This window comes from Quercus suber, unplaced genomic scaffold, assembly GCF_002906115.3.
Source record: "Quercus suber isolate HL8 unplaced genomic scaffold, Cork oak 2.0 scaffold_100, whole genome shotgun sequence".
NCBI lineage: Eukaryota > Viridiplantae > Streptophyta > Magnoliopsida > Fagales > Fagaceae > Quercus > Quercus suber.
Window position 1 is genome coordinate 885,612 of NW_027069565.1, and position 63,659 is coordinate 949,270.

At 34.2% G+C, this 63,659-nt stretch overlaps 1 protein-coding gene and 1 long non-coding RNA gene across 2 annotated transcripts; both read right to left on the reverse strand.

Annotated features, from left to right (window-relative positions):
- Positions 1–27,455: 27,455 nt before the first annotated feature.
- On the reverse strand, positions 27,456–31,307 carry LOC136068130 (uncharacterized). Its single transcript, XR_010629538.1, has 2 exons — positions 30,992–31,307; positions 27,456–28,050 (listed from the first exon to the last, which is right to left on the reverse strand). It is a non-coding gene; the product is annotated as an uncharacterized LOC136068130 (long non-coding RNA).
- Positions 31,308–44,746: 13,439 nt separating this feature from the next.
- LOC112035098 (protein S-acyltransferase 11) lies at positions 44,747–59,972 on the reverse strand. The gene is made up of 4 exons (XM_024067942.2): positions 59,688–59,972; positions 58,267–58,489; positions 55,841–56,139; positions 44,747–45,625 (listed from the first exon to the last, which is right to left on the reverse strand). Exons 1-4 carry the CDS (start codon positions 59,703–59,705, stop codon positions 45,143–45,145), a joined length of 1,023 nt encoding a protein of 340 aa, XP_023923710.1. The 5' UTR covers positions 59,706–59,972; the 3' UTR covers positions 44,747–45,142.
- Between the last annotated feature and the right edge of the window lie 3,687 nt (positions 59,973–63,659).

The following is a 63,659-nucleotide window of genomic DNA, read 5'->3' on the forward strand; positions in this document are numbered from 1 at the left end:
ACGAAGAGTCTTGTGAGGGAACTTCAGGAAGTCCTGGAGGTTTTCGTCCTTTCATCCTTCCTAAGGAATGGGCCGTCAATAAATTTTTACCAAAAATGAGTGATAAGGTTTTCAAAGAGTTGCGTGTCCGTTTCCAAATCCTAGACATATCCCTATCTGTCTCTCCAAGGAAAATGAAAAGTGCTATACGAGGAGAATCGTAGATGTTGGTATGTATAATGCCATGTTTGCTGCGGGGCTCAGACTGCCCGACGGCCTTACACTGTCAGCTGGCTGACTTTCTCTGGTTGTCCATTAGCCAGATCGTTCCCAATTCATGGAGGATTTTTATAGGTTTGAGATCTTGTGGGGTCGTTTGAGTGGAGGACACCATCAACTTTCTTTAGATGAATTCTTCTACTACTATAGACCCACATCTTTCTTCTTCAAAGGGGATGTAACATTTTGCCGTTAGGGAGAGAGATTTGAGATTAGTGTTTGAGATGCCAAATTTAAATAGAGATTGAAAGAGTAGGTACTTTTTTGTTAAGGGACGGACTGGGTGTGCCATCAGGAAGAATGGGAGACGATGCCCTATGATTATTTTGATAATACTTAGGCTTTTGTCAGGGATTCAAGTTTTAGTCGACAGTTTTAGCCCCATCAGCTTTTACATATATTTATTTATTTATTTTTGGTATTTTAACGACGTCAGCCTGTTTTTCTTTTCAGCCAACACTCGCCTTCTTATAATTGAAGAACAGAGGGATTCTATCTATCAGGTTCTAGAGATTCCCTTGGAGAAGCGAAATTGTCAAGATTTAATTACTCTTGACCCTCTTTACGCATACTGTAGGGGTCTGAAATCGACGCCTGAAGCTCGCAAGCTAGAGGAATTCTCTCGCCGTCGTGAGTAGTTTTCTACCACTCCGTTACTTTGGCTCTTATTGTCAATCTTTCTCATGCACATCTATTGTCTTCGCAGAAATAGAGGCAGCCAAGCAATGGATAAGGGCTGCTGCTGCCCGTCAGAAGGGAGGAGAAGAGGGCCAAGGGGGAGTTGACATCTTCATTAGCCACTAAGGCCATCACTAAGGTTTGTCGAAGAGGAAAATTGACGGAAAGGACGTCCGTCTACTTAAGAAGGTGGCCGTCATTCTTGGGGACGAGCCCCTAGAGAAGTCACCCCCAAGTCAGGCCATAGGGCCAGAAAGGGGGTAATGACTCCTTGTAGTCCGGTACTTGAGGGGCCCCGTTGCCTATTGACGCACAAGGATTATGCTGTCGAAAATGTGGAATCATTTATAAAATCGACGAATACAGATCTTGTGCTCAGTTAGGGACAGAGGACTTGGGAGCGTTAACCATTTTTGACATAACACGAGTAAGCTGTCTCTCCTAGTTACCTTTCTTTTTTATCTTTTTCGTGTTTATTAACTGACGACTTTGCTTTTCTTAGGCCTTCGCATGTGTGAAAGCGCTCCAGGACCGGTGTGTGGCTAAGGAGGGCGTCGTTACTCACGTTGGGAAGTACAATGTCAACTTGATAATGAACAGGGTCAGTACAAGGAGGTCGTCCATCTTCTGAACATCGAGCTGAAAGAGACGAAGTAGAAGCTAGAGGAGGCGGGTTGTTAGAATGAGGGTTTAGAGCAAGAACTGACAACCCTTCGTGAGCAGGTGGAGCAAGTTGGTGTTGATGCGGTCCAGAAATTTAAGGCGTCAGATTCCTTCATTGATGCTTGTGGTGGATACTACAACACAAGGTTTGATGACTGCCTTAAGCAGGTCGTGTCAACCTTTCCTGAATTGGATCTGTCTGGTATTACTATGGATGATCTCCCACTAGCGATGCCTGCTAACGACACCGTCGTTGCTAACGGTGATGACTTTGAGGATGCCTTTCCTCCTAATGATAGCGGCGTTGTTTTGGCCCAACCTACTGTGAACCCTCCCATCACTATTTCCAATCTTTCTGTGGAGGAGCCAGGTGTAGAAGACCCTTCTGCTAAAAAAAGTAAAAAGACCTCGAGTGACGCTCCTTCTACCCAACCATAAATTTTTTTTTGTTTTTCTTTTTTTTTTTTGTTTTTGTTTTTTTTTGTAGTTGTTACATTTCGTACCATTTGCAAAAAATATATTTTTTAAGTGCCCCTTAGTTTTCGGGCTTTTATTTTTAAGTAAGCTACCTTTGTGATACTTTAGTAGTCGTCGCTTTTGAACATGTGCGTATGCCTATTTTGTCTGTGTGTTTCGTTTACTTACTTTGTAGATTCTGAGCCTATTTTCTAGTCGTAGGCTGAGGTTGTCAGCCTAGTTGTGGATTATGATTACAAACCCGTCTATTTTAATGACGTCGGCTTAGCAAAGTTGTTTTCCCTTTAAGGGATTTTTAATCATTCCTTCATTTTTGAAGTTGTCCATGTTAATGTTGGGTTTGTTCTATTTTAAGGATATGTTATATCCGTCGGCTTCTTGCACAGGACTTATCCCTTATTAAAATCCCATTTTTTTTTATGAGACTGCTATTTTAATGAGTCCGTCACATGGACCTTTAATTTTATAGCCTTGTCCATATTATGGACTTGGTGAGCTCTTCTTTTACAATCACGCCACTTTGTTAAGACCGTCACTTTCATGAGCCCGTCACTTTTGAGGAGTCCGTCGCATGGACCGTTAATTTTATGGCCTTGTCCATATTATGGACTTAGTGAGCTACTCTTTTTACAATCTCACCACTTTGTTGAGACCGTTACTTTCATGAGCCTGTCACTTTTGAGGAGTTCGTCACATGGACCATTAATTTTATGGCCTTGTCCATATTATGGACTTAGTGAGCTCCTCTTTTTACAATCTCGTCACTTTGATGAGACTGTCAGCCTAGGTGGTCGATATTTTGCAAACTTGTAAATAGAAAACGCCAACCTTTCTGAATAAACTCCTCTTATTGCCATGCATTCATAGAAAACATAGAAAACAGTAGCTCTAAAAAAACTTGCCCTTTGGGCTTATTGTAGCAAAAACTAAAGTAAAAGAAACTTGCCCTTTGGCTTATTGTACCAAAAACTAAAGTAAACGATAAGTTTGAGGAGTATAACTAAAATGTGTTGCGGTAAACTATAAATGAAAGAGGTTTTTCGTCATCTCTACTGATAGTACTTTCGTAAGTGTTCCGCATTCCAAGGATGTGGAGCTTCCGTCTGTCTAGCATCTCCAGGTGGTAGGTGCCTTTCCTTTGTCACGCCATGACTCAATAAGGCCTTTCCCAATTTGGGCCAAGCTTCCCTTGGGTTGGGTCTCTTTCTGCGTCCATGACTTTCCTTATAATGAGGTCTCCAACCTGGAAGTCTCTACGTTTGACCTAGGAAATGTAGTGCTTGGCCATAAGGTCCTGGTACCGTGCGAGCCTTTGTTTCGCTGTTGCCCTGATTTCGTCTACTAGATCGAGTTGTAAACGTATAACTTCTTCGTTTCTGCTTTCATCATGGTTGTGCACCCTGTAGCTTATGAGTCCGACTTCGGCTAGGATGACCGCTTCGTTCCCAAATGTTAGTCAGAATGGTGTCTCTCTTATGGGCGTCCTTACCGTCGTCCTGTACGCCCAAAGTATGCTTGGCAGCTCTTCAAGCCATATACCTTTTGCCCCCTCGAGCCGAGTCTTAAGAATCTTGAGTAAGGATCGGTTCGTGACTTCGACCTGTCTGTTAGCTTGAGGGTGGGCGGGGGAGGAGTAGTGGTTCCGTATCCCTAATTGTGAACAAAAGTCTCGAAAGGAGTTGTTATTGAATTGCTTCCCGTTGTCCGAGACCAAAACCTTGGGGATGCCAAACCTGCATATGATGCATCTCTAAACGAAACTTCGTACGTTTTTCTCTTTAATAATGGCCAAGGCTTCAGCTTCCACCCATTTTGTCAAGTAGTCGATGCCAACTACCAGGAACTTCAGCTGTCGTATCATGGTAGGGACGGTCCCATAATGTTAAGTCCCCATTGAGCAAAGGCCATGGGGCCGTTATTGGGGTTAACTCATCGGTTGGTTGCCTAATGATATTGCTGAACCTCTAGTACTTATCGCAGGTCTTAACATAAGCCTCGGCATCCTTCTGCATGGTGGGCTGAAAGTATCCTGCTCGCACTAGCTTGTGCACTAATGATCTCGACCTTGAGTGGTTTCCTAAAAATTGACCAAAATAACCACAAAACCTTTAAAATGGCCAAAATAACCACGAAGTTTAAAATTTGACCAAAATAACCTTGAAACCTAAAAATGACCAAAATAGCCCCTAAACCTAAAAATGACCCAAATACCCCCTAAACCTAAAAAATGATCGATATACCTTTGAAACCTAAAAATTAATTGAAATACCCCTTGAAACCTAAAAAATGACCAAAATACCTCTGAAACCTAAATACGACCAAAATAACCCCTAAACCTTAAAATGACCAAAATATCCTCGAAACCTAAAAAATGACCAAAATACCCTGAAACCTATAAAATGACAAAAAACCCCCTTAAACCTGTAAGTCGATAAAAATACACCCTAAACCTAAAAAATTACCAAAATCTCCCGTAGAACTAAAAAATGACCAAAATACTCCCTAAACATAAAAAATGACCAAAATACTCCCTAAACCTAAAAAATGACTAAGATACCCCAAACCCCTATTTTGGTAATTTTAGAAGCTTTGGGTGTATTTTGTTCATCTTACAGGATTAGTTGTATATTGGTCATTTTAGATATTTTGAGGGGTATTTTGGTCGTTTTAAAGGTTTAGAGGTATTTTGGTCGTTTTAGAGGTTTCAGGGTATTTTTGGTAATTTTAGAGGTTTTGGGTTTATTTGGGTCATTTCAAAGGTTTAGGGGTATTTTCATCACTTTAGAGATTTGAGGGTATTTTGGTCATTTTTTAGGTTTCAGGGGTATTTTGGTCACTTTTTAGTTTTAGGAGGTATTTTGGTAATTTTTTAGTTTTAGGGGGTATTTTGGTCATTTTTAGGTTTCGGGGTTATTTTTGTCAATTTTTAGACTTCGGGGTTATTTTGGTCATTTTTAGGTTCTAGGGTTATTTTGGTCATTTTTAGGTTTCGGGGTTATTTTGGCCATTTTTTAGGTTTCGAGTGTATTTTAGTCATTTTTTAGGTTTCGGGGTTATTTTGGTCATTTTTTTAGGTTTTGGGGTTATTTTGGTTATTTTTTAGGCTTCGGGGTTATTTTGGCCATTTTTTAGGTTTCGGATGTATTTTGGTAATTTTTAGGTTTCGGGGGGTATTTTGGTCATTTTTGGGGTTTTAGGGGTATTTCGGTCATTTTTTGGATTTCGAGGGGTAATTTGTCATTTTTTGGATTTCAGGGGTATTTTGGTCATTTTTTTAGGTTTCGGGGTTATTTTGGTTATTTTTTGGGTTTTAGGGGTATTTTGGCCATTTTTAGGTTTCAGAGGTATTTTGGTCATTTTTTGGGTTTTAGGGACATTTTGGTCATTTTTTGGGTTTCGGGTGTATTTTGGTCATTTTTTAGGTTTCAAGGGTATTTTGGTCATTTTTGGGGTTTGGGGGTATTTTGGTCATTTTTTGGGTTTTAGGGGTATTTTGGTCATTTTTTAGGTTATGAGGGTATTTTGGTCATTTTTAGGTTTTGAGGGTATTTTGGTCATTTTTTGGATTTTAGGGGTATTTTGGTCATTTTTTGGGTTTTAAGGGTATTTTGGTCATTTTCTGGGTTTCAAAGGTATTTTGGTCATTTTTAGGTTTTTGGGGTATTTTGGTCATTTTTTTGGGTTTCGGGGATATTTTGGTCATTTTTTGGGTTTCAGGGTTATTTTGGTAATTTTTTGATTTTAGGGGTATTTTGGTCATTTTTTAGGTTTCGAGAGGTATTTTGGTCATTTTTTGGGTTTTAGGGGTATTTTGGTCATTTTGTAGGTTTATGTGTTATTTTGATCATTTATTAGGTTTCGGGGGTATTTTGGTCATTTTTTAGGTTTCAGAAGGTATTTTGGTCATTTTTTGAGTTTTTGGGGTATTTTGGTCATTTTGCAGGTTTAGGTGTTATTTTGGTCATTTTTTATGTTGAGGGGGTATTTTTGTAATTTTAGTAGTTTTGGGGTTGGGTAATTGGGTACCCAATTAAAACCCAATAAACATTAGTGTTAATTGGGTTTACTTGGGTTAATACCCATTTAACCCAACTAATAATTGGGTGGGTTTGGGTCTATTTTAAGTGGGCGGGTTTGGTTGGGCAAATGGGTTTGGGTTGATTTTGCCACCCCTACTTGGAGTAGAGTTTCGTTCCATTAAATGAATATATAATAGAGTAGTTATAAGTTTAAATCGTACTATAAATAAATCTTAGATTGTAAATTAGAGTACCATTTCTTTTTTTCAAGATTTTGATTTTGTTTGGAACTTATTTATGTGAATGCTCTAGTTTTTAACCAAGAAACAAAGTTTAATTTGAAAAATCTCATTAACTATAGAATTATATGAATTTGTTGTTTTTGAAGGCTGATTTATATTATATACTACTTGGAATAAAATTCATGCAAAATGAATTTTTTTTTTTTTTTAAATATATAGAACAACACCAGTCAAGAAAAGTGTGAATGCTGACGTGGCTAAATCCGAACCTTACATGTGAGCTAGCTATGAGGAAAAGAAGAAGAACATTAGTTGAGAGAGAGCATCTTTGGCTCGTGTCAATGATGAAAAGTAGGAACCAAATAGATGTTTGGTCAAAATGTAAAAATCAACAGTGCATTTACGCCTTAATTCTATTTTCCTTTATCTTTTGCCCACAAATCAATAGGCATTCATATGGTTGTAGTATTTTTTTAAAATAAAAATAAAAATTTCTCTTTGTCTATAATACAACATTTTATTTTAAAAATTGTTTCCACAAAATTTGCATTTCTCTGAAAAGAAGTACAGTCTAATATTTTTTTTCTTAGCACAAAAATATCATTTTGGTCTTTACATTTTGGTTTAATTGTCAATTTGGTTTCCACATTTTGATAGCAATCAATTCAGTCCTTGTCTTTTTCAACTTGCAGTTAATTTGATTTCTATCGTCAACTCACTCACGAAAAAATTCTACGTGGTTAATGAATTCATAATTGACAATCTTGAAGCTTATGTGGAAAATAAAATAATAATAAAATATTTTAATTTCTATTTAAAAATTTCACATCAGCATCTAATTTGAAAAAACATTCATATTTAATTTCTCAATTTTAAAATTAAAAAAAAAAAATTGTAAGAACATTCCCAAGATTTTCTCATCAATCAAGCACAAAAACTTAAAAATCAAATTTGGCATAGACACAAAAATCAACCCAACTTAAAAATTTAAAGTGAAATATACTTTTGATCTCATATTTTGAGTCAATTCTCATTTTAGTTCATACTTTTTTGAAGTACCTATTTTAGTCCTTGAAAATCAAAGACCATTACCATTTTGGCCCTTATGCAAACTTGGCACATGGGGTGCACTCTAAACTCTGATATGGCTAATAAGATAATAATAATTTTTTTATTTAGTATTAAAAAATGCCAATTAGCATCCACATTAGTATCTAAATTTAACAATTTTAACTAAAAAAAGAGAGGAAAATTTGCATTTCATGAACACAAAAACACAAAAGATGAACTTAGGAACACAGAAAATTCAAACACAAAAATCAAATGCAAACCAAAAAATTCACAATAACCAAATTTCGAAGTGGCAGCCTTTACCCACCCACCAAACCTATCACCTGATATACAGACACATCTCCTAGACCCATACCGACCACGTGATCCCATGGATCTACTAAGTACAACAACCATTCCTATTAAAATTGGTTTTATGGGTTTGTGTTTTACAATTTAGTGATGGTTGATGAATATTTCTCATCTTGGATTGCTGGTAGTCAATGACCTTCCCTGTCATTCACCACCACCAACCATCATCGTCAAGGTGGTCTCCTTGCTCTCTCCCTCTATCTCTTCTTTTCTTGGACTCACCCACTTGGTCTCTCCTTTGATCTGTGATGGTGTGAGGGTTTGGGTTGTTAAATGGTTCAAAATATATCCGAGTTGTGGTTGAATTTTTTTTTTTTGATAAAATAGTTGAAATTTGATTGTAGGGTTTGGTGGTGAAATTTGAAATGTGTACTGTAATTCATATAAACATCAAGGGGGGGCAAGGGGAGTGCCATTTCTTTTTCTTTTTTTAAAGGTTTTGATTTTGTTGAAGTATTTTATCAATGTACACAATATTTAACAAAGAAATCAAGTTTATATGAAAAATCTCACTAACTATAGAAGTACACGAATGAATTGTCTTTGAAAGTTGATTTATGCCACCCAAAATAAAATTCAATATGAAATGGTTTTTTGACCAACAACCCCCAAACTTAGACTATAATGCCAACCTTCATGTTAAACACACTTTCACACAACAAAATTCAAAAACAACCTTCTTTAAAATCTTTCCATTCAAGACAAAAATAATCAAATGATGTGTTTTTACTCAAGAGAGATGATCAATCTATGTGGGAGAGAAGGTATATAGAACTATTGGAGAGAGAGAAGAAGCTGATCAGACAAAAGGTCTAATGATGTGTTAAGTAAGCCATTGACTTGGTTAAATAAACTAAACACTAGCAGTGCCAAAAACACAATGGTCACAAATTGCTATAAGCAATGCGACAAGGCAAGTTGTAAAAGCCCAAAAATGACAAGCGACCAGACAAGATGGAACACGCATGTGTAACAGCGAAGACCCACGCTTGTATTGAAAAAAGACGTGCTTAAGATAATGTACAAAGCTATGGAACAATCATAAACAGAGGGTGCTTATAATGACTTCAGGGAGTTCAACAGACAAATAAAATTGTCAACATGGAATAAATTAGGAGATGGGAAATATATGTTCACTTTTTTTTTTTTAAGAGAGTTTTAACCTATGGCGTCCGCTCCTAATGATAGCTCTTTTACTCTTTATCATCAGACCAAGACACCAATCAGTTTTTGGAGTAGGCGGAGATTGAACCCCAGATCTCTTATACAACCACAAGAGACTTTACCAATTGAGCTAATTGGAATCCACATATGTTCGCTTCTTAAGGTACAAAATTTATGTATTTTGATAGCAATCAATTCGGTCCCTATCATTTTTAACTTGCAATTAATTTGGTCCCCACCATCAACTCACTGACAAAAAATGTCTACGTGATTAACGAATTTCATAATTTACACTCTTGAAGCTTACGTGGAAAAAAAAATTAATTTCTATTTAAAAATTTCACATCAACATTTAATTTGAAAAAAAACATTCATTTTTAATTTCTCAATTTTAAAATAGAAAACAAAACTGTAGGAACATTCCCAGCATTTTCTCATCAATCAAACACAAAAATATAAAAAACAAATTTGGCATAGACACAAAAATCAACCCAGCTTAAAAATTTAAGGTGAAAACCCATTTTTGGTCCCTATATTTTGAGCCAATTCCCGTTTTAATTCATACTTTTTTGAAGCACCTATTTTAGTCCCTAAAAATCGAAAATCATTACCATTTTGGCTTGAATGCAAACTTGATACATGGAATGCATGTGTCACTTTAAACTCTGGTATGACCAATAAAATAATAATAATTTTTTATTTAGTATTAAAATACCAATTAGCATCACATTAGCATCTAAATTTAACAATTTTAACCAAAAATAAAACAAAATTAAAAAGAAAAAAAAAAGGCATTCCAGGAACACTAAAACATAGAAGATGAACTCAGGAACATAAAAAATTCAAACACAAAAATCAAATGCAGACTAGAAAATTCACAATAACCAAATTTTGAAGTGGCAGCCTTTACCCACCCACCAAACCCATCACCTGACACACAGACGCATTGCTTAGACCCATACTCACCACGTGATCCCATGGATCTATTAAGTACAACAACCTTGCCCATCAAAATCGGTTTTATGGGTTTGTGTTTTACAATTTATTGATGACTGATGAGTATTTCTCATCCTGGATTGCTGGTAGTCAATCTCCTTCCTCATCATTCACCACCACCAACCACCATCAACAAGGTGGTGTCCTTGCTCTCTCCCTCTATCTCTACTTTTCTTGGACTCATCCACTTGGTCTCTCCTTCTTTGATTTGTGGTGGTGAGGGTTTGGGTTGTTTAATGGTTCAAAATATGTTTGAGTTGTGGTTGAATTTTTTTTTTTTTTTTTTAATATATATATATATATATCTATATGAATTAGGTTCAAGTTACACCTGGTGTAATTCTAAGTAATGTTACACCACTCAATAACTTGTTATTGAATTAATATTTTGAAAATCCAACCGTTGATTACATGTTTTATATGTTCTTAACATGCATGCCAATTTTCATATTAATCGGATGCTATTTACCATTTGATCTATAAGCTCATTTTTTATGTATTATCTTAAACTACAAAAATTTGAAATTTAACAATTGATTGATGACATGAATATTAATCTTTGATCATCTCAAAATTTTGCAAACATGAAGAATATATAAAGATAATGTAATCTAACAGTGAATTTGTCAATATTCGTATTCAATTAAAAAATATTGAGTGGTGTAACATTGGTTAGCAGGTACTAGCAGGTATAAGTTGAACCCAATTCTCTCTCTCTCTCTCTCTATATATATATATATATAAAGATTGGTAAATTTGATTTTTGTAACGTGTTTGATTGCCAGGAAAGCTCAATACAAGTTGATAAAGTTACTACAAGTTGGGCACAATTCCACACACTAAGATTCAATAATAATTTTCTATAAAACCTTTTCATTCAAGATAAGGAGAATCAAAATGATTTGTTCCTACTCAAGAGATAATCAATTTGTGTGGGAGAGTCTATGTCAAACCAAACTATCGAGGGACAAAAAGAAGCATACAAGACAAGTGGACAAATTTTACAAACTCTCACTAAAAAATTAACATGATTACATATTTTGAAAATTTAACCGTTAGATTTCATGTTATTTCTGTTCTTAACATGCATTTAACATGCATGTCAAATTTTATTCAAACAGGATATTATTTAGTATTACATCTATAAACTTATTTTTTATGCATAATTTAGTATTGCAAAAAATTGAAATTAAAATATTTGATTAAGAAGAAAATATAATCTTATGGTGGATTTGTTAAAATTCACATCTAATAAAAAGAAATAGAAAATTTGTAGCCATTACCTACAAACTAATTTGTAGGCAAAGTTTGTTTTGTATAAATCAATAAAATAAAACTTAAAAAGCTTGAATATTTCGATTTCAAGAATTATTTGTATACATTTCTTTTTTAATTTAAGAGAAATTCATGTCAAATAGCAAAGCGTAATTTTAAAAAATTATAAAAGAGATCAAGTGATCAAAATAAAAGAAGAGGGCATAATTTTTCCTTTTGTTTTGAAGGACCCCGCAGTGAGAATAAACCAACAACCTGCACAGCAAGCTTGAACCAATCACTTTCCTATAGGAGTCAAATCAAAATGGAAAAAGTTTCTCTGCAACCTGGGTTGGAGGATGTCTCTCTAATCTGTGACGTGTCCCTCTCTAATAATGACACCTGTTCCACCCCCACTAAGACCCAAATTCAACATATAACTCCCCGTTAACTCAAACGTTAGCCACTTTTTCAGCATCTCTGGTGGTTTTTTTTAAAATAATCAAATTCCAAAGCGTCAATCAAGATAGAGACCCATGGTTGCCGGAGGCAATGGATCTAGAAAGTCCACCACCAAAGTCACCATAACCACCCCAATCGAGCAACCCACAAACCCATATCTGAAAAAACCATCCAAAAATTCGAGCATTAAACCATGAATCCATATCAAAAACTCGAAAACCCATGATTCTTGAGAAGCTAATTGGCAAGATAGAAGGGCGTGGCAATTGCATTTGGGTCACGAACCTTAGAACAAATGGGTGGCTTTTGTGCTTGGGTTGGACTGGAGTTGGGTCACGAACTTGAGAACCAGTTTGAGGATTGATCATTGATGATAGTAGATTTGGTGACCGATTTGCATTGAAGGAGAGGGAGAAAGGACTGATCGTTTAGGTGATGGTGGTGAGATTCAAAACCATATCTCTAGTGGCTACCTGTCCCTGCTTGAAGTTTGTCGTGAAGAGATATAGGTGATGGTGGTGAGAATTTTTCAAAATAAAAGAAAGAGACTAAAAAGTCGTGGACAAAGAAAAAAGAAAATAAGCCACCAGAGATGCTGAAAGAGTGGCTAACGTTTGAGTTAACAGGAATTATATGGTGAATTTGGGCCTTAGTGGGGTGGAACAGGTGTCATTATTAGAGAGGGACACGTCACAGATTGGAGAGACATCCTCTAACTTGGGTTGCAGAGAAACTTTTTCTAATCAAAATACCCTTACATGTGCTGTTCGAGATGGAAAATTATATCTTTGTACTCGGCGTATATGCCAGGTTTCACACACAAGCGAGCCCATTGTGGGACTCGCTTGTGTGTGAGACCCAGCATTTATGCCGAGTACACTGTATACCTTCTCGTAGTGTAAATGCTGGGTACACTGTATACCTTCTCATAGTGTTTTTACTTTTTAGCACTTTCTTATAGTTTCTTTGGATGTTGCTCAAAGCATATACGGATATACCTTCCCACTTGGATTTAAAAACTGAAAAGGCGCGGGATCGTTGGTCACTTAGGGACACTAACAGTCAAGGAACGAAGGTTCGTGTGAAGACTAAATAGAGTTTTTAAATAGGGTTTTTACTTTTAAGGACACTGCTCTGCTAGTCAAGGAACGAAAGTTCGTGTAAAGACTAAATAGATTTTTTTTTTTTTTTTTTTTTTTGCAGAAGACTAAATAGAGGTTTTAAATAGGGGTTTTTACTTTTATGGACACTGCCAGTCATATAAAGGAAAGGTTATATGCTTTTATGGACGTATATGCTTTCTTCACTCTTATCTCTTTTAATTTCCACTTTTAGTCACATCTTTCTTTCATTCTCTTCTTCCCCCTCCATATTTTCTCAATTCTTTTGCTCATAGATTCCGATGGCACTGCAAATCAACAAAAGAGGCTCTTGTTCTTCCACTGCCCGATTCATCTATGACGTTTTCTTGAGCTTCAAAGGGGAAGATACTCGCTATAATTTGACCAGTCATTTATATCAAGCTTTATGTGGCAAAAATTTTAACACCTTTATTGATGATTATCTTCAAAGAGGAGAAGAAATTTCAACAGAGCTTCTCAAAACAATAGAATTGTCAATGATTTCGATTGTTGTATTTTTTGAAAATTTTGCATCTTCAACTTGGTGTTTGAATGAGCTTGTCAAAATTCTTGAGTGTAAGAATTATGGCCAATGAGTTCTACCTATTTTTTACAAAGTAAATCCATCAAAAGTACGTAAACAAGAGGGAAAGTTTGGAATTGCACTAATTGAACATGAAGAAAAACATAACAAAGATAAGGTTCAGAGTTGGAGGACAGCTTTAACCAAAACAACTGATTTGGCTGGATTCTCTTACAAGGATGGGTCTGTATCTATTACTACTTTTTTGCCTTTTTGTAGGATAAAAATGCCTTATGCCCTTTTCGGGCAAATTATATAGCATTATGCCCTCCTTCCCAAAACTAATTAGGGAAATACCCCTTTTTTAAAACTCGATTTTTGATAAATCAAGTTAGGCCCTATAGTGGCCTTTTTAAGGAGTCTATAGTGACGTTTTAAGGACCTATAGTGACGTTTTTTTAAACTCAACTTCAATGAAATCGAGTTATAGGCAATGAAATCGACCTATAGTTTTTTTTTTTTTTTACCTATAACTCAATTTTATTGAAGTCGAGTTAAAAAACGTCATTATAGGTCCTTAAAATGTTACTATAGGCTCTTTAAAAACGCCATTATAGGACCTAAGAAATTTTTTTTTCAAAAAACTCGATTTATCAAGAATCAAGTTTTAAAAGAGAGGCATTCCCTATTTAGTTTGGGAAGGGGGGCATAATGCTATATAATTTTCCCAAAAAGGGCAAAAGCCCATTTTTTCCCCTTTTTGTAATATAAAATATTAATAGTTTTGTAATCACCATTTAATTCCAAATAATCAAAGTATTTTTATTTAAAAAGTTAATATCTTCTACTTAATCTACAACGGTCAACACTGTAAATAGAATAATTGAAGATCAAATAATGTAACCAAATAAGAGTTTCTCCCATTTATGTTTTAGAAAAACAAAATTATATATTTGTTACTCTCAAGTCATTCTAATTCATCATGCGTAGTTAGAAGAATATTGATTTCTAAATTAACACACAAAGATATATGCTTCTAAAAGGGTAAATGAGTTCACCTTACAATGTTATGTACATGCACTAAATAGGAAAATAAACAAGAGAGATTAGAGAAACATTGGATCCACTTTAATTAGATTGCCTTACTCAGAATTTGATTCTCAGCCTGAACAGGCTAATTCTTCGACTTAAAATCACAACTCCAACAGCTTGTTGGAAGTTGAGCTTAGTAGTTTTTGTTCTTGAGTATGAGAGAAAATAAATGACTAAGAAAACAAAAGATGATGCAATTGAATAAAGTTTCTCTCCAAACTAGTTTGGAGAGAAACTCTTCAAACTTCTTATATATCTATTTTTTGGGTGTGAATTTTGAAAATCTAACCGTTGAATTTCATGTTCCTTATGTTCTTAACATGCATATCAAATTGAATGTTATTTACTATTTAATCAATTAATCAATTTTTATACACAATTTTAGATCACAAAAACTTGAAATTTTAACATTTGTTTGATGACATAGTAATTAATCTTTGATTTTTTTGAAATTTTGTAAGCATGAAGGATAAAATAAGAGCATGCAACCAATAGTTAGATTTTCAAAATTCACACTCAATATAAAGATATATGAGTAATTTGAAGGGTTTCTCTAAAAACTAGTTTGGAGAGAAACTTTGTTTGATGCAATTATTGGTTTCTCAAATTTCAATAGTATAAGTAATAATAAACCAACTAAGCCAAATGCAAATGCTTTTCTTTTTGATAAGTAAGCGCAAATGCTTAGACCTAACTCTATCTCCCATTAATTATGTCTCTCTCCCTCATCTTGTGAAAGACTGCACCACTAGCCTAGCCTTCAAGTTAAAAGGTTTTTGCATAAGCCACATGAATGGGTGGAGTCTTGTAATTGCCTCTTAAGAGTGGAGGCTTTATTGATGTTATCTCCCCTTCTAGGTCAAGAGTTTTACAATAGAGTCACACTTATTTAATTGGAAAAATAAGAAAACCAAAAGAATTGAAAAGTGCATTTTTATTGATGAATTGAAATTGTATACCTTTGTGAAGTAACTAAATATTACATGACTTTGGTCCTAAATATAATCTAAGACATACATAGCTTTGAATCCTAGTTACATTCTACAAAGATAAAATTGCATGGAAATGAATTAATCTAGAACTCTTGATCTAAGTTTGGAAGGTAGGTTATAGGATTGGGAAAGTGTTAGGCACCTAACTTGCCTGGTGAAATCAGTCTTCTAGACTTTGGTGGCCAATGATCTTATCACATCATCCAACAACATATGACTACAAAGATATTAAAACAAGCAAATGCATGATGAAACACTATTCTAGGCATGCAAAGAGTTGATGTTGAAAGAATTGAAATACATGGTGAATATGTGTGTGATGTGTGATAAACCCTAATCGAAGAGCATGTGAGCATATATTAAGTTCCTAGACCTAGAATTAAATTAGAAACTAAGATTAATTCATAGATCCAAATAGATTTTGAAAACAGTTTTTATTTTGGAAAAAGATCCTGGGATTTGAAAAGAGATTTCATTTTAAAAAGAAGTTTTGATTTTGAAACATATTTCAATCTTAAAAAGAAGTTTGAGAATTTTAGATCAAAAAGATAATCTTGAAACTAAAACAAAAAACTGTTTTCGTCATGGGTGCTGAAAAAATATTTTGATGCTAAAAAATATTTAATGTAGGAAGTTATTTAAAATAGTACAGTTTTTTTAATGCAAAAATCAGTGCAAAATTTTATGTAGAAAACAATGCAGAAAAATAGTGTAGTGAATAGTGCAGAAAAATTGTTTTCTATAAGATCTTTTTAACAAACTGGATCTATGAACCTAACTTTAATTAAAAAAAATAATCCTAGATCTAATATACTTGCACGATTCTAGTATTTTAACTCAAAAGTATGGAAACACATTTATAACTAGGAAAAGTCCTAATTCTAAACATGTGAACATAATATTTGAATTAGGAACCCTAAAAACATGAAAAGTAGGAAAAACTAAGCAAAGCCTATATCTTGCATGCTAAACAAATAGGAACTAACTAAGATCATGAAAATAAAACATGTTTGAATCTAAAAGCTAGGGCCTAATTAAAAAAAGAAGAGGTTTAGAAACCTTACCTACATGCACCAGCACTCCTGAGCATTACAAGCACTCGCAGCAAAAAAGTTTCTCTAGAGAGGGATTTGAAAGTAGAAATTTGGTAGCCTAAGACCATGAGATCCAAACTATCCCTTCTAGTGAATTGAAACCAGGAGGTCTAAGACACCCAAGGTAGCTTCCTACTACTAACTATAGAGAATAGGGATAGAGTTCTCTTGACGAGGATTTATGAATATGAAGTTGGTAGCTCAAGACTAGGAGGTCCAAGCTATCTCTTCTAGTGAATTGAAACCAGGAGCTCCAAGGCACCAAAGGCTCCTTACTACTACTGACTCTAAATAGTAAGAACAGAGAGAGAGAGAGAGAGAGAGAGAGAGAGAGAGAGAGAGAGAGAGAGAGATTGAAAGAATTGAAATACATGGTGAATATGTGTGTGATGTGTGATAAACCCTAATCGAAGAGCATGTGAGCATATATTAAGTTCCTAGACCTAGAATTAAATTAGAAACTAAGATTAATTCATAGATCCAAATAGATTTTGAAAACAGTTTTTATTTTGGAAAAAGATCCTGGGATTTGAAAAGAGATTTCATTTTAAAAAGAAGTTTTGATTTTGAAACATATTTCAATCTTAAAAAGAAGTTTGAGAATTTTAGATCAAAAAGATAATCTTGAAACTAAAACAAAAAACTGTTTTCGTCATGGGTGCTGAAAAAATATTTTGATGCTAAAAAATATTTAATGTAGGAAGTTATTTAAAATAGTACAGCTTTTTTAATGCAAAAATCAGTGCAAAATTTTATGTAGAAAACAATGCAGAAAAATAGTGTAGTGAATAGTGCAGAAAAATTGTTTTCTATAAGATCTTTTTAACAAACTGGATCTATGAACCTAACTTTAATTAAAAAAAATAATCCTAGATCTAATATACTTGCACGATTCTAGTATTTTAACTCAAAAGTATGGAAACACATTTATAACTAGGAAAAGTCCTAATTCTAAACATGTGAACATAATATTTGAATTAGGAACCCTAAAAACATGAAAAGTAGGAAAAACTAAGCAAAGCCTATATCTTGCATGCTAAACAAATAGGAACTAACTAAGATCATGAAAATAAAACATGTTTGAATCTAAAAGCTAGGGCCTAATTAAAAAAAGAAGAGGTTTAGAAACCTTACCTACATGCACCAGCACTCCTGAGCATTACAAGCACTCTCAGCAAAAAAGTTTCTCTAGAGAGGGATTTGAAAGTAGAAATTTGGTAGCCTAAGACCATGAGATCCAAACTATCCCTTCTAGTGAATTGAAACCAGGAGGTCTAAGACACCCAAGGCAGCTTCCTACTACTAACTATAGAGAATAGGGATAGAGTTCTCTTGAAGAGGATTTATGAATATGAAGTTGGTAGCTCAAGACTAGGAGGTCCAAGCTATCTCTTCTAGTGAATTGAAACCAGGAGCTCCAAGGCACCAAAGGCTCCTTACTACTACTGACTCTAAATAGTAAGAACAGAGAGAGAGAGAGAGAGAGAGAGAGAGAGATTAGTTTACTAGGAAGTTTTGAGGATTTTCGGAGTGCTTTGAACTATTGATGGAGGGGGGTATTTATATTGGATGTTAAGGAGCTAGGGATAAGTCTTTGGGCAATGTGAGACTTAGAAAAATAAAGTGTTCTGAGTGAAAAGTGTAGGAAGAGATTCTGGGGAATCTGGTCCAAGTTCTGATTGGCACTTGGTACAAATCCACCCTAGATCTTTCCCTTTTTTGTCTCTTATGTTCTAGTTTCAGTTATGATTTGATTCCTTCCAATGATCATTGCTCACTATTTTGACCATGACTTTTGATCCACAAATCATATTTGAGTGAATTTTGTTTCATTGGAACATAGACATCCTAAGATTTAATTTGAACATAATTTTTTGTAATGAGTGAGTTATGGCCATTTGAAGTTAAGCCAGTAGTGCAGTCAAATTTAGGGCTTTGCAAGCTTATGTTTGGAACCATGCGTGTGCACCCATGACCATGTGCACACATTATGCGTTATGGCCATATCTTCATTTTTAAGGGCCCAAAGCTTCAAGCTTTGGGTTGGGCCACCCCTAAAGCCTTAAGAATGTCCAAAAGTCTCTAAAGGTTTTGAAAACGCTAGGCTGAATTGGGTTGATTGGGCCTATACCCCAATTAATTTGTATTTAGGATTGCCATAGTGGGAGATCCCAAAAGCACCTTTCTTTGTAATACGTGGTATTTAGATGATATTTGATGATAACCCCTCAAAAATCTGGCAATTCGAGAAAACTACCAGGTAGCTGAATGTTGAGGTACAATTTTTCTCACATGCCACATGTCCTAATTTCATTTGCCCACTCACCAAAAAATACCCATAATTATTTTGGGCCCGCACAAGTATTTCTCATATTATTACCCAAATTGGGCCCTCAAAAATATTTCCCATATTATTACCCAAATTTGGCCATCACAAATATTTCCCATATTATTACCCAAATTGGGCCCACACAAATATTTCTCACATCATTACCAAAATTGGGCAACAAAATTATACCATCTCTATAAAAGCCCAAACTCATTTATCTTTGGCAAAACCCAAAAGATGTCCAAAAATTTTATTACAAAGCCCCTTGCTACACAACCCCTTACAAAACCCAAAAAATGTCCAAAAACTAGTCTGTTGCTACGCGGCACTCTTTACAAAGCTTGTTGCTACATGGCACCTGCTATAAAGCCCTTTACTACACGACACCTTTTATGAAGTCTGTTGTTACACAACACCCCTTACAAAGCCTAGGAGAAACACCAAGAAATATTTATCAAAATCCCAAAATATTATTAAAAGCCCATATACTTATTTTGGCAATATTCTATTAAAAAGCCAAATATTATTTTGGCAATATTTTACAAAAGCCCAATACAACTTTGACAACATTTTATCAAAAACCCAAAACTATTAATTTTGGGCAGACAATTATTCCATGAAAGCCCAAATTTTATTTGACAAAAATATTATATTATGCTCAAAGTCCAAAGTTAATAATCTCTGGCAATAACATATTTTGACGTGATAAATTCCCTAGAAAATATGCCAACTCATGGGAAACATAAATTATTTATGACATGTTACCCATCTCATATAACTATTTCTTTTACAAAATTTATGGGAATCATACTTATTTTTCCATAAGAAATTACAATTACAAAAGCCCATGTATATTACAAACCCATCGCAAGACTATTTATATTATAGGGACATGCACGCCCAAGATCTTAATGACAAGGCCCAACCAAAATAATCTAGCCCATATGCCAAATCTAAGCAACTAAAGCTCATATAGGTGACTAAAATGGTTAGGCCGGTTACAATTAAGTTTCAGCACAACCAAACTGACAACTAAGACTCACTACAATCACTTTCAGCTTGTTAAATCAAGTCAGAGGGGGACATGTATTAAGCTAAGCTTAAACCCTTATTTGGCAAGCTGATTTCTGATGATTTTGACAAGACATAAAGGCTGTATTGATCCATGAAGGCTGAAGTCAACCACCTTTTCTCTCTTCTCCAACAAATTTGATCAAGAGGCTAAGGGAAACCATAACCAGACCTTAAAAGCTTCTGGAACTACTGCTAAATAGCTTATTACCTTGCTAAAAATATGTATTATTTGGTTCATGAACGAAACACATAAACCTTAACGGGAAAACTTAGGGAAATGTGGTTTGGAGGGCACTAAGGAGATCTCCAGCAGAGTTTCTAGCAAAGGGCTCTAAGATTTACACCTGACTTGGGGTGATACAATTTGCCCTAGGAACTATGATACTAGTAGCAGATAACCAAGATCACTAGCCCTAATACATGCTCTAATCTCATTCGCTAAGGAAAATCTAGCATTTAATGCTAAGTTAGAACCTCTAGTTGATATTACTTGAAACAGAAAATACTTCTTAAAGCTAGACATACTATTCTTGGCCAAATCCTAGGATGGATCTTCTGAAGGATTATTGCAAATTGAGACAGATTTTAGCTAAGATTCTTTCCTAGATACCCCCTTAAACTCAGCTATAAATAGAGCTTCTCATCAACACACCAAGACACACCATACCACAAGAGAAGGACTAATCTCTCATAGCTTCTCAACTTACTCTTTTCCTCTAATTATCTTCTTAACTCTTTAATGAGGTTCTAAGCTTCTAAGTTCTTAGTTCTCAAATTAATAACTAAGCTCTTCAGTTTTTGGCTCATAAATACACCTCACACTACTACTCATAAATACTTATCAACCCTCCAATTGAAAATCCCATCACATAGCTAAATATTCTCTCACTACTCATTCATACTACCAAAATGACCCCTACTACTCACTACACATATAACTATTATGAGCATACCCTAGCATAAAAGTGATCTTGCTACTCTAGCTGGAACCTCTCTCTCCCTTCATCTCATATTAAGCTTTCTCCATCATTTGTCATAATGGATCCCATACAATTAAAGGTTGTAATGTATTTATGACTATAGAATTTTTCCCTCAAGTTGTTATAATGGAGGACGCTCTCTCAATGGGTCCCTCTGATAATGACTTTGGAGATGTAGACACTTTGCACAATTTATGAAATCACTAATGACTAGAAGTTTATACAATTCTGTTTTATTTTATTGCTGGGATGTTTCTTTGTTGCAGTGAACTTTTCCATCTATGCTAATTTGTTTGTTGTAGGAAATGTTTTAGGCCTTCCCATAATCCTTGCTGGGCCTAACCTAGGAAAAGAGCATAAAAAAGAGAATCTCTTAAAAGTTTCAACGATAGCCTTTGGGCTATGCTTCAAGCCCATCATCGAGTCTCGATTTGGCCCCCACCCAATTACCACACATTTGTCAAAGAAAAAACTTTCGCCCCTGGCACCGAGTATCCCCTTCTGCAGTCCGAGCTGGACTCCTTTAACCCTGAGACTATGCTTTTCACTCACTCTTTTCTCTCATTTTTCTCTCCCCTTAATTAGCTTCTAACCCCTATTTCAATTTCCCCTCCTCTTTTTATACCCTTCTCTTAGTGGAGCCCTTATAATGGTGGAAAATCCTATATGTGTGTGGATACCTCCACTTTTAGGAATTGAATGGATCTCTATGTCTATGTTACTGTTCCGTCATGTCAAACCATTTTCCAGAGGTGGGGCTCATAACTATATTATTGAAAAAATCTTCTAGTAACTTATGTCTAATGCCAAATCTCTTGCTTGGCGAGCGGATCCTCCTAAGGCATTGCTTTATGTCCTAGGTAGGGTAAATCATCCTCAATGTGTTCCTCTGAGGTGGGGTATCCCTTTAGTTGTGTTCAGATATCCATTTAGTTAGTATGGATTGGGCCGAGCCTGGTTAACCTCGAGCACCCATCTAGTCAGTATGGACTGGGTTAGGCCTGGTTAACCTTGGGCGAGCTTGGCCTGGCCCAACAACAAACCAAGTTCCCCCCCCTCCCCCCCACACACACACACACACTCATATTATGTCTATAATGAAAACCCTAGCTAGAGAAAGTTTATTTTTTGCCTTCAGCTTTTCTAAACCCTAGTTCATATTTTCTAAACTCATACACAACACACTAGCACATTTTTTATGTATTAAAAACATCTCTCAAGTAGATTTCTAAGGCAGAAACTAGTTTTTCAAATCGTTTTCTAAAATCTTTTCAATTATAATCTTGTTCTTGAGTTATGATTAACGAAGTGCTATTGTGTTCTTTATTTTCTCTTGCAATCTCACTCTAATTTCAATATTGTAGGCACTAAGGGGCCAGTTAAACAATCTCAAACTCGTGATCCTAAGCAAGGTGAGTATTCTTTCCATGAATTCTTTCTTTGTTTAATTAGATTCACATGAGTTTCTTAACATAGTTTTTTCTAATTGTTATATTTGATATGCTTGATGATTTTTATTCATTTTGATATGCATTAATATGATCTTGGGTTAATATAATATGTTTTATTTATTTGTGTCTTTATTTTGTTCTTATGTTAGATTAACATGTTCTTGGTGTGATGTTAGTTTGAATATTCATATTTGTTTTGTTCAATGATTATTATGATCTTTGTTTGATGTCTTAACATGATAATAGATCTGTTATATTTTGTTCTTATTTTAGCAATGTCCTTAATTTCATTCCATTTCTATCTAAATGGCCAAAAAATACCATTTCAGTATGCAAACCAAAATGAGCTTGTTCCACCTTGGATGAAATTCTAGGTCATTCCGGTAAATTTTAGCCATTCCGAACTGTTTTAGTGAATTCCGGCCGAAATTGAAGTTTCAGTTAGTATGAAGCCATGACGTTTTTTTTTTTAAAAAAGAATTTAATTGTAGACACTCAATTTTGCACCCATAATTTAATTTTGGAAGATGACTAAAATGATCATTCTAAGTACAACAAAAATTATAATTGCATTTTATGCATCAAATCATTTATCACATATCATAAAAATGATCTTGAGATTCTAACAATCGTGACCAATATGTCCGGTTCTCAAATCGGACCGTCGAATTGAAACATATCACGGGATCAAGTTTTTACAGTCTGCATGCATTTCATTTGGGTGAAACCGATCACAGGTGATTAATTGAAATTAATTTTGATTAGTCAATAATTAAAATTAATTAAATAATTTATGTGATTGGTTGTTGAATTGGTTAAAATGAGTTTGGTTGCATAGGAATAAAAGGGATAATCTGATAATGTGGGAATTATTGATAATTAGGCTTTTAGAAGTAATTATCTTTCAAATAATTATTCTTTTAAGGACTTAATTATCAAATTAAAATGAATTTTATTTAGAATATAAGTTTGAAAAACGTCCAAGTACAAATCCCAACCCAAAAAATGCCCAAAAAAGAGTCCAAAATGAACTAGAAGAGGAAACCGGGCTGAGCACTAAGGAGTGCCAATCAGCACTCCAATAGTGCCAATAGGCACTTGGCAAGTGCCGATCTACACTTCGTATATGCCAATTTTCGAAGCAACCATAGCTTGTTTTTTAAGCAAACACACCTTTATAAATAGAGGAGAAATTCTAGAAGCTCTGCTTTAGGAATATATTTTCTGTAAGTGATAATATTTTAGATCTCAAAAAGGTTCATCTTCTTTGATATCTAAAATACTCCCCTCTTGTAGAATACATTCATGCAGGTATTTTCTTACTTTGTTTCTTCTTTCACAATTTTATCTTGTTTTTGTTTTCTTTTCATAAACATGTTCTTGTTTGTTTTGATTTTTTTCTTATGAATGTGTTTTGTATCTTTCATTATTCACCTAGTCATGTTCTTAAATTGTTTTTGCATACTCTCCATCTATCCCTCTTTTAAATTCACATGCTTAGTTTAGGTTCTAATACAGTAATTGATTAACATGCATAGATCTAGGGTTAAATTTCTTTTTAAGGTTTTTAGATCGGCAATAAATTTATTATGAAAGCTTCATTCTTTTTTCTCTAATAAAAATCAGATCTGTATTTTTCATTAAAATACAGATCATAATTTTTTTTCTTTAATAAAACCAATCTGTATTTTTCATTGAAATACAAATCAAAATTTTTTCTCTATAAAAATACAAGTCTGAATTTTTTCTCTTTGACAAAACCAGATCTATATTTTTCATTAAAATCAGATCTAGATTTTTAAAACGAAACCAAATCTGTGTTTTTCATAAAAATCTATACTTTCATAAAAAATTTGTTTTCTTTCCATTTATAAATATAAAAACTAGATCTGAATTTTTTATATAAGAATTCATTATTTTCATCATAGAAACTCAGATCTACATTTTTCACCAAGCAATCTCAACAAACTTTTTTTCTTTTTCATACAAAATAAAATTGCATACCTAGGACTCTTAAATGGTGGATTAACCTTAGATCTAGAATTTAACTTGGCATTTGTTACATTTAAATAATATCATACAAGGGTACTTAAATGATCATTTTAGAGTCTAGGAGACTGGACTTTGTCCGAGCAAGATGGATGTCTAACACCTTCCCATTTTGTAACCTAGCCCCCAAACTATAGGTTTTTGGTTCGTAGAAATAGTGCTTTATTTTATATTTTGGTAGATTGTATCTAGGACCAAAACTTTGTATTTTTTACATAGATTGTATGTAAGACCAAAGCCTTGTAAAGATCTTCTATCAAAATTGTATTAATTTATTCTATCAATGAAACTTGGAATTATTCAATTATGTTCTTTACATAGTTTTTCTTATTTTTTGTAATAAAAAATAAGTGGTGACTCCACATTACCCCAAGATAGAGGTGCCGATACATTTCTCTTTTGATTGAGAGCACCCGAAAAAGTTTCTGATCTCTCATAGCGGCGACTCCAATGGGGATGTTGAGGGCTAAGCTTCATATTAAATGTAAGATGATCAATTAAGTACCCTTGTGTTTGTTTGATATATTTTTTGCTTGTATAATATTGCTTAAGTTTGTATGATATTGTCTGGAATGTCATTTGAAATTCCATGTTGTTTGTTTATAGCTTTCCCTAATTGTCATTGTGCATGCCATGAAACAACAAATTATGCATGAACCTATCTCAAAATCTGGTGGTAGTAACCATAGATCAGTAATCTTCCTTAGATTCGAGTACCCAATGGTGAACTCATTGCTTGCTCACTACCAAGTGCAAGAGATCATAGCAATATAATTCTCGAAGTACTGAGGTCGAACCACAAGGAGCGTGGTAAATTCAAAGACAATGTAATTAAAAAAAAAAAAAAAAAAATTGGTGATGATGAAGAATTATTTTTGCCTGGTAATTGTAAACAAGAATAAGAATGATAACTGATTTAAGTCAATAATGTAAATACTAGAGCATCAGGGTGTTTCCCTATATCGATATGAAATTCTTTGTGATCTAAGAAAATATATATTTCATAATTGATTGTTCTTATACAAATAAGTACTTATGATTCGGTTGAATTGAGACATTTTGAGAACGCATGATAACCAAGATTAATAATGCGGTTAGAATAGTTTTTAGAAAAACCCATTCACTTTAAAACCTAATTTCTATTTGAAACTATTATAAATTCATCTAAATAATAAGAAAAATATGATTGAACTTATTGAAAGCATGGAAGAACTGATACATCAAAAGAAATTTAATTGAACAATCAAATATGTTGTTGTCCAAAATCTTAGAAAGAATCACATTGAATATTCATACCGTATAGCCCTAGCAAAGAGTTTAGGCTGCCATTAGAAAAAGAAAAATACAAGATTTTCTCTGCAAAATTCATTCTACACAGCCTCCCTTCAAAACCCTAACGTAAAAGTGTCCAAAGAAAATAAAACTTTTACTATTTTAATTTTCGTCCAGATTTACAGCAGTAACTTTTGAGTTAATTTCAGCCTTCAAAAATTGTAAATTTCAGAAAACTTAAAACTGGAAAGTTGTAGATATTTAAGTCATGGTTCCAACCCATCTAGCCTTGTGTCAATTGGACTTTTAGGAGAGAGATACACCCAAAATAATGGTCAGTGCTCAAATCTAATTTTTCCTTTTCAGATTTTGCCTCTTTGATTTCTTTCCTTATTTGAAGCTTCCAAACATGGTAGAAGACCCAAGCACTCCAGCTGCACCTCCTTAGACATTTGAGTATGGTTCTTTAGCTTCTCTTTAATAGTTTGCCTCCATTCTCTCATAAACTCCTGTAAACTCACATTTTTCACATGATTTCCTGAAAGTAGAAAATTACACATAATGAATGACATCTTATTCAAGAAATTATGTAAAGATAAATAATAGGGACTAATGCAAATCATGGCTTAATTGTACAAATTAAACATGGTAATAAGGAGATAATACCCACATAAATATATAACAAGTATACATGTTATAGCATTATCACACCCCCCAACTTAAATCTTGGTAGTCCCTAACAATCCACAAAGCACCCATGTCTACTGAAAGTGAAAAATTAAAACTAAAATACAAGCCACTTTCGTAGGCTTTCGTAGGCTACACGACTGCACTTCCCATGTGCAACAAGTTTTTGAACCCCTAAGTAACCCTAGTGGACGAGTTTACGCTTGTGAAGGTTTGCAGTGACTTTACTCACAAAAGTCAAAGGTTTCCTAAAAATTCTTGCAGCTAAACTTGGGGGTTTTCACTAATAAATTTTCCTAAGCTTTTCAAAACAAAAACTCATAGAACTTTTTAATCCTTTCCTCTTTGAAAACTTTTTAAAGTGTAAAACCCATCACTTATACCTTTACAAACACCAAAAACAAAACAAAACAAAACAAAACAAAACAAAAAAAAAAAAAACAAAAACAAAAACAAAAACAAAAACAAAATTAGAAAAAAATATAATATTGCTTAAGTTTGTATGATATTGTCTGGAATGTCGTTTGAAATTCCATGTTGTTTGTTTATAGCTTTCCCTAATTGTCATTGCGCATGCCATGAAACAACAAATTATGCATGAACCTATCTCAAAATCTGGTGGTAGTAACCATAGATCAGTAATCTTCCTTAGATTCGAGTACCCAATGGTGAACTCATTGCTTGCTCACTACCAAGTGCAAGAGATCATAGCAATATAATTCTCGAAGTACTGAGGTCGAACCACAAGGAGCGTGGTAAATTCAAAGACAATGTAATTAAAAAAAAAAAAAATTGGTGATGATGAAGAATTATTTTTGCTTGGTAATTGTAAACAAGAATAAGAATGATAACTGATTTAAGTCAATAATGTAAATACTAGAGTATCAGGGTGTTTCCCTATATCGATATGAAATTCTTTGTGATCTAAGAAAATATATATTTCATAATTGATTGTTCTTATACAATTAAGTACTTATGATTCGGTTGAACTGAGACATTTTGAGAACGCATGATAACCAAGATTAATAATGCGGTTAGAATAGTTTTTAGAAAAACCCATTCACTTTAAAACCTAATTTCTATTTGAAACTATTATAAATTCATCTAAATAATAAGAAAAATATGATTGAACTTATTGAAAGCATGGAAGAACTGATACATCAAAAGAAATTTAATTGAACAATCAAATATGTTGTTGTCCAAAATCTTAGAAAGAATCACATTGAATATTCATACCATATAGCCCTAGCAAAGAGTTTAGGCTGCCATTAGAAAAAGAAAAATACAAGATTTTCTCTGCCAAATTCATTCTACACAGCCTCCCTTCAAAACCCTAACGTAAAAGTGTCCAAAGAAAATAAAATTTTTACTATTTTAATTTTCGTCCAGATTTATAGCAGTAACTTTTGAGTTAATTTCAGCCTTCAAAAATTGTAAATTTCAGAAAACTTAAAACTGGAAAGTTGTAGATATTTAAGTCATGGTTCCAACCCATCTAGCCTTGTGTCAATTGGATTTTTAGGAGAGAGATACGCCCAAAATAATGGTCAGTGCTCAAATCTAATTTTTCCTTTTCAGATTTTGCCTCTTTGATTTCTTTCCTTATTTGAAGCTTCCAAACATGGTAGAAGACCCAAGCACTCCAGCTGCACCTCCTTAGACATTTGAGTATGGTTCTTTAGCTCCTCTTTAATAGTTTGGCCTCCATTCTCTCACAAACTCCTGTAAACTCACATTTTTCATATGATTTCCTGAAAGTAGAAAATTACACGCAATGAATGACATCTTATTCAAGAAATTATGTAAAGATAAATAATAGGGACTAATGCAAATCATGGCTTAATTGTACAAATTAAACATAATAATAAGGAGATAATACCCACATAAATATATAACAAGTATACATGTTATAGCATTATCACACCCCCAACTTAAATCCTGGTAGTCCCTAACAATCCACAAAGCACCCATGTCTACTGAAAGTGAAAAATTAAAATTAAAATACAAGCCACTTTCGTAGGCTTTCGTAGGCTACACAACTGCACTTCCCATGTGCAACAAGTTTTTGAACCCGTAAGTAACCCTAGTGGACGAGTTTATGCTTGTGAAGGTTTGCAGTGACTTTACTCACAAAAGTCAAAGGTTTCCTAAAAATTCTTGCAGCTAAACTTGGGGGTTTTCACTAATAAATTTTCCTAAGCTTTTCAAAACAAAAACTCATAGAACTTTTTAATCCTTTCCTCTTTGGAAACTTTTTAAAGTGTAAAACCCATCACTTATACCTTTACAAACACCAAAAACAAAACAAAACAAAACAAAAAAAAAAACAAAATTAGAAAAAATAAGATCAAAAAGTAATTTTTGTAAAAATATTTGGAAGCTTTTAGAGCTTCCATGAAAACACAAGCACAAGATTAAAAATGGTTTTTACAGCTCTACTTAAATTGATTTCTCTCTCTCTCTCTCTCTCTCTCTCTCTCTCTCTCTCTCTCTCTAAACCCAAAAGGATCCAAAGCATGAGAGAAGAACCATTAAGAACAAGAACGTAGAGAATTTTTTTTTTTTTTCATTTCTTTTCTTTTTCCACAGGATAAGAATAAATAACCATACTAAAATCTCCAAATTACGAGTCAGAGCTCTATAACACATTTACAAACAATAACTAAAATCATGTGCATCCATATAATACATGAACATATTTCAAAACTCTAAATGGATAACACAAAACCACAACATTTCTAGAATATGCAACCTCAACATTGAATCAAGGCCTACCACGCCTAAGGCTAGCAAACCTTAAGTGCCCAACCTCCAATAGAATTAATTATGACCTCATTAAACTTTGCAAGATTGAGTCACCAACCATTTATGGCCTAAGTCTCCCAATTTAATATAGCACTCCAATCACCACTAATAAATTAAGCTTCATGCCCAACAAGTAGTTAATTTATTTGTAAAACTATTGGAAAATGGAATGAGCTAAAGCCCAGTAAGTAGCATAATTAATGGAGGTGGGGGATATGCAAGTTTAATGATAATGAGCATTTTACAAAACATGCTATAATTTGGGAATTTCCATTTGAATTCTACAAAATAAATTTCATTAACATCATGACAAGAATGATAGACCTATTGTAGCACCAAGCTTCCCAAAGTAACTATGAAACTACATGTTATTCATTGTGAGCCATAAAAATACCCAATACCATTTCAAAACAAGAAACCTCACCCAAGGCTACACAAGGTTGCCACACAGACAGGGTTGTCACAAAGATGGGGTTGTCACATAGAAGTGGTCGTCACATAGATGGGGTTTTCACACAAACGAGTTTGTCACACAGACGAGTCATCACACAAACGTGGTAATCATCAATATCATGTCACAATAGCAAAACCACATCAAAAGCTCACAAGTTAATGTATTCGAAATACATAGTTCACTTCCAAGTAGTGTCATAAAATATTTCAATAACCAAATATCCAAAATATTCTAAAAGTCCTCAAAACCATTTATTGTCATAAAATATTTTGCGTAAATTTCCCAAATAATACAATTTAAGATAAAGCATCTTTAGTATTTCCAAATAATACCACAAACCATGAAATCCATTATCAAGGGAGTTCAAAGATGCTTTTCTTTTACATGCCAAATATTCATGCATTTCCCCATATGCAATATTAAATATGATAAACTTTTCATATATAATCATACATAGTAGGGTCACAATGCGGCACTTTTTACAAAAACATAGTTCTACAAATAATTTTTCAAAATGTGTTTAACCCAAAAAAAAAAGGTTTATGCAACATGGTCATTTTCCGAAAATTCCCATTAAAAACTACTTACCTCGGAAGGCCAACCAATTTTACCTCAACCATGCATCACCTAATCAAGACAACCAATCGCTAAGTCCATCACCAAGAATCTCAAAACTTAGAAACACAATGATCAAGCCTATCAATAACAAGGCCTACCACAAAGTACCATCAAACTTGTATCCATAGATAAAAAATGGTCCCCTAAAATTGAATCGAGGACCTAAAACCTAACTTAACTATCTCAAGGGACCTATACCAAAGGATATCAAACAAGCATACAAGTGATCCAAAGGACCATAATAAAACCAAAGCATTTTAATAAACTACCGCAAACAGTGTGCATTTATTAGATAACATAAAACACATCACTTCAAAATAGAGGTAGCATATCTCATGAGTTTCCTTTTAGGTACCAACAAAATAATAAGAGGTTCAAAAGGAGAGATGAAGAAGCCTTAGAGGTTGCAATAAAGTTTTTCCAGTAAATCTTGCTGAAAAAACGATGGTGGAGGTGTGGTGGGGTGAGTACCGGTGAGAGAGAGAGAGATGTGTGTTTGTTTTGTGTTTAAGTTTGAAGGAAAAGAAATAAGGGAGAGCCCTTCACTAGCTGGCCAAGAGAGAGATATTTTGCAAGCTTGTGTTTGTGTGGTTGGGAGATAATGGGTAGGTGGGGGCACACGTGTGGGTCATAAAAATCTGACCCCTTTTTTTGGGGGGTGGGGGGGGGGGGGGGAGGGGNTCTAGGAAAACCATCCCTCAAGTACCCATTAGCAAATCAGACAACTAAGATCCTTTTATCATAGCAACCCCCCCCCCCCCCCCAAGTTTCACCATAAATAAACCTAGCCAACAAATGTAAAAACATAAACTCACTCATTAAATAAATCCCACCAAGACAAAATCCATATACATAATATCACTTCCAAAGTTTGGATTAGAAGAACCTCTAGCAAAATATGGAAACCCACAAAATAATAAGAGGTTCAAAAGGAGAGATGAAGAAGCCTTAGAGGTTGCTATAAAGTTTTTCCAGTAAATCTTGCTGAAAAAACGATGGTGGAGGTAGTGGTGGGGTGAGTACCGGTGAGAGAGAGAGAGATGTGTGTTTGTTTTGTGTTTAAGTTTGAAAGAAAAGAAATAAGGGAGAGCCCTTCACTAGCTGGACAAGAGAGAGATATTTTGCAAGCTTGTGTTTGTGTGGTTGGGAGATAAAGGGTAGGTGGGGGCACACGTGTGGGTCATAAAAATTTGACCCCCTTTTTTTTGGGGGGGCGGGGGGGGGGAGGGGCGGTTAGGGCGTTACACACACACACACGTGCGCGCACACACACACACACACACTCTCTCTCTCTCTCTCTCTCTCTCTCTCTCTCTCTCTCTCTCTCTTGTTGCAACCCCTAAGCAACAAGCCACCATTTCTTGCGTCAAAAAGCCATTAGATTGAAAATTGTTGATAATCTGAGGAATGGTATTGTGGGTCTTAGGAGTTAGAGTTTTCTAGGTTTTGGTTTGAGATCAAAGAGAGTGAAGAGTGGGTTTATTAACTGTGTTAGTTTTTTCTAGGGTTTTTATTTTTTTATTTTTTTTTATTGCAATGGACTCCAAAACAAGATTGGTTATATATATATATACACGAAAAAGACTGAATTTTGTTAATTTTTTTGGGATTTTGAACTTTTCTAGGTTTTTAGTTTTTGAACTTTTCTAGGTTCTTAATTTTTGTTGGCAAGGATGTGAGGAGTAGGATATTTGATTTGATTTATTGGAAGGTTGTTGAGTTAGATTTGGTGTTTTAATTAATTTATTTTTTTTCCAATTGATTTATCCAAAGGAAGTAATGATAAATACACTCATGGATTTTTGTTTTGAGTCCATAACTATCATTGACTCTTTTTTCTTTTTTGTTTTTGCTAAAGCACTTGTATCTAAAACAATTCATTGCTGTGTAAAAATTGGATTTATATTAAGTTGTTACTTGTCTTTTCTCATATGGCTTTATCATGCTTTCAAATGTATAATTAGTTGTTTGTTTGTGGTTGAGATGATAAGTTCAAATACAAGTTGAAGTTTTAAGAAATTTCATAATTGTTTTTTACCCATTGCACATTTTAATCTTGTTTTTTCTTGATTTTTTTTAATGTTTTGGGAGAAGCGAGATATAAAAATGGAGTAAAAATACATATTTACTCTTGTTTTTAACATAGATAGGTAACAGGAGACTAACGTAGGTAATCTCAAATTGGCAATGTGTTAAGTTTTAAACACTAGATAGGTAAGGTGAAAATAGGCCTAATCACATATAAGTTTACTATAATTTGCCACACAAACAAAAAAAAAAAAAAAAACACCATGGGATTTTTAATCTTTTCCCTTTTAGGGAACCTTTCCAAAAACACAAAACTCATTGGATTTTTAATTCGTACCATTATCGGCCCATCATTGGGGGGCCCATGGGCAGTGGGTCGGATAATAGTTCCCTAGCGGGCCTAATCCATGATACTCGGTGGATTGGGTCGTGGGCTGTTTAGTTCTCGAGATCCGACATTGCTCAGAGCCCACTCCGGGGTATCTTGGTAATGCCTTAGGGGATATTGCCGCCGAGCAACATCTAGCATTTGTTGCAAGCCCCAAAACTGATGTACCTGTTCCCAAAGTTGGGCCCCTTTTTGTTAGGAATAATCCTAAAGGGCCCCACCCGCACGAAAAATCATCAAAAGCAATCATCATTGACCTACTAAGGAAGGCTATAAATAGGAGCAAAATAGAAGAGAAAGGGGTTAGACACTAGAGGGTGAGGAACCAGAGACTTAGAGAGGAAGAGAAAAAAAAACCAAGAAAAAACCACCTCAAGAAGAAGGTAGGTAGTTGTATTACGAGTATGAACTTTCAACCTTAGGAGCTTCCCATTGTAGGATATCCATACACCCACTACAACAAGTAAATTGTGAGCCCAGCAAAACAGTTAGCCTATTAACCGAGATTTGGGTGTGCACATAATCCTTTTTCCTTTTAGGAATTAAAAATAAAACTACAAAAACAATGAAGATTTTTAATCTATCCCTTTTAGGGATTCTTTTAAAAATTAAAAATCATAGGAATTTTGTTTCTCCCTTTTTGGGAATCTTTTAAAAAATATGAAATACCTATGCATTTTTCTTTAATCCTTTTCCTTTTAAGAGATATTTTTTTGTAGATTAAAAATTCATAGGAACTTTATTTTGGGTGTTTTAAAATGTGATGCTTTGCCTGTGGCTTAAATCCATTAAGTTCATGGGCACTCTAAAAGCCAAACATAACCCTCTCCTTTTAACAAACATCCTACTTTGTTGATCTTGGCATGCAAATAAATGTGATGCCTAGTATGGTTTAATGTAAATTTAAATGCGCAGGGTATATTTTCTATCTCTTATTTAAATTATTCATGTTATATAGGTCATTTACATGCTATTATAATTTAGATTGCACATGTCATTCTAGGATATATTGCATGTAATTTTTACATGTCATTATAGAGTAGTTTACATGTCATTCCTTTACATTATTTCTCACATGTCATTCTAGGATGGATTGCATGTCATCTTAGGATAGTCTTTATCTTTGCCTTAGATGTACATGCATACCTTTCTTTCTTTTTTAAAAGCCAAATGCCAAATATGTTAGTTGTTATTTTGTTCGGAGTTGTGTGAGAGATCAAATCCTACATTGCAATGTAATCTTGTTTTCTTTTTGACAACATTAAACTAGCAATTAATTAATGCAAGCAAGGCATTCACAAATGTACTGCCTTTGCAGATATTGGTGGACAATATGCAGGTTCTAGCGATAAGAGGTGGTCTAGACTCTTGGAACTAAAGGAATGCATATCGCAGGTTTACATCCATAGAGATCACCCTTAGACAATTTTATAATTTTTTAGAAGTGTATAATGCGAAGAATATTAGAGCAGAGGGCATCAAATGCTAATGTTAAGTTCGTAATTTTTCAAGTTCTTTGTTGACTTTATTCCATGACAATTTTTTTTTGTATTTTAATGCACATTTTCTATATATTTTGTGGGTTTTATTTGTAATTTGGTTGGGCTTTAGAAATCACATGAAGAGTAGCTGGAAGTGCCACTTTGCGAGATGACTTGCAAGACACTTAGTCATGCAAATGGAGCATGTGAGGAGCACGTGAGGAGATTCAAAATTCTATTAAGCAATTCGCGAGACAACTTGTCTTGCAAGTGGCTTGTCCTGTGTTTTCAACATATGTTCCAATGGCTTTGGTACGCTTTACTCGGCGACAGTGGCATGTGTGCGTCTGCGTAAGGCAAATGGTGTGTAACTGTGTAAGACATGTGCAATACTATGGTGGGGTGTATTAGTGTGAGCATTTACACCTATATTCAATTTAAGGAGTTGGCACCAACCATTGAAATTCTAATGTGTAACTAGTCAATTAAGTTCAATAAATTTTTTCATAATTTTAACTTAGAAAACCCTAAGGCTCCTAAGCTTAACTTGGAAATAAAATAAACATCTCGAACCAGAAATAAAAGATTTGGAAGTTCGTTTACATTTGGGGAATGTGTTAGGCATCCCATGACACCCATCCAAAAGGATAATACATTATTTCAAATTTAATGTAAATTTCACCATTTANGGGCAGTGTTTATGGCACAATGCATGCAAATACACAGTGCCAAAATACACTAAAAACATGACTTAAAGTCATATTTTCTGTATATTTTTCAGTGTGTAAGCACACTGTTAAATCCTCTGTTTCCTCACCTAACTGCATCTCTAGCAAAGCACTCACTTACACACTGTAGACTAACTTCCCATCAAAATTTTCTCTCCCAACTTTCTTATATCTCAAATTTCATTGTCTTCAAAATGCATGGTGCCCCACCCCCCCCCCCCCCCCCCCCCCCCAAAACAACAAAAAAAACACACCAAAAAAGGAAAAAAAGAAAAAAAGAAAAAGAAAGCAGGTGAAGTCCATTGAGATTTTAATACACAACACATTAAAGCCCCTAGCTTATTAATAATGCTATGTGTGAGAGGGGGGTGTCTACACTATGCTTTGAACTTTGAAATTGTTATTGCCATGTATAATTAACTTGAAGGATCATAATTTTATTAGCAGTCATTTCCACCATCACTTTTGTTTTAGTAACTATTATAATAATAGTACGAAAAATGAACAAAGATAAAAAGGTTGTGCCCAACTCACCAAATTCCACTTCTGCATGGTCTAGGAAAGGTTCATTGGTAGACAACTTTACTCTTAATTTTTTTATTTTTAAATAGAAAAGAAGATACTTTTCTCAAACTAAGTAGAAAAAAGAAAGTGTAGTTGTGAATGATTTTTCTATATTTTTTTTGATAGGGTGTATTTGTGAATAACGGCATTATATAAACATAGAAGCATTAATTATTACAGGGGAAAAAAGAAGAAGAGAGGTTTAACCTTCTTCTTTTTTGAGAGCTTACATAATGGATACATACTACGGGACTTGTTTTCTAAAAAATTCAGAGCACTTATACAATGTTTAGAAGTTTAGAGGAAGAGAAGAGTAGAGGGAAATGATTATACTCCATCTTGAATAAATGTTTTTAAAATTAAGAGAGGTGAGAATAATTAGTCTTTTCATAATTTGTAATTTTGTTAATATGGTAAGGGTAAATTTAGTAATTCATTTGATCAAATATTTCTATACTCTACTATTCTACCAAATCTCTCCAATTTAGGAAATTAAAAATTAAGGGTTAGAAGTAGTTAGAACTCCTCCAAATTCCTCCAAATCCCTCTTCTCCTTCCTTAAAAAACATCCAAACAAGCTAATTTAACTGACTCCCCCTTCATCTACCCCAAAAAAAAAAACCACCAAAATATACATTAAGATGATTCATAACGAAAAAGTTGTTGTTTCTCAAAAAAATAACGAAAAAGTTGTTGTAAAAAGAAAAAATAATAATAATGTTAAAAGAGGAGTGTGAGTCACCTTGTGGATGGTAAGGTTGATAAAAACTTGTGCATCTTTTTTATGTTCATCTTCCACCAAATCTTGCAACCGGAGGTCCTTCAGAGACAGAAGGTAGTCGCAGGTCCATTCCCCCTGCCATCTCCCGTCGGATGTTGATATTTTGATCATTCGGCGTGGATTCCTGCTACTTTTTCTTTTAATCTTTTTTTCATTTATTGAATTGTAAACATCCGGTACAAATAACATTAGTCATGACTCATGATCATGAGAGGAACCAATCAATGCGGCCTATCATTATAATAGATAGTCACTCAAAAAGAACGGTATAAGCTAAAGCTACCAAAGTGCTTGCTGTGCATGCATAGGTATTAAAAGTTTATGCTAGATTCTATAAGTTTATCTTTACATATAAGAATCTATAAGTTAATCTTTACTAAATAAAAAATAAAAAAATAAAAAAAAAAGAAGAAGAAGAAGAAGAAGAGAGAGAGACCAAACTTCTAGATTCTATAGTTATTTGATCATCTAAATTCAGCTAAAGAAAAGGTGTAGAATGTTTCCAAGGCGACAAGGCATCTCGTGCATGATTGTACGTAGTTTGGCTTTAACATTTAATTGAGCCAGTGGGAAGCCGTGTTTTGGCATTTAATACTAAAATAGTTGCTTGTTTGGTGTTAAATTTGGCCTTTCAACGTAGTACTAGTAAAAAATTACATTTCCACCATCACTTTTGTTTTAGTAACTATTATAATAATAGTACGAAAAATGAACAAAGATAAAAAGGTTGTGCCCAACTCACCAAATTCCACTTCTGCATGGTCTAGGAAAGGTTCATTGGTAGACAACTTTACTCTTAATTTTTTTATTTTTAAATAGAAAAGAAGATACTTTTCTCAAACTAAGTAGAAAAAAGAAAGTGTAGTTGTGAATGATTTTTCTATATTTTTTTTGATAGGGTGTATTTGTGAATAACGGCATTATATAAACATAGAAGCATTAATTATTACAGGGGAAAAAAAAAAGAGAGGTTTAACCTTCTTCTTTTTTGAGAGTTTACATAATGGATACATACTACGGGACTTGTTTTCTAAAAAATTTAGAGCACTTATACAATGTTTAGAAGTTTAGAGGAAGAGAAGAGTAGAAGGGAATGATTATACTCCATCTTGAATAAATGTTTTTAAAATTAAGAGAGGTGAGAATAATTAGTCTTTTCATAATTTGTAATTTTGTTAATATGGTAAGGGTAAATTTAGTAATTCATTTGGTCAAATATTTCTATACTCTACTATTCTACCAAATCTCTCCAATTTGGGGAATTAAAAATAAAGGGTTAGAAGTAGTTACAACTCCTCCAAATTCCTCCAAATCCCTTTTCTCCTTCCTTAAAAAACATCCAAACAAGCTAATTTAACTTACTCCCCCTTCATCTACCCCAAAAAAAAGAACCACCAAAATATACATTAAGATGATTCATAACGAAAAAGTTGTTGTAAAAAGAAATAATAATAATAATAATAATAATAATAATAATGTTAAAAGAGGAGTGTGAGTCACCTTGTGGATGGTAAGGTTGATAAAAACTTGTGCATCTTTTTTATGTTCATCTTCCACCAAATCTTGCAACCGGAGGTCCTTCAGAGACAGAAGGTAGTCGCAGGTCCATTCCCCCTGCCATCTCCCGTCGGATGTTGATATTTTGATCATTCGGCGTGGATTCCTGCTACTTTTTCTTTTAATCTTTTTTTCATTTATTGAATTGTAAACATCCGGTACAAATAACATTAGTCATGACTCATGATCATGAGAGGAACCAATCAATGCGGCCTATCATTATAATAGATAGTCACTCAAAAAGAACGGTATAAGCTAAAGCTACCAAAGTGCTTGCTGTGCATGCATAGGTATTAAAAGTTTATGCTAGATTCTATAAGTTTATCTTTACATATAAGAATCTATAAGTTAATCTTTACTAAATAAAAAATAAAAAAATAAAAAAAAAAGAAGAAGAAGAAGAAGAAGAGAGAGAGACCAAACTTCTAGATTCTATAGTTATTTGATCATCTAAATTCAGCTAAAGAAAAGGTGTAGAATGTTTCCAAGGCGACAAGGCATCTCGTGCATGATTGTACGTAGTTTGGCTTTAACATTTAATTGAGCCAGTGGGAAGCCGTGTTTTGGCATTTAATACTAAAATAGTTGCTTGTTTGGTGTTAAATTTGGCCTTTCAACGTAGTACTAGTAAAAAATTCTTGTAAAACACACACATAGATGGGTCATGGTTCTGGAAAGAAATACAAGATCTTAACAGATTGCAGAGAGTGAATTCAAAGAAGAAAAAGTAAAATCAACTCCCAAATGGGGTTCACAATACCAGTGAGAAGTCATTTCTTTTTGAAGCGGCTCTGATTCTGCACTGAAACTTGAGGGATTTAGCCTTAGTTGGGTAGGAACTGGGAATTGGGCTGACGTTTCTTGCTGATACCAGATGGCCAACTTCTGCCATTTCTCTCTCTCTCTAAAAACCAAGTGTGTGATAAGCAGGAGACTACAACCTTATCTTCATATAATTGGCATATAAAGTGGGATTTTTTCCTCCCTTCCTCCGTACCTTGATTTTGGTCTATGGTTGACCTTTTTCTTTTGCTAAATTATAATTCTTTTCAAACTTTTTTTAAAAAATTTAAATGTTACTCTTTTTAAGTTTGTTTTTTCTTTCTTTTTTTTTTTTTGGGAAAAATAAAACTCTTTAACTTACATTCATTCCTAATACCTTCCTATCTTTATACCTTAATTCCTGACTTAATTTCTAGTATGCAGACTCATGTAAGAAGCCCAATTTGGTTCCTAAACTTAAACCAGGTGGCAAATCTCAAGAAAAGAGAAAGCGGGACATGCAACTCATAAGTGCGGGGTGATGCACCCACACCCGTCTATTAAATAATTATTAAATATATTATCTATTTATCATTAAACATTTATTTTTCATATAATGTTAAATATATATATATATATATATATATCAAATTGGGATTAATAATGGATAATAAAGCAAATTCATGACTATTAAATGATATTTAGAAATTAGAATACAAACCAAGAATATAGATATTTATTAATTTCCAAATTCACTATTACTATTCAAATCATGAATCCTCTCTGTCTTGTGAAACAGTATTCAATTCTTCTTGTTCTTATATCCTGGTCATGTTTTGCAATTTTTTTTTAAAGAAGACATGCATGCAGAAGTGTCCCAAGTGTGCAATTGTCTAACATAGATATGACACCCCAAATGAAGTGTCCGTACTTCCTAGATATGAATGCTCTTAGAGGTTGCTATTTTCCATGGTTTAAGATTTTGAAAATGGGGTTTTAGAATATCAGTGAAAAACTATTGAGAAAATTAACATTCATGCATTGATCTTTCTATATAGATTTGTAAATTAGTATCTAATTCCCAGGTTACAACAACATTACTAATTTTCTTTGGATCACAGTGCTCAACAACTGTGCTGGTATTGATATTGCCCTTAGAGCAGCCCACGAATTGCTCAAGACGTACTGTATCATTTGGGATTCGTGAATTGATTCAAGGTTTATTTTTACTTTTTAAGAATGAGTATTTAGATGACACTCATATCATGGGTTATTTAAAAGATGATGGAGCACTTGGGGAAAGTAGGAAAATGGATCTATCGTGTTTATCTTATTTGTAAGCATATAAAAGAGTCAATCGTGAAGGTTTCAGTTGCAATGGTGAAATTTAAGGTGGTTATTCAATATTTCATTTCTTTCACATTATGATCTCACATTCTCTTTCCTATATAATTCTTTAGAGAATTAGAAATCCTAACTTGACTACAATTAGAAATTCTTCACCCAATAAAATTCTTCCAATTTTATAAATTCTCGATTTTTCTTCATGGAGTGAAATTCACTCACCTCCTACTTACTTTTAAGGACAACAACTTCTCCGATTAAATCCACCGGTCCAATTCCCATGTAAGTTTCTTTCTATTTAACTGTGCTTTCAATTCTTCTCAAAAAAAAAAAAAAAAAAAAAAAAAAAAAAAAAAAAAAAAAAAAAAAAAAAAAAAAAAAAAAAAACTGTGCTTTCAATTTGTTTTAATGTTTAGAAATTTGGATTGTTTTTAATTAAATTTGGGCTTCAGTTTAACATTGTTTTCTACACATATATGGTTAGTGTATATTGGTGCAGTGATTGAGGCTTAAAACGCATTATTTATGTAAACTCCTTTTATGTTTGCTACTTATTGTTTCATTAAATTTGTGTGACACAATGATCCTATAGTTAGATGTGGTTTTATCAGGATGGACAAGCTAAGTGGGAGATATAATCATTTGAATAAAATCAACACTAAAAAATTTGATTGGAATATTAGAACAAGATTTATTAGAAGGTGGGATTGATAACACCTTCAAAATGTGTATTTATTATATATTTATTAGGCGTCATCCCCTTCTTATTATGCTTAATTTTTATAATTAAACCAAGATTGCAGCATTTCCTATTATTTGAATTTACATAATGTCTTGAATAAAATGTCATTTATTGTGTTTAATTTTCTCTTTTCAAGAAACCATGTGAAAAAAGAGCTTACAAGAATATGTGGAACAAGTTAGAGAGGATGAAGTTGCTACTTGGAAGATGGTATCCAAACAAACTAACAAATAGGTGGTTTCGTATCAATCTAGTCCCAAACCTAAAGAAAGATCGAAATAATTTCATGAAGCATATATGGAGGTCAAACTAGTATTAAAGAGAGCCAAAAAAAAAAGTCAATAATATCATGCTTAAATGTCTAAAGAGGGTAGTTGAGCACTATATGGTATTTTGGGCATAACTCTTTCCTCAAAATCTGGAATGACACAAGGCGGGATAATTTGGAACAGCAACTTTGAGCACTACAACTTCTAGTTTTGAGCATTCCTTTTTTTGCAAGTTTTGAAGGCTGAAATTAACCCATAAGTACGGCTGAATTTATGGGCAAAAAATTACGAAGTCGAGATTTTTATTTTTCTTGTTTTCTTTTAGATTGGGGATTCAATAGGGTTTAGGAGGCATCAATTTTGCAGAACGGAATTTGTATTTCCTTTCTTCTCTCATGGCAGCTTAAGCCCTTAGCTAGGACTAGGGGTTATGTTTTCTCCATAACAGTATCATTGTGATTCTTTCTAAGATTCGATATGACAACATATTTGATTGTTCAATTAGATTGTTATTGATGTATGAGTTATTTTATTCTTTCAATAAGTTCATCCATATTTTTCTTATTATCTAGATGAATTTCTCATAGTTTTAATTAGAAATAAAATTTTAAATGGGTGGGTTTCTCCTGAAATTTGTTCTAATCACGTTGTTATAATCTAGGTTATCATGCGTTCTTGAATTTTCTTAGTTCAACCAAATCATAAGTTTTTCTTTTTCTAAAAACAGCCAAATATAGATTATTTATTTATTTATTTATTATCGGATCATAAAGAATTTCATTTTTGATTTATACCCATCATCATTTTTTTATTGATAACAATTACTAAGCAACACTACTTTTGTTCTTTACAACAATTGCTATTTGATTTCATTGTCTTTAAATCTATCCTACTCCTTTGGTGTCGTTGCCAGGGAGCTAATATTCTGATGCATATCCAGAGACAATTTTCATGGAGCAAAGCACGACAAGTGGAAATTCTTCTATTGGTAACTTCATTCCATTCTCCCTTATTTCCATGTTTATTTTGATTTTTCATTCATTGTTGCATGAGCATCTAGGCTTGAAAGAAGTGAGGCAGAGCAGAAATATTTTAATCTTACTTTGGTAATCTATTTGGCATGCCTTCGCCTTTGCATGCATCATCAATCATAGGTGACGACACATGTAATAATCATGATGAGAATAGAACTATGCATGAACCGTTGCATTCCACACAAAGTTTTGTTCTTTCATGCATCATGTTTCCACTTAATACACCACATGTAGAATTGAATCAAGGTTTATTAAAAATACTTCCTGACTTTAGAGGGCAAGAAAATGAAAATCCTCATGGCAGAGCCTCTGTAGAGGTAGTAGTTTATATGCACAAAATGTTATTGAGATTGCTAAGTTGAACTTCTTTCCTTTTTCCCTTAAGAAAATGCAAGAAGTTGGCTTAACACATTGAAACCTAGGTCTATAGGAAACTGGGGGAAGATGGCCCAAGAGTTTTTTAAGAAATATTTCCCTCCTTAAAATTTCTAGCAAGTAAAAAGAAGGATAGCAAGTTTTGCTCATAGAGAAAATGAGACCATATATTAAGCTTGGGACAGGTACAATTCTCTTTTCAATTTCTACCTAACTCATGGATATAAAGATTGGATGTCGGTTAACTATTTTTATTAAGGACTTAGACCTAAGGACCGACAATTTGTTCAACTCTCATGTCGAGGGATATTTTACAAAAAGAACCCAAAGAAGCAATGGACTATCATGACGAGATGGCTGAAAACTCTAACATGTAAGCTAGACCTAACCCTATGTACTCCACAAACCAGACCAAACTAACACTACCACTTCTAGCGGAATTGTTTTCAAGTTGAGGGAAGAGGATAACATGAGTGCCAAAATCAGCATGCACAAAAATAAAGACACTCAAAATGAAAGGAAGCAAGAGTGGCAGTGCCTCCTTTACAGAGTATCCAATGAAGGCATGTAAAATATGCCCTGAGATAAACCATGTTACAAATGAATGTGCATCACTTTCATCATTCTTAAATGTGCCTAAAGAACAAGTTCTTGAATTTAACTCATACCGGCCAAATAGTTCTTCATATTCTAACAATTATAACCCAAATTTATAGAGTCATCCGTATATGAGCATAAGAGTGATAATGTGTTCAACCCTCCTACTCCAAGGAACTTTAATTCACCACATGCATCATAATCATCTAGACCTTCTTTGGAGGATGCACTAAATACTTTCATCAAAGGGCAAATTGAGCAAAATTAAAATCTTGTATCCATGTTCACGATGCTAAATGAAGAAGTAAAAGAGACCAAGAGCCATATAACTGGGCTTACCAATTCATTGAGTGGGACAAAGAAAAGGAAGCTTTCTTCCCAAACTCAACCCAATCTCATTCATCAAAATCTAAAAATTGGTTTGAAGGATAAACATAAGGAAGTAAAATTTGTGACCACTTTGAGGAGTGGTAGAGAGATTGATAAAAGTGTTCCTTTAGTAAATAGTAACTAAGAAATCTAAGGAGACCCTAGTTGAGAGAGAGAGAGATGAGACTGAGTTACATGGGCTTAATAACATTGAACAATGCTCATTTCCTACACTATTTCCACAGGCCTTATAATTACTTAGAAAATTGGACACCAAACCTGAGATATTAGAGCATTGGATCAAGTCAAGATAAATAGTCCATTATTGCATATTATCAAGTGCCTATATAAGCCAAGGTAATTAAGGACCTATGCACTGTCAAGAGAAAGCATCATGTGAAGAAGGCTACATTCCTAGCCGAACAGGTAAGTGCAGTTAACTGTTATCCAACATAAGACCCCACCACCAAAGTATAAGGATCTAGGTTGTAGTGCGATCTCTTGTGTGAAACTTCCAATTGAAATTTGCCAATATAGCTAGGCTTTTCCCCTTTTGCAAAGTGGCGTTCCAAGCCACCCTCCTTAGGCTTAGTGATTTTCTTCCTACTCGCCACTGTATATAACTTACGCTGGATCTTGGAGGTCCCCCATATGAAATCTGTTCACCCTATCTCAAGTTTCTAATAGCTTAGCTAGAAGAGCAATACCCTACATAATGAGGTTGTAATGCATAAAGTAGCAAGGACAACTCACTCAAGGAGAAATTGAAATATTGATTCGTGGATCTCACATGCACTATGGGAAACCCAAAGATATCTTCTCAGGTTAGGGGTTAAATGAAACCCCAAGGTACAGCAACGGTAGGGTTAAGTGAAACCACAGGGTACAGCAAAGCTCCTCCATAGTTTAGCTTGCCACATTTGAAGAGTAAACTTCAGATTTTCCTAAGTTAGCTTTCTGGCCTGATAGGTTACAAATGCAAATGAGGACCAAAACTTTTGGGACACCCTAACAAATATATATATATATATATATATGAACCCTTGCAAAACATAAAAAAAAAAAAAATATATATAAAAAAAAAAAAAAAAAAAAAAAAAAAAAAAAAAAAAAAAAAGTGTGAGAAAAGACATTCATTTCTTGAAACTGATGGGTTTCCAAAGTTTGTATCATACTAAGATGGCTAAGAATTTCTATGCACAAGATAAAAACGTAATGAGAAAGAGCATCCCCTTTGACAAATTCCTCTAGAGGGATGAAAAGGATCAAGGATAAATCCATTAAAAAAAATGGAGACTGTAGATATGATAATACAACGCATAAGTCAGTAACATCATTGGGCATATCAAATAGGCAGAGAATATCCTGAACAAAATTTCATTTGAATCAGTAATAAACTTTCTATAAATCAATTTCCATAACCATAAATCCAGCTTTTCCTCTCTTGTTATTCAATGTGAATCAATTCCAGCACAATAATTGCAGTATCTAATATTTTCCTCAGTGGCACAAAAGCAGATTGGAGAGACAAATAAGCTTACGACTCAAAGGTCAAATAAATATTGCATTTTCATTTTCACATTTCATTCCTATCAACCTGAAGTATCAATTGATTCATCAATGCCGGTAATGTTGACAATTTCCATGAACTAAATGCACCCCCACTAATTTTTCTTTCTTTCTTTTTTAAATGTAATAGCAATGACAACAAGGATATCCGTAAATGTTGAAAAGGTTTGCTATTGTGACATGTATGTGTATTAAAACAACAGCCCCATGGAAAGAAAAGGCTACAAATGTCTTCATACAAACCAATGGAATGGAGGCTGTAGTTTCATCTCACAAATGACCAAAACCCCAACCCCACCCCCACCCCTCACACCCCAAAAATAAATAATACACAGTCACTGCATGGCACTGATTTTCAGAAATATACATACCTCCATCTCACCTCCTCTTGTGCCTCTTCCGAGATCTCCAAAAGTTTGGAAAATATCTTGATATAGAATATGGGCAACCAAAGAACCGGAAGAGATTTTGGCAATCTTTTTTCCCTACTTCATCATTTCCCTGTGAGCTTAAATGACTTAAATAAGTTTTCCCTTCATATATATAACAAAGCTGCTGCCACAAAAGCATGCTCAATCCTATTTCCACCGAAACACTTGAAATAAACAGATATACTAGAACAATCCCTCTTGTGGATAGTAGCACCGCAGACCTTAGCAAAGCAAGAAAAATTTCCATCACAACCCTGAAAGCCATATCCCTGTTAAACCCATTGAGACGGCCAAATTTATAAGTTAATTGTGGCCATAGATGCAACCCTGCATATATAGACATGATTGATACATAAATTGTACTGATCACAGCCGAGATGAGGAAGAGAATGAAATGCCGGTGATTTGCTGCACCCACACAATTCCCAATCTGCAAGATGATTATGATTGTTATTATGCAAGTAATGAGCTATACTTTTCACAGATACATTTCAAAATCCTAGCGACAAGATCTTCCCAAGTACTTCATGCGGTCAAAATATTTTAAAAAGAAATTTGTGAGAACAATGAAAAGCAGATTTATTTTATTTATTTTTTTTTTTTTAAGATAAGTAGGAATGAATAGCAGATCCTAAAACCTCCCTAATCTCCAACATCAAAAGCTGAAACCCTATCCCACTAATTTTTAAATTTTTTTAATATTTCTATTAATTGTACACGACCAAGTTTGATTCTCAAAGACACGAATTTTTTAACAATTGTCTTGGGGTAATTATAAATTTCAGAGTAGATGCTATTTCTTCCAAATCTAAGATCACATGATCAAGAACATCTTCAGAAGTTGAAATAAATCCTTAAATCCGCCTTTAAGGCCTCAAGCTCCTATACCTTGAAGCCTTTTCAATCAGTTGGAATCCTGATGTGCTGAATGAAAATTTTATAAGACTTTCTCAGATAAAAGAGAGGAAACAAGAGAATTGAATTGTGTCAACTATATCAAAAGATGATGATCAAACAGTTCTGTTTTTATTTTTATTTTTTTAAGGGTATTTAAAAAACTGGAGGAGCTGTTTTGATAAAAAATTTAATGGAAGTCAAGCAGGGAATTTGGGGAATATAGTAACTCTATTGATTTGAGGAGAGCTAAATTGCACGAATTATTGTAAGTTAAGCTAAAAAGTCATATCATTAAACTTTGAAAGAAAATGATTGAGCATACAATGGTACGTGAACTAACAAGTGTTCAAGAAGTAATTAAATTGTCATGACAATCATCAATAGAGGCTATTTTCTTACTTGGACGTTTAATGAAGAAATATAAATAAATGGGCAAATAATCCCACATGATTTTATAAAACTCTATGATTTTTTTTTTTTATAAGTAATAAAAAGTATATTAAAAAAATAAGAAGAGTGTCACCCGAGTCTACAAGAAATATACATCAAGGACAAAATACAAATCAAGTGCATAAAGTAAAAAAGTCCATCCATGAATTGAAAAAATAAAAGTTTAAGATCTGAAATTGTTCTCTAAATCCTCAAAATGCTGATTATTCATCTCCTGCCAAATGCACCACATCAAACAATGAGGGACAACCATAAAAATAGCACTATTCTAATGTAGCCCAAACTTTCCTTGCTAACAAGCCAGGCATAACCCAGTGGATGCAAAACAAGGTAAACACCATAGTTCACAAATCAAAAGCAAGAGGGCAATGGATAAGGAGGTGGTCTACTGATTCCCCATTTCTTTTACAAATACAATTCCAATATAAAATCAAAATCTTTCATTTCCAAAGATTATCAATAGTCAAAATATTCCCCAAAGCTGCGGTACAAACAAAAAGCAACTCTAGAAGGGACCTTAGGCTTTCAAACAGTCTTCCATGAGAAGGACTGATATATACTTTATACTTTTTGTCAAAACCTGGTAATAAGAGCGAACTGCAAAAGTTCTTCCCATAGTAGGTTTCCAACAAATCTTATCATCCCCAACTTCCCATAGTGAAACTCCATAAATACTATCCAGGAAGTTAGTTAGGGACTCTAATTCCCAATTTTGAATGGCTCTTACAAAATTTAAATCCCTTAAAAAAATAAGAACACCATTTGGGAACTTCATCAAATCAGCCACATAGACCTCCTTATTTGGACTTATAGCAAATAATTCTAGATAGCCTCCCCCTTCATAGCCATACTTCATCCTTATCACCCTCCTCCACAAGTACTCTTAATTAAAGTAACTTTACCTCCTCATGAAAGATACAACCATTTCCATCCCACTAATCTCCTCTCCATCTTCTCAATAATTGGATTATAAATAGAACTATCTCTAACATTCCCACCCAGTAGAAGACCTAAATATTTCATCGGGAAGGAGCCTTGATTGAACCCTAGCACATCCACCATATTTGCTATATTTGGAACACAGGGACTAATTTAGACTTTCCCATATTAATTTTCAGCCCAGATACAACTTCAAACCAAAAAATCACCCGTCGGAGAAACAAAATTTGACAAGATCAGCATCACATAAGACCAAGTATCATTGGCAAAGAAAAGATGGGTCACCTGCAAAGAGTTACTCGTGGGACCCACACTAACTCCGACATAAGACCATCCTTCACTGCCTTATCCAATGTTTTACTAAAAGCATCCATAACAATGACAAACAATAAAGGGGATAACAAATCACCTATCTTATACCCCTAGAGCTTTCAAAGAAACCACAAGGAGTGCCATTGATAAGAATAGAGAATTTGACTATAGAGATGCAAAAAGGAACCCACTTTCTCCATTTTTTAGGAAAACCACAACAATCCAACATATAAATGAGGAAATCCTAGTTCACATGAGTAGATGCCTTTTCTGCATCTAGCTTACACAACACCCCAAGAACTCCTAATTTCACCCTACTATCCAAGCATTCATTGGCAATAAGAACGGAATCTAAAATCTTTCTTTCTTTAACAAAAGCATTTTGAGATTTGAAAATAACCATTGCACTATTTTCAATTTGTTAGCTAAAACTTTAAAAATAATTTTACACTCCCCCACCCACCCCCCACCCCCACCCCCAAAAAAAAAAAATAATAATAATAATAATAATAGGCCAAAAGTCCCTTACCTCCACTGCATCAAATTTCTTAGGAATTAAGGAAATGAAAGTGGCGTTCATACCTTTATCAAACTGAGCATTCTCAAAAAAATACTGAAAGACTTTCAGAAGATTTGTTTTAATAATCACCCAACAAGTTTGGAAAACACCAAGGGAAACCATAAGGTCTAGGAGCTTTTACACCATTGAAATCCTTAACCACCCAAAATCTCCACTTCCTCAAAAGGTCGTTCCAACCAGCCAGCCTTATCCTCAGAAATCATGGAAAAATTCAGCACATCTAGGTGAGGGCAATGTATCTTATCTTTTGAGTAAAGACTCTTATAAAACTGAATTACCATCTTCAATAATTTACTGATCTGATGTCAACACCCCATCAATATTGAGACTGCCAATGCTTTTGTTCCTCCTATTAGAATTAGCCATATGGTGGAAAATTTTCTTGTTATTGTCCCCCTCCTTTAAACATAGTACCCTTGATTTCTGTCGCCAGCTAATCTCCTCCAACAAGGCAGCCTTCTCAATTTCCATGCAAATCCTCTCATTTTCAAGCTTCTCATCTGCAGATAAAGAAACTCTCTCCGTTTTATAATCCAAGGCATTCAAATCATTCCACAACTTCATTCTCTTAATGGTTACATTACCAAACTCTGTTCCATTCCACTTTTTAAAATCTCCCTATAGAGTTTTCAACTTCATAGCTAACTTATAACTAGGAGTTCCATAGAAGTCATAAGAGTCCCACCAATTTTTTACCTTCCCCACAAAACCATCCACCTAAAGCCTCAAAACAAAACAGCATGCGTCACTTATGAATACTCCCACCATCTAACTTACCAACCATTTTTTATGAAAATTTGGATAGTGTTCCTCCCACTCAGAAGAAAAGAGAAAATGATCTATCTTGGAACTAGACAAAGAATTGGACAAAGTGTAACTGCCACCCTCCAAAGGGATATCCATTAAACTATTAAAAAAGAGAAGAAATCTGAGAATTTGTGCATAATCTGAGTGACGTTTACATCCTCCAAACGTTCTGAAGAAAAGCAAATAGCATTAAAGTCACCACCCATACACCATGGTAGACTCCACCAACTATTCAGTCCCTCCAATTCCTCCCACATCAACCTTTTCTCCCTATCCACATTAGGACCATACAAACCAAAAAACCCATTTAAAATTGTCCCCCGCATTCCTATTCTGCAAGACACCAAAAATTGACCCACAGCTTCATCCAACTTCTCCACAGCTCTCCTATCCCACATTACCAATATTCCACCTAAAGCACCTATTGAACTTGAATAAAGCCAATCAACATGTTGACAGCCCCAAAGACTTCTAATAAAGTCCCTAGTGATAAGCTCCATCTTTGTCTCCTACTGGCAAATGACATCAGCCCACCATATTCTAATAAGATTCCTAATTTGAAGCCTCTTATCCTTCTCATTCATCCCCCTCACATTCCTAGAGACTATCTTCACATTCATTGGGACACAATCACAGCCCTTTCCCTATTGGAACCACAAGATTTACCAGAGGTGGAATAATAATTGATAGAGCTCACCCTAACTCCTTTAAGCCCTTCCCTCCTCCCTTTAATTTTTTTTCTCATAGCATTGCCCTTTGTCTAATTCTTTCCTCAACAGCCAAGAGGAAATTAGAAGTAAGTTCTTCCAAACCTTCTATCGACGTCTCCAAAAAAGAGCCAAATTCCTAGAACTTGCTCTGAAAAAAGGGTGACATACGAGCCTGATTTCCAGACTGACCATCTTCAAACAGACCAGAAAGATCCTTGGTAACATGGGTCTCAATAGAATACGATATAGCCAAAGGAGTCACATTCAATGGTTCTGAAAAATCCAAATCTAGTCGGGCAAATTCCACCATCTCACCACCTTTGTCAAACCAATCCTTAGAATCCACATCCACCACCACTACTCTTTCCCACATGGATTGTCCCCCTACAGGCATTAAAGAATTCACTGAATAATCCACAACATCAAGCTCATCTGAAGTAGAGTCCTTTAAAATACCTAATGGATGTCACTCGATCTCCATTGGCACCACCACCCTCTTCCCATCACAAAGTTCTAAAACCCACTTATTAGAATAACCTCACGATTTACTCATGTCAGTAGCTTGATCAAATATAAGCTGCTTTAATTGTCAGTGAACCCTACTCACTATCAACACCAGAGTTGAGATCAATTGCCAAAACCACCATGTCATTGCATGTTGGCACCAATACTTGTGGAGTGGGGCTTGACTCAGCATTGTGTGGGTTCACATCTTCCTCAGAGATCTGCTCCATGGTGGCCAAAATTGGTTCCAAAGTATGGGTGGGAGCTCTATTAAGAAATCGGGATTCCAAAACATTTGAACTGACCTCCGAGTTATGGAACGTGAGGGTAGATATACCAATATTGGGGCATGGATCATCACCGGTAGTGGAAGAGCCGAAGCACTTGATGCATTTGCAAGAAAAAAAAACCAAAGAAGGAATAACTGGAATGGGCTTTTTGACTGAAGCTTGCTGATCTTTGGGCAGATGAGCAGACCCAACTTGGCCCATAAAAGAGCCCTGAGGCTTCCAAGCTTTAGTTGTGGACCTAGACTCCTAAAAAACATCTTGATCTAGCTGGACTTTTAAGTGTGGGCTTGATTTCGTTTAAAACAGGAGCTGGCTGTCCTAAGCCCACTTCCTTAACTTTAGAAAAACCACACCCCACCTCCCATCAAAACCTCGCTCCACACAGAAGCAAAAATCCAAAGTGAACTTTCCAAGCATATCGTTAGAAACAATCCCATTTATAACTGACGTAACTTTCGCCCCAAACCCAACCTTCTCTTTCCTAGAATAAACATTGCGAAAATCGTTGCGATTTCCACTGGAATTTGAAATTCCAAAATTTTCACCTTCCCTTACTCACAATTCCATAATTATTCTGCATCCTCTCCACCATCACCAGAGCAGGCTGCTTGAGATCACCCTTTTGATTTCCGGGATGTCCAAGTCAGAGAAGATAAGCCTCTAACGTCTTCCTCAAGTGAAGTCCAAATCCTCTCCATACCCTCCCCAAAGTGAACTTTCCAAGCATATCATTAGAAACAATCCCATTTATGACCGACGGAACTTTCGCCCCAAACCCAGCCTTCTCTTCCTAGAATAAACATTGCGAAAATTGTTGTGATTTCCATTGGAATTTTTGACTTTTGAAATTTGAAATTCCAAAATTTTCTCCATCCCTTTATTCACAATTCCATAATTATTCTGCCTCCCCTCCACCATCACCAGAGCGAGCTGCTTGAGATCGCCCTTTTGATTTTTGGGATGTCCAAGTCGGAGAAGAGAAGCCTCTAACATCTTCCTCAAGTGAAGTCCAAATCCTCTCCATCCCCTCCCCAACTTTCCTTCCGGTATCACAATGGACCCCATAAGCCGGCCTTGGATGAGTTCAGAGATAAGCAAGAACATGCAATGAACATTAGAACCCAACTGGATAATAAAGATTTTATCTGCCTCCCTAAATGTTTGGGAAAACTGTGTTGGAGAATGTTTCAACACCAACTCTTCCACATTAAACAGAAGCCTCTTAGCATTCTCCTTCCCCAAAGCAACAAAATGGGATGAATCTTGACCTTTTTCAAAAATATGTAACAATAACAAATAAAAAGTACCACTTTCTTCAATTTAGAATTCAGAAGTTTCGGATTTGACAAAGAAAAACATAGATCCTCCCATAGCAACAACAACAACAACAACAACAAATTAAAAATTAAAAATTAAAAATAAAAGAAAATGTAAACCAAACAGAAACAAAAAGAACAAGAGCAGAAATTTATGGCTAATTTGAGGTAGCCAGGGTGTGTTGAGAGAGAGGACAAGAGAAGGTGAGAAAAATTTTAGGTTTAGTTCCCAAGCAACAATTTCATTTCCTAGTTCATTACCTTCAGTCAATTTGCTCTATGATAGAAAACCTAGAGAGGTAATGTGCTCAATTTTGGAAAAGAAATATGTTTATTGATATAGGTTCACATCAAGGATCAAAATTAAGTTCTTATGTCTTTGTATTGCTAATATAAATGAGCTCACCAGATTGATCCAGGAAGAGGTCCTTCTATGATGTATGTTATTTGCAGATGATATTGTGTTAGTCGATGAGACCAAAACGAAATCCAACTCCAAGTTGGAAAGTTTAGGGGAATAACTAGAATCTAGATATTTTACATTAAATAGGTGTCATAGGATAAATTGAGGAATTTGTCTATGTGTGATTGTGGTGGGTTTTGGGATTGGAGAATTTTGGATCTAAGGTTACAAATTTACCCCTGAATACAAAATTGACCATAAATAATAAAATAAAACACAAATAAATTAAAAAAATGTTTCAACAGTAAAACATACATAACTAAACCTTTAAAACAGATGCAGGAGGCAGTGAGAAGACAAATTTCCTATATTTTATTTGATTTTATGTATCAAGGGCAATTTTGTAATTTCCTAACATTCTAGAATGGGTTGTGCTTATGGTCTATTAGGTCTTACTTTAGTTTTATTTTAATCTTGGTTATTTAGTTTGGGTTGAGTAATAAAGCCCAAGGAGTCCGAGTCCAAGTCCAAGTCTTATTAGGGTTTTAAGAAATCCTAGTTCAACTAGGATTAGGTATAAGTCTTCTATTTAAAGAGTTGCAATATTTTCTATTGAGTTGATTATTAATGAAAGTTTTTAGAATTTAAGAGCTATGCTTTCTTTTATGGTTTGTGTGATGCGACCTTCTCCGAGGTGTGATGCCAAGGAACACTAGATGTGATGCTTAGGAAGTCTAGGTGTGATTCCTAGAATTTATCTATTTTCTTTAGTTTTACTATTCACGGTTACTGTTCACAAAAACCCAAATCTTGAATTTCACTTTTGATTCATTCCTAAAACCCTATTAATCTTTGTCCCTTTTTCTAGCCTATTCCCCACCAAAACCTAACCCTAATTCTTCAAAACCCCAGTTATACCAAATCTGTCCCTAGTGTTCTAAATCAGATTATCTTGTTCCTCCTTGTCCTTCCTACGTCAAAAACCCAACTACAGCAAAAACCCAACATTTTTCGCTTCATTTGGATTACATACATGGGGCCCCATAAAATAAATCTTTAAATAGGCGAATTTGCAAAGTAGTAACAAACTAATCATCCATGACTGCATCATATGCAATAAAATTTTGATAAAAGTATAGATAAGGATGGAAGCATAATAAAACATAATGATCAATAGATGACAAACAATTATCAAATTCAGTATCTTAGATTAATAAAGCATAAGGATAATGAGCTTAAGCAGGATTTATGTGCTTGAAACAGAGACCTGTTTAGCATGTAAGGATTAACAAGGTGTTGGAGAAAAGGAATTGGATATGAAGAAAGAGACTGAGGACTTATCCCAGGATGACTGATTAAAGAGAATGGAACAAAAATCTGAAAAATGGAAAAGCTAGCTCATTTGAGGAAGTCACCTGCGGTTGGCAGTCAAGCAGTATGGCTGAAGAAAGATGAAAATTATACAAAGACTTTTCATTAATTGGCTAATTCTCTCACAGGCGAGTAAACTTCTTTGGAAACTTAGAAGATGATGGAGTGTCACGTCCAGAGGATGGTGAGGTTAAGGAATCCGTTGTTTGGTTTTACTTGGGATTATATATTGAATCATCTAATTGGAGACCTCAGGTGGGGGTTAAATATGTCCTCTACTAATGAAGACACTAACAAATGGATGTAATACAATATGAAAAAGAAGAAATACTTCAGCATTGCAAGATATAGATGGTGATAAGGCTCCAAGTCTACGCATCGATACAATCACATTTTTTCTAACATTGATGGGGAATCTTAAAGGCTGATATCATACATGTCTTTCAGAGTTGGTATGATAATTGTAGGTTTGAGAAAACCTTGAATTCTACATTCATAACTTCGATTCCTAAGAAGAGTGGAGCCATTAAAAATTTAAAATGATGCTAAGAATTTGAAAAAAAAAAAAAAAAAAAAAAAAAAAAAAAAAAAAAAGAAACCAAGGAATCAACACCAAGGATTGCCTGGAATCAACACCAAGCATTAGAAAAATCCTAACTAGAATCTTATTCATCATAAACTAGTCTTCATTGGAGTACAATAGCACAGTTGTATAAAGACTACAACTCAATCAAAAAAAGGAAAGCATGAGATGAATCTGGCACATAGAAAGAAACAAACCAACCCAATGGTTACCCAAACAGCAGATCAAAGACCAAAAAAACACACAATTTAAGTCATGAAGGGTCACATTGGCCCCAAAGTTGAAGATACAGAGGTGGCAGCTCAGCGCAAGAGCAGAAGGCTACTCTGTAGCATTTTTGCAGGTTGCCAGAGGAACACAACTAAACCCATGAGTGAATCATGGTCAGGCGATGGCAGTTGGGTACCGTGAAGACCACCAAACAGTCTCACTAGAGCTTAGCTGATGTCTCCAGCCAGTGAACCCCATTTTGTTTTGCTCATCGGTATCAAGAGTAGACCGTGGGTTGCTAAATGGTTGTGGATGTGGTTGCCAATGACGGAGAACAGTGGGTTGTGGTCGACAACGGTGGACAAATAGTGGTTCATGGTCAACGGAGCTAAGAACGCTTGGTGTTGTATGGCTCCAATACCATGTTGACTAAAAAATGTGTTTAGGGTTAATTTTATTGTAATTACCCTAACACATAAATATTATTTATATATAGACAGTGATTACAATAATATTATTACTTTGCCCCTAACTTAATACTCACTCATAACAACTTCCTTAATTGACATGGGGGATGCCCCAACATGTATATGTAATGGATCTATTCATAATAGAGTGACTAAGTTTTATGCTGGCTGTGACCACAACCCTCCTCCTTTTTCCAAGCTTAGGATCAGCTGTGAACAAAATAAATGACACTAAACATAGACAAAGGCAGAGTTAACCTAATTTACTAATAAAGCCTAATATAAAATCCAATGAAACAACTGGGAAAAAAAAAAAACAATTGATTTCTGGAATAAAATAAATAAAATTGTATTCATCGTTCCCTGCATCACCTATTCAAGTTATAAACTTCAACTACAACTTAACTACTTAGTGCAATTAATCTCTTTAAAAATAAAAATAAAAATAAAAAAATTAATGGCAAAGGTCAGTATGAGCATACAGAACAAGAGCAATTCTTGTTTTGCAGAAAACAGAAACCAAAAAAAAGGGGGCAGGATTCCATACATAGGCAAACAATCTTATGCCTCCATAAACTTCTTCTCAAGACTGACCAAAGGAACATGAAGTCAATGTTCAAAGCACAGAAAAGCAAATTTAATAAATGAACCAGCCCCTTGCTTAAATGCCACATCCCAAGTCACCAAAGCCCACTAGATTGCAGTTTCAACTCAAATAATAACATGCTTTTAGTGGGCAGCAAAACATCTAATTAACATATCTCAAGTAAGTTATTAAATGAATCGAAAAGGTCATAACCACTTACAAATGGGCAATGATGATCCATATCCAATATACACATTCCACATGAACGGCAGTGATGAGTCCTAGGTGACTTTGGTTTTGAGCAGTAGTGACAGAAGGTATAGTTCTCAAGGTCACCTTGCCGCACAGCTGGAAAGCTACCCCACTGCATGCTTGGAGGCATGCCAGCACAACAAAATGCCGCCAGGCTGAATGAAGAAAGGGTAGTTACAGACAAGATCATCGTTATGATGGAGTGGAATATCCCACAGAAGTAGCTAATAGAAAAAATAATGGGGCACACTGCCCACACCCCACCACCTGCATTTTTAGGAAAATGCATCAAGATGAGATGGAAAAAGATCATCGAGAATATGGGATCCCGTAAAAGGTTAGTAAGTAGTGCACTGAGACTTGAGATGTAAATGAGGGTGTACAGATTCAAGATAAAAAAAATAATTCAATATATTTAGTTAATGGGTAATAATATGGATATGGGCAGCATTCTTTTGGCTAGACACAACAAACTGCACAAATAAACTTAAGTGGAAGATTCAATATTGAAATGTGAGTTAAACTGCACGACAGTGGTTTGTAGCAATATCTCAAGGACCAGATGTCTTAAGTTCAACTTCCACAGGTTACTGATGCTTTTCTTTCCCTTCTCATAAGACCTAGACTGTTTAGGTCTGTGATTTCTGTGTGATAACATGCATGATATAATCCAAGGGACGTGTGTGTGTGAGTGTCTGTAGAAGAGAAACATAATTTATAAGAACATTTACCAGGCTAGTGACAGAAATACGAAGGTAACTCTTAAAAACTATATGCAGGACCTCTTCTACCCTATTAAAACTATTTAAGACCATCAAGCAACTGAAAAAGAGATCAGATCCCCCGTGATTAACATCTCACCAAAGCACATGACAACACGCTATTAAGAAATCAAAAGAATATATGTTTTTGGGAACATTACACCAAGACCCCCTAAATTTTATGTTGTTGCACTAAGACCTCTATTTGTTTTTACCAATTTAGTACAATTACTTTAATACCGTATCAAATAGACCCCTTCTGTCAATGGTCCTTTCATTTGCTAACAGAGAGATCACATGGCTATCATTTGAGCCTAAGATTTTGGCACCAATTCATGAAAACAATGGGAGAACCCTAAATCCCCAGTCAAACCCATCCCAAAATTATCAATAAAAACCGACAGAAATCCATAGGATATGTTTGGTAACTTATTTTTTCCTTTATTTTCTGTTTCCAAAAACAATTTTCTATTTTTGAGACTAAAAAGCTTGTTTGGCAACCCAAAATAAACAAAAAATAAAAACTGTTCTCAAAACTCAATTTGTGAAAGAAACTGAAAACATGCAAAAGGCTGTTTTCAGTTTCTAATTTTCAAAAGTCAATAAAAAATGCATTTGATTTAATGAATCTGTCTTATTTAATGAATTAGCATTAGAGTTCAAATCCTAACAACAACATATTTTAGTATTTTCTATTTTTTTCTTTAAAAAACTAAATTTTTTTAATTTCAACTAACCAAACATGTTTTTTATTTCAAAAATACAAGAAATTTTTTTTTATTTATATTCCCAAAAATAAGTTTTTGAAAATAGAAAACAAAAACTGTTACCAAATATAACCTTAATTTCTCTCAAACAAAACCCCATACCAAAAATAACCGAATCTAAAGCAAAATAATTCAGAATGCTCAAGAATATTTCACACAAATCAAAAACATCATTGTACGGTGAAGCAGCAAAGGTAGACTTTAGAAATCTTACCTTGCCAGAAAGCTCTAGGATTTCTTCACTAGTGATTTACCGTTGTGCTAGGTCCAATCAGTGATACAATTTTCCTGCAATTTATTTTCTTTCATTTCAATACCTTCCCCTGTACATTTTGACATTTTTCTTTTTCTTTTTTCCCCAAATTATTAAGTCTTCCAACCTTGATCTTGAGCAATAGACTTGCTCACATCTTGTGATGTTATGGATTTGAAAATGACATCTTGCACATAATTTTTTGATAAGGACATCTTGCTCATAATTATTCCAAATCCACATATTAATAAAGCTCAAATGCCTCCTAAATTTCGTCAATAGAAAACAAATGTCTCCTTTCATACTTTCTAAACTAAAACATGAAATTCAAATCCTTCCCTTTAAATAATTCTATCTAAACGAACCGTCAGATTTATTTATAATAGTTATGTAAACCATATTTTCTAGGCTCTCTTTTGATGAAGGAAAGGATGCCCACCATTTGACATACATCAATTAACTTTTGAACTACTAAAGATAACTTGCAGAAGCAAAACTAATAATATACCTAGTTCTAATTGTCAAAGAAGGGAGGGGGAGGATCTCAGTCGTGCATTCAATAGAGATTAGATATCAATTTTCCAAATAAAGAGAAAAGGCATTATTGGCTTACTTATCACAAAGAGCATAAACACAATGAGGACACAAACAAAGCACCGGTCACGCAAGCGCCTCCACCAAGAGCCCTTACTTTCACATTTCGACGTGTTTTGATTTGTTATGGCCCCACACCAACCACACTTGAAAATAGGTGCATGAGATGGAAGAAGAAGGCATAATCCACAACCCCAGCATGTTGCCTCATGATCATCATTGACTATTGTTATAAATTGCTCCTATATGTGACCCTTCCATTAGCGACAAAGTTTTTAAATCACAATGAAATGCACAAAAAAGATCATCCAAAAAGCCATATGTAGACAACAACTAGCCATGCACCAATAATTGTGTTCAAATACAATTGAGCAACCAAGGAGACTAAAAAGTGCAGAAATTTTAATGACAATTAATAAAGATCACTAGAAAGGCATAATTACAGTATGATTGGCCCTGCATCCATAAACATGCTCACTCACTCATGTTATAGGTGTAAGAGGGATAGGCACTGTTGGTAAAAGTGAGCTTAAGCGCCAAAAGCTCAGCAAATTTCAACTCTAAAGTGAAGTACATTTACAAAAGTGCGCTTTTTGGAGCTTTTCCTATCAGCTCATAGAGCACTTGTTGGAGCTTTTTATTTTAAAAAATAAAAAAAATGTGAAAAGTAGCGGACATATCTTAATGGTTTTTATATACACCATGGATTAGTTATACAGAAGTCAATTTTATGGTATGATACCGTACAACTAAGTCATTTACAAATTCTAGAAAGTAAAAAATCCATTCATGACCACACCCCACATCCCGTTTGTCCTCACCAAAGGAAACTCAAACGAGAATGAGGTCACTAGCATAGCCCCAAAGAGAGAAAAGACAAGTGTTGATAATTGATGCAGCCAGCTAAATATCTCTTTTCTTCTTCTTCTTCTTCTTCTTCTTCTTCTTCTCATAGTATTGTTTATTGTTCACAAAACCCTGAAGTCCATAAAATCCTCTCTTTTTTCTTCTTCCTTACAATCACAAGTCAAGTCCTTGCCTAAAACCTCACATAAGTTCTTCTAGGAAAAATAAAGGCATTAAATAACTCAAAAAACCACCCTTCGCTTTAATTCTTAACACAGGTCGCAGGCTCATAACCCTCTGTTCAACAATTGTAAACTATAGACCCACACCAAAAAAGCACATGCAAACAAATTCCTAAACTTACAATTCATTATTTGGCTTCCAACAACACAATATTCAGAAACTGCATATCAGTTATTTATCATATCATATCATATCCATATCCAGCCTGTGAAATTAATAACACAAGGAAAAGGAAATGGGCACAAAATAATCATAGAAACAGCAAGCAAGAATAAGAAAAACCCAAACACCAAAAGACGTAGTAAAGCCAAAACAAAAGTCAAACAAAAAAAGTTGGAAGTTGGAACTCACCTTGGGGAGGTCAGCCATGTAACTGAGATTATTTCAGAATGATGAGGCTATCTATCTATCTATCTATCTATCTATGTTCACTTGGACCATTTTTCTTCTGAACTCATAAGTAATTTAAAAGAGAAAATAAATAAATAAATAAAATTTAATAGTTCCTCCCCAGAGCCAGAGTCGGAGGAGGAGACGAAGAAGAAGACTTCCTACTTCTTGTTGGTCCAAGCGTCCAGCTCTGCTTTGGGGAAATTTTGGATGCTCCAATCATACAGGACAAGTTGGGCTTGGAGCATTGGGCCTTCCGTCTTTGACCAATTTTTATATACCCGTACTTCTTATTTTTTGAATTATTTGACTTTTACTAACTTTGTCATATTCGCTATCAAATAAAAGTAATTAAGTCATGCGAATCTAATAAATATGATTTTTTTTAGATTGTAATATTTTCATTTAATTTCATAAGTGGACTTAATAATTTTAAATGAATTTAAAGAAATTTTAAAATAAAGTAATACTTCTCACAAAAACTATAATGCACCTAAAATCTGTTGAAACACTCCATACAAGAATTAAAATATATTGTAACACTGTGAAATCTATTGAAATATTTGATGCAAAAATACTGGGTACAAAAATTAAAGTAAAACTCCATCCATGCTATAGTAATTATAAAATAAAGTAATATTTGACACAAAATCTAAAATGGAATTGAAATCTCCGAACACTCGATACAAAGCTGTATATATTGTAACACTTTGAAAACAAATGGGACGGTTCATACAAAAAAAAATATGTTTGTTTAAACAATTGGTATAAAAATATGTTTGTTTAACCATTTGGTACAAAAATTAAAGTGGAACTTCATCCTGGAAATCCCACTTTCTTGAGTTTCCATTGCCACTCTCTTGTATTTGCATATCATCTATATTGATGTCATTAACATAGTACTACAAAATTATATGCAAGCGTTATATAACAATAGCCAAAACAAGTTCATCCCAAAACAAATAAACATACAATAGCCAAAACAAATTCAACCCAAAACAAACAAACAAACAAACAAATTGATATGATTCTATAAGGGGAAACTTGAAATCTATGTACAAATATTTGGCACTCCAATTATGGATTTATAGGAAGATGCCAAAAACATTGAATAAAATTCAAATTTTTAATTAAAAGCAAAAAAGTACAATAATTACTAAATCAAAAGAAACAAAAAAAATTCAAGAGATAATCTTCCACTTTCTTGAGCAATTTTTTCTTGAAACCTTTCATGTTTTCTTCTCCATTTTTCGTTGTGAGAATTTATTGTGAGAAAATTTGAGGCGTTTGAGAACATTTAGTATGTCACTACTTTTTTTAGGGGGAAGTTTGAGGTGGTGGAAACACATATTTGTTTTCTATCCTAATATTTATAGGAATATTTATGAGAATTTTTGAGCATATCTCTACGGTTAAGGATGTATAGGTTTTTTATTTTTTTTCAAACCGCATAGGACGAGTTGAGTTCAAATATAACATAAGCATTATTTGAATTTTGAACAAACCAAAGGAAACGTGAGGTTGTTTAAAAAAAAAAGAAAAAAAAAAAGACCCGGACCGTTCATTGAACCGTAAAAGAGAGAGGTTCAAGGTTTTTAAGGTCGAACCGAGGTCGAACCGTGATGACGTCATAATTAATTTAATAATTATTTTAAATATATATAAAAACATTAAATTAATAAAATTTAGAAAAATTAACTAAAATAGTCATAAAGTTTTCATCCAATATAATGACATTAGCACTATCTTTTCTTTTGCAACCTGAACAACATATCCATGAAAATGGATCATTAAAGAATAAATTGATCCCAAAAAAATAAAAATGAAACCGAAGTAGGTAGCACAACAAAAGGCAATGATACAAGTCCAAAAGTATATAAGCCCATGCAAAATCAAAATGATACTGAAAGACAAAGATTATGTGACGTATTGGGGAAAAAGAAAAACAAGTCAAGATGATAAAAACTTTACTATGATAGAATAGAGATCTGATATTATCTTGAATCTGTAGAATATAACCATTTAAAGAACACTGCATTATATAAGCAACTGCTGATGTTCTGAGGCATAATTCTATATTACTGCTTCTGTTACAAATGCACAAGAAGACCTAAAAGTAAATGTAATCCATAAAACTTAAAAGTACAAAATAAAAATACATAAACAAGCCTACAAGTTACAGTACACAACTACACATTGTTTCTCACAAAAATACATAAAACTTACTTCTAAAAAACAACAACAAAACTTCAAACTCCAAGTTACACATTATGTCTTACAAAAAGATATAGAAATTATCTCTAAAATACAAAATAGAACTTCAAAGTTCAAACAGAATTACTATGATGATAAATCATCAATGTCATGAAAGTTAGCATGCTCATCATCATTCCCTGAAAATCCAGGAGGAGGGCTAATAGGCTGTCCAAATATTCCCAACTCAATTCCTTCAACCTCACTGCTATCATTTACAGATTCTACACACAAGTTTGAACAAAATAAAAAGAAAAATCATTATAATGTTTACACAAGTTTGAAAAAAATAAAAGAAAATTCATTATAGGTTATCAAATTGTTTACATATAAACTAACCTTCAATATTAGAAGAAGGCTCTGCTGGATATGCACCCTCTTCATAAATTGCATTCTCCAACTCTTCATAATTAAGGTATGGGTCTTCCTCTTCCACATATACCCAAAAATCAGTTTTGTCAATACTTGCATAATCAATGGGGTCAAAATTAAACTTTTTGTTATAAAGCCTGCATCATAAAATGTCATGCTCATTATTGGAATTTGAACATAACTAGCAACTAACAATTACATTATATAAATGACTTCTTAAAAATTAATATAATGACAAGATATAACATTTAGTTACCTATGTTTCAATCGCAAGTTATGATGAACAAACACAAGATCATTGAGCCTTTGATGCTCCAACCTATTTCTCCTCTTAGAATGTTTTTGGTCAAATAAACTCCAACAATGCTCACATCCAGAAGAGGCGGAAGTTTGGCTAAGGATTCTAATTGCCAATTTTTGCAAGTTTGGAGCATCAGCACCCCACAACTTCCACCATTCATCTGATTTTCATAACACAATATAATCTAATATTAATTAACATAAACAAACAAACTTTCAATTGAATAATCACTTCAATTATTCTAAGTTTCTAACTATAATAACAAAACTAACTTTCAACATGAACAAAAAACCTAAGATTTGTTTATAGTATTAAAGTAAACTAATTACTTCTCACCTGGATGAGTGGTCGTGCTTGTTGACAATGCGAGATCTCTATCAAAGCTCCCAATACGGTCTCGAAAATATTGAGTTTCCTTAATTACTTTCTCTTTGTCACCATCATATTTTGTCCCAATGTAGTCCAAAACAGCCATATTTACTGCTGGTTTTCGACAAAAATTCTCCTCATCATATTGAAAAGCGAGATTTAACCAATATGCTGCAGCATGAAGATCTTTACGCAAATGTTTGTCCCAACGGTTTTTTATAATTGAGGTGTATGGCTTGTACAAGTGCTTCTTCATTCGGAAGATCTTCTTAATTCCCAACCGTGCTCTATGCATGCCCTCATACACATATCCTATTGCAGGCCTTTGATCAGAATCAACAATCCGTAACAAACGGATAAGTGGCGATGAAATCTTGACAAGAACATTAATATCATCCCAAAAAGAATTATCCAAAATGATAGAAACTACTTCTTTTGCCTTTGACTCTCTTACCAATCTATTGTTCACAAAGAACTTGCTAGTCACTAAGGCTTGCAAGTCATGCTTATGCACATGAAGGCTTCCAAATGAAAGGAAAGTAGTAGCAAATCTTGTTGCTCCCATGCGTACAATATCTGTCCAACCAGGTCTCTTCCTCAACCAAGCAATCAAAGCCACATGATTATAAACAAAAACT

Bases quoted from the DNA above. Each gene is read 5' to 3' on its own strand.
- LOC112035098 (XM_024067942.2), bottom strand. The intron at 56,140-58,266 runs GTAAGCCAATAA...CTAAAAATGCAG, and splicing joins GTTTATGCTCTTTGTGATAA to GTGGTGGGGTGTGGGCAGTG. The intron at 45,626-55,840 runs GTAAGTGGTTAT...ATCATCTTGCAG, and splicing joins TGGATCATCATTGCCCATTT to ATTGGGAATTGTGTGGGTGC.